Source organism: Chenopodium quinoa, unplaced genomic scaffold, assembly GCF_001683475.1.
Source record: "Chenopodium quinoa cultivar QQ74 unplaced genomic scaffold, ASM168347v1, whole genome shotgun sequence".
Classification (NCBI taxonomy): domain Eukaryota; kingdom Viridiplantae; phylum Streptophyta; class Magnoliopsida; order Caryophyllales; family Amaranthaceae; genus Chenopodium; species Chenopodium quinoa.
The window spans coordinates 181,514-253,602 of record NW_018744202.1 but is presented as its reverse complement, the minus strand read 5'-3'; the positions used below and the strand labels follow the sequence as shown (position 1 = coordinate 253,602).

At 37.6% G+C, this 72,089-nt stretch overlaps 2 protein-coding genes across 3 annotated transcripts in view; both read left to right on the top strand.

Moving 5' to 3' along the window:
* Positions 1 to 26,520: 26,520 nt before the first annotated feature.
* Positions 26,521 to 60,464, top strand: LOC110694035 (ribulose bisphosphate carboxylase/oxygenase activase, chloroplastic-like). Of its 2 annotated transcripts, XM_021871197.1 has the most exons (13): positions 26,521 to 26,998; positions 28,094 to 28,179; positions 29,958 to 29,967; positions 32,076 to 32,138; positions 36,728 to 36,841; positions 40,807 to 40,868; positions 41,306 to 41,360; positions 41,465 to 41,666; positions 42,503 to 42,609; positions 43,484 to 43,539; positions 44,305 to 44,397; positions 45,656 to 45,784; positions 59,968 to 60,464. In XM_021871197.1, exons 1-12 carry the CDS (start codon positions 26,608 to 26,610, stop codon positions 45,761 to 45,763), a joined length of 1,347 nt encoding a protein of 448 aa, XP_021726889.1. In that variant the 5' UTR covers positions 26,521 to 26,607; the 3' UTR covers positions 45,764 to 45,784; positions 59,968 to 60,464. The 2 variants fall into 2 exon arrangements, with proteins under 2 accessions (XP_021726889.1, XP_021726888.1); XM_021871196.1 differs by lacking the exon at positions 59,968 to 60,464 and having other exon boundaries at positions 45,656 to 45,857.
* A 10,464-nt stretch (positions 60,465 to 70,928) lies between these two features.
* Positions 70,929 to 72,089, top strand: part of LOC110694034 — a 5,828-nt gene continuing 4,667 nt past the window's right edge. The window contains exon 1 of the mRNA XM_021871195.1: positions 70,929 to 71,442. Within this exon, the coding sequence (XP_021726887.1) occupies positions 71,035 to 71,442 (408 nt within the window). The 5' untranslated portion in view covers positions 70,929 to 71,034. The remainder of the gene's footprint in view (positions 71,443 to 72,089) is intronic.

Sequence of the window (72,089 nt, the reverse complement as noted above, 5' to 3'; positions counted from 1 at the left end):
GTTCAACCTAAAAAATAAATTCGGTCCATTTCTACTATTTACAACTTTTAAAGAAGATTAAAATTCACATGTTAATTCACGATATGTAGGATAATGCATGTCAACGAATTTTCTCATTCCTAAATCATTCAAAAATCGTTTAACAAAATCATACAAACCATAAGATTCTAGAGTAGGGCGGTGTTACCACCGTGAAGGAATTACCTCCCGTCCGGCAAGGTGTTCTAGCTGTTCCTTTTGCTCCTGAATAGAAATACGGATTGTTGGCCAAAAGGAGAGTTGAAAATCTGGGTCGTACTCCTCCCTCGAGCTATAACTCCTACCGAAAATTGATCGAGCCCTCTTTGAAGCCATAGTAGAAAAATGGGTGTGAAAAATATTTGAATGAAATTTAAATTTTTTTATATAGGATTATAGAGGATGAAGAGAGGATTAAGAATATGTAAAAATTATTGGATTTGGTTGAGAAATGAAGAGAAGATCTTAGAGAGAAGGTAGAGGTTTTAAGCTTTTAGAGAGAGAAAGTTATGGGGGAAAGAGATAAAAATGAGAAAAGAAAGAAGAAAGAAGAAGAAGGAGGACGCGGGGTGTCGCGCCCGGTCGGCCAAGCTATCGCCGATCGTGCGATCTGGGTTTGTAATTGTGTGTCGCTCTCGCGCCCGGTCGGGCGAGCTTCGCCCGACCGGGCGATCTGATGTCCGATTTTTCTTCTACTCTCGCGCCCGGTCGGGTGCCCTTCGCCCGATCGGGCGATATTAAATGTCCATAAACGTCAAATTTCGCGCCAGGTCGGGCGAGAACACCCGCTTTTCTAACCTCGCTCTCGCGCCCGATCGGTCAAGCTTTGCCCGGTCGGGCCCGAGGCTTATTGGACGAGTTTTTTGTTTTCTTATTTTCTTCAATTTTTGGCTAACTCTTTTCCTTCAAACCTATAAAAAAAATCATAAAACTCTTCAAAATTCCCTCCTCTCTCCTCTCACAAGGAAAAAAAAAAAGAAAAACTAGTCTAAAAAACATTAAAAATACGGGTTGCCTCCCGCAAAGCGCTGGTTTATCTAGGTCCCGCACGACCTTTTTACCAAGTACAAGAACTAGGAACCTTGGCCTAACCTTGGTCGGGTGGTTTCTCACCCGGTCGAGCGGTGTTTAGGCCACGACGGGGCTTCCTGACATACCCTGTGGGACGCCAAATCACCTTATCTGGTGGATCCTCCGTGACTTGGACTGGGGGCTCTTCAATGCTATGCACTAAAGATCCCTCTTCGATCGTTGGTTGCTTCAAAGTGTCACTACATTTAGCACTTGCAACTCGATCTGGCGGAACACTTATTGTAGGCTCAATTTCCATAGCTTGCTTGTTTAATTCCACCTTCTCATCCTCACATCCAAGACTGACAGTGTAGAGGGCTCTTTCTATTGCATCAACTTCCTTCAGTCATTTGTATATCTCATTAAAGGATGCAACACAAGATACCGCCTCCAAGGGATCTTTTACAAGAGCTTGGGCTTGTTAGAATAATTATGAGCCACATCAACACTAAAACACTTCTCCTCTGTCATGGGGCTTTTAGGGGTATTATTAAGATTACAAATAATTTTTTCGTCCCCTACTGATAGTGTCAATTTGCCACATCTCACTTCTATAATCGCTCCTGCAGTGTTAAGGAATGGTCTACCCAAAATAATTGGGGCTTGCGTATTCTCAGCCATATCAAGAACAACAAAATCAACATGTATATACAATTTACCTACTCTAACAGGAACATCCTCTAAAACACCTAAGGGGTATTTAAAAGAACGGTCGGCCATTTGTAGAGTAATATTAGTAGCTTTTAATTTACCCATATTTAGTTTGGAACACACAGATTATGGCATAACACTAACGCTTGCGCCCAAATCACACAATGCATTATCAATCATTAGATTTCCAATATGACAAGGGATAGAAAAACTACCCGGATCTTTTAATTTAGGAGGAGATTTATTTTGGAGTACGGCACTACACTTTACAGTGAAAGTTACTGTCTCTACCTCACTAATGGACCTTTTTCTTGTCAGTATTTCCTTCATAAATTTTGCATATGCAGGAATTTGTGTAATTAATTCAGTGAAGGGAACTGTTACCTGCAAATCTTTTACCATCTCTAGAAACTTACCAAACTGCTTGTCCAAGTTTGTTTTCAAGTGACGATTGGGGAATGGAAGTTTGATAATTGGCTTTGGAGCATTATTGCTTTTATCTGGAGTGGCCACCTTCCCTGGATTCGTACCCTGCAATGTAAAATCAGAGGTATTAGTATTACTCTTTAGCCCTGCAAGGCTATTATCTATATTGACTGGTTTAACGGACTCAAGATTAGCATTATTTATTAAAATAGGTTCATCATCTCTGGGCATAGGGGGCCCTTCATAGTTTGAACCACTCCTTAGAGTAATTGCATAGGCTTGATCCGTAGGCCTGGTCGGCTGTGCTGGCAGGGCTCCCCGTTGACGGGCTTGTAGAGTAGCGGAAAGTTGCGCAATTTGATTATCTACAATTTTATTGTGTGCTAGGATCGAATCAATTTAGGCATCTCTACTCTCAATGTGCTTCTGTATATTAACCAGCATCGCTCTAATTTCTACCAAAGCAGGGTCGGAAGATGAGGAGGGTTGTTGTGGTTGGTTCTTCTGGCCAGCATTGGGGTGGTAATATTTCTGCTATTGTTGTTGCGGCGCCTGTGGTTCTTGTGGTGGTGGTGGATTTTGAACATTGGTACTCCGGTAGGAAAGGTACGGATGATTCCGGTACCCAGGTTTTTAGGTGTTGGAGTATGGGTTATTCTGCCTATAAGCTTGAAAGGCATTGACTTGTTCCACAGAACTCCTGCAATATTGTTCCCAATGACCTAAAATTCCACAATTTTCACAGAAAGCCTCATTTGCATTATTATTAATTGTAGAAACATTAGCTACATTTGCAGTACTAAGATTATCTAATTTCAGGCAGATAGAGGTTAATTGAGCTTACAAAAAGGATACAGAGTCAACATTATGCTTCCCCTTGTTATCAAAGCCTCTAGGGTTCCCATATTGGGAATTATGTATCGCCATATCTTCGATAACTTGACCTGCATCATCAACATTAAGATTCATAAACCTCCCACTAGTTGCAGAATCCAATATTATTCTAAATGAATTTCCAATCCCATTGTAAAAGGCTTGGATCAACTGCCATTGTGCCAGATTATGGTGGGGGCATTCTCTTTGTAGGTCCTTGAACCTCTCCCAAGCCTCATATAGAGTTTCATCGGCTTCTTGTGCAAAGTTCTGAATTGCACTCCGTAGTACAACCGTTCACTCTGCAGGATAATATTTATTATAAAATTTCAAAACAAGAGTTTCCCAGTCAGTTATACGAAGTGCAATTCTATTTAAATAATTAAACCATAATTTGGCTTTTCTAGTTAAAGAAAAAGGAAAGAGAATCTCCCTAATTTGGTCTTGTGAGACCCCAGCTTGCCTGATGGTATTACAGTACTGGCAGTAGTCTGCAATATGAAGATTTGGGTCTTCACCCTTAGCTCCCCTAAATTGCTTCCTTTCTATCATCGTAATAAATTAGGGTTTAATCTCAAACTGTACCCCATCAAGAGCTGGAGCGGGAGTGAGGTGCGGAAAATCTATAAGCTTTGGTTGTGAATAATCATTAAGCTTCTTTGGAGTCGTCATCTCTGATTTTGGATCTGAATATACATATGAATCGCTAGAATCAGTTGGAGGGTCTCGGTGATTATTATTATCACCAGAACCCGCCAGAACTTGCTTGTAAAAATTCTTTTGTCTATGGAAGGATCGTTCGATCTCAGGATAAAATGGGATATAACCTGATCTGGAACACCTAGGCATAAACAAAGAACTAGAAGCAAATATGAGACTTGCCTCAAAGAACTAACGTCTCTGAGACAAAAAGAAATAACCTGGACTACAAGGGAAACGGTTTTATTTTTATTTCTGATTGTTTTCTGTAGTCTAGGTTATTTATTTTTGTCTCAGAGAACGTTAGTTCTTTGAGGCAAGTCTCATATTTGCTTTAAGTTCTTTGTTTATGCCCGGGTGTTCTAGATCAGATTATATTCCATTCGATCCTAAGATCGAACGATCCTTCCATAGACAAAAGAATTTTTACAAGAAAATCCTGGCGGGTTCTGGTGATAATAATAATTACCAAGACCCTCCAACTGATTCTAGCGACTCAGAGGTATCTTCATATCTAGAATTAGTGATGGCGGTAACTAAGAAGCTAAGTGATTATTCACAGCCAAAGCTTACAGATTTTCCACACCTTACTCCTACTCCAGCACTTGATAGGGTACAATTCGAGATTAAACCCCAATTTATCACAATGATAGAAAGGAAGCAATTTAGTGGAGCAAAGGGTGAAGACCCAAATTTTCATATTGCAGACTACTTGAAAACTTCCATTCCCCAATCGTCACTTGAAAACAAATTTGGATAAGCAGTTTGGTAAGTTTCTGAAGATGGTTAAAGATTTGAAGGTAACAATTCCCTTCAGTGAATTAATTACACAAATTCATACATATGCAAAATTCATGAAGGAAATATTGACAAGAAAAATGTCTATTAGTGAGGTAGAGACAGTAGCTTTCACTGCAGAATGTAGTGTCGTACTTGAAAGTAAATCTCCACCTAAACTGAAAGATCCGGGTAGTTTTTGTATCCCTTGTCATATTGGCAATCTAATGATTGATAATGCTTTATGTGATTTGGGTGCTAGCGTTAGTGTTATGCCATTGTCTGTGTGTTCCATGCTAAATATGGGTAAATTAAAAGCTACTAATATTACTCTACGAATGGCCGACCATTCTTTTAAATACCCCTTAGGTGTTTTAGAGGATGTTCTTGTTAAAGTAGGTAAATTTTATTTACCCGTTGATTTTGTTGTTCTTGATATGGTTGAGGATACGCAAACCCCAATTATTTTGGGTAGACCATTCCTTAACACTACAGGAGCAATTATAGATGTGAGATGTGGCAAATTGAAACTATTAGTAGGGGATGATAAAATTACTTTTAATCTGAATAATACCCCTAAAAGCCCCATGACAGAGGAGAAGTGTTTTTAGTGTTGATGTGGCTCATAATTATTCTAACAAGCCCTAAGCTCTTGTAAAAGATCCCTTGGAGGCGATATCTTGTGTTGCATCTTCTACAGATGAGATAGACAAATTGAATAAGGAAGTTGATGAAATAGAAAGAACCCTTTACAATGTCGGTCTTGGTTTTGAAGATGAAAAGGTGGAATTTAACAAGCAAGCTATGGAAATTGAGCTTACAGTACGTGTTCCGCCAGATCGAGTTGCAATTGCTAAATCTAGTGACAATTTGAAGAAACCATCGATCGAAAAGGGGTCTCTAGTATGTAGTATTGAAGAACCCCCAATCCAAGTCAAGGAGGATCGACCACATGAGGTGAATTGACGTCCCATAAGGTATGTCAGGAAGCCGCATCGTGGCCTAAACACCGCTCGACTGGGTGAGAAACCACTCGACCAAGGATTAGGGAAAGGGTCCTAGTTCTTATACTTGGCAAGAAGGTCGTGCGGGACCTAGATAAACCAGCGCTTTGTGGGAGGCAACCCGTATTTTCTTACTTTTTAGACTTTTTTTTTCTTTCTTTTCTTATGAGAGGAGAGAGGAGGGAATTTAATGAGTTTATTGAGTTATACAGTTCTGGAAAGAGTTAGTCAATTTTGGAGAAAATAAAGAAAATCAATCGTCAAAAGTTGCCTCGGGCCCGACCGGGCGAAGCTCGCCCGATCGGGCGCGAGAGTAAAGGAAGAAATATCGGCAATTTTTGCCCGATCGGGAGAAGCGCGCCCGAGTCATGGGCAAGATTTGACGTACACAGTGATTTAGATCGCCCAACCGGACAAAGCCCGCCCGACCGGGGGCGAGAGAAGAGGAAATTATGGGCAACAGATCACCCGATCGGGCGACGCTCGCCCGACCCGGCGCGACACCAGCCCGCCCCTTTTTCTTCTTCTTCCTCCTTTATTTTCTTATTTCTTTCTCCTTCCTCCTTAACTTTCTCTCTCTAAAACCTTAAAACCTCTACCTTCTCTCTAAGATCTTCTCTTCATTTCTCACCCAAATTCAAATATTTTTACACATTCCTTCTCCTCTCTTCATCCTCTACAATCCTACATAAAAATCTTCAAGTTTCAATCAAATAATTTCATACCCATTTCTCTATTATGGCTTCAAAGAGGTCCCGATTGATTTTTGGGAGGAGTTCCAATTCGAGGGAGGAGTATGATCCGGATTTACAGCTTCCTTATTGGCCAATAATCCGAATATCTACCCAGGAGCAAAAAGAACGGCTAGAACACCTTGCCGGGCGGGAGGTAAATCCTTCACGGTGGTTACACCGCTCTACCCTTGAATCTTATGGTTTGTATGATTTTGTTAAACGTTTTTTTGAACGATATAGGAATGAGAAAATTTGTTAAAATGTATTATCCTACATATCGTGAATTAACGTGCGAATTTTTGTCCTCTTTGAAAGTTGTAAATAGTAGAAATGGACCGAACTTATTTTTTAGGTTGAACAATAGGAATATTAGTTTGACTTGTGTTGAATTTTGTAAATTATTTGAATTGAATTCTGAATTACCTCATCAATGGCATGCTGGTTATAAAATGGGTGATATTTATCATGCTTAAACTGGTTTACCAACCCCCGACCCCCAACATGGTAGTACGACACCTATCCATCACCCTATCCAAAAAATCTGGCAAAGATTTGCAGGATTGTGTTTTCTGGGTAGGAACGAGCCTCATAATGCCCAAACCAACGAACTAGCTGTTATTGGACACTATGTGTATGGATTTGGTAAACTGAACATAGGTAGATACATCATCCACCATTTGAGTAGACATATCACGGCCAGTACCCAATCTAGTACCCCTATTCGTATAGGAAGCCTGATCACTAGGATAGCAGTTAAAAAGGTCAGTTTTGTTGAGAGTGGACCCCACCAGATGACTAATTGTGGACCGGATACCTATATGACTGCTAGGTATTTTTAGGAGTTGGGTTGGGTACGATTGGATAGTGAGCACACCCCCCACTAGTGTATTAGGACTGGGACCGACCAGTCATTTCCTATCTTTCACTTACCTAGTCCTGACTTGACCGATTTTTCCCCGAGGCAAGCGTCCTACACGTACGCCCACGCTAGGGGGTAAGCACCGCCAGTCCCACCACCCCAGCCTAAGCCCGAGGTAGCACTTTCACCACCTCGCATGTCTCACTCTGTCCCCCATGGTGACTCTAACCCAATTTGGAACCTCCAGAGTATAGGTCAGGCTTTAGGCCATATTGAGCATTCCAACGCTGACCTTAGGAGGATGGTAGGCTCCATTGACCATAGATTAGGGTACCTTGAGAGAAACCAGGGTAGAGCTCTCTACCCTATGTATTATTATTATGCTCGTCGGGGCAACAAACCTGACGATTCCATTTACCCTGACTGGTTACAGCCTCCACCCTAGAGATATGATAGGGATCCCATTGCCCATGGTATTTATACTGACTATTCTTCCTTCCATGGGTACGGCCAGGACATTCCTTTCGGGGGACCGCCGGGGGGGGGGGAGTTTTCACGCTGATTCTTTTGGTGGTAGCTCTTCTGGTGCAGGTGGTGTAGGTGGCAGCGGAGGTGGAGGATTCGGCTCTATGGATGAGGATGATGAGGATTAGCCATGCTGGGCTAGCTCCCGAGCCAATGAAGACATTGTCTGATTCTGGCTTGGGGGAGATTTTGGATTTGGTATCTTTCTTTTTCTCTTTTCTTTTGTTTTTGGTGTGTTTTCTTATATTAGATTTATTGCTTTCTAGGCTACTTTTATTGCTTTCATCTATGAAAAATACAAAAAAATTGAAAAAAATAAAAAAAAAATCCAAAAACACGTTCCAATGAATTATAAATCATGCTTCCCTGTGCCCCATACTTGGAAAATATTGTTTTGTTTTTTGGTATATGATGATAAGCATTGTGGATTTGTTGATCATAATTTGAAGTTTGATTGCTTAGATGTCCTAACATGTGTCAATTTTGTCCAACTGCTTGTGAATATAGTGCTTAAATAGTTGATTTGGTTAGGAATGTGTGATAGTTCCTGGTATGTCAATGAATTTGAGTATTGGTTTGCAACTATAAATAATGTTTATATGACTCATTACTACGCACATTATGGAGGACGAAGGCATTTGTTCTTTTAGGTAGCCTCTAGTCCCTTCTTGCTACCCATGTTGTTGCCTTGAATTTTTATTGTTTATTAGCCACATTACAAGCCTATTTTTCTCCATTGGTTACTAGTCCCAAGCTTGGCTTGAGGGAGCTATTAGTGAGTGAGGTGAGGGAGTTTGTAGTGTACTTATTATTTGCACAATTTGGGTGGATTTTGATAAGTTATTTTGTTCTTGATCATAGTTATTTTTGATGAGTTTGAAAGTTGAATTTTCTTGAAAAAATAAAGTATGATGTTATGGAAAAATAAAAAGAGAAGTTCAAGAAAAATAAAAAGTGAAAAAATTAAGTGAACTTCAAAAAAAAAGGAAAAAAAAGAGCAAAAAGGAAAAGATTGTTTAATGTTCAAATGTTCTGGTTGGAGGTTGATCAAAAGAAAGAAAATAAGATGATGAATTTCAATGAAAAATTCAAGTTTGGAAAATAAAGTTTGTTTATTCAGTCAAGTTCTATATTATTATATTTTTTTGTAAGTGAATTTGTAAGTGTTGGGATTCTTTGTTTATGTTTGGTGTATATTTGGTGGATTTTTGTTGGAGTTGGTTATGTAGGAGATGTTGATCATTATTTATTTTGATCATGGTTTTTATTAGGATTTGTTCCCTTAAGCATAGCTTTTCTCTCACTTATTCCCAAATGTTTCCTACCCTTTACCCTAGCCTTACATTACAAGCTTTAAAGACCTTCCGCCTTTGTGCATAGAGTTGTATGGATGTGAAAGTGTTGTTTATCAATGCAAGGTATGATTTGACATATTTTGAGTCGACTAGTATGTTGAGTGTATATCTTTTTAAACACACGAGAGTGTGAGATGGGAGGGCATTGTTCATATAAAGGGGTTGGTGGGAGAGCGATCGAGTAAATCTTTTACTCGCCACATAAATGAGAGTTGAGTGTGCGAGCATTAGTCTTGAATTCTATATGCTCTTGTGGATTGCTCTATTTGAAAATTGTTAGGGAGGAAGAGTAATTGGATGGATGAAATTGGTTGATGTTGAAGCATGTTTATTAGATTTACCTTGAATTGTTTGTGCTTGATTTTTTTACTTTTTGGGGTGAATCACATTTATTTATTCATTGATGAGATCTTTGCTTAGGGACAAGCAAAGGTTTGGCTTGGGGGAGTTTGATATGTCCATTTTATAAAGTATTTTACCCCCATCCCTTGGTCATAATTAGTAGTGTTTTTGACTCTTTACAGCCACTTTTATTACAAATTGGTGTTTTCTAGTGTTTTCGTAGATTTGGTTGACTTTTGTAGGGATTTGCACTTGTGGAGCATTTTCCCGAGATATTATGGAGTATTTAAGAGCATTAGAGAAGCACGACCAGTTTTAATAGCCCAGGACCGGTTAGAGCTATCGAACCGGTGATTAAGGGCTCGGTATATGTGATATCGGGTCATTTGGACCAAGTATTCAAGACCCAAAGAGGAAATCTAGATTGGCCCGAAGAATTGGAGCCCAATCGAAGTCCCAAGAATAGCCCAAGAGTGCCGCACGGCCAAAGAAGCTTCCGCCCGAAGTCGCGCCCGGCCAGGCGGGGAAAAGAAGCTGGCGCCCGAAGATTACTTTAGTAACGATATCTTCTACTTTAATCTCAGTTATTTACTTTAATTCTTTCATCATTTCTTATTTTATTGATTTGAATAGTTTAGATTTAATTATGTGTGAGTAGTTTCCTTTCTAGAGTTTGTGAGGATCCATAAATAATATGAAGGGGTAATTTATTGTTGTTGGTTATCAATGCTAGATTAATTTTCTATTGATTGATTTAATGCTCTGTGACTAGATTAGGCCTGATCTTTTATGCATGAGTTTGACAATATTAATTCGAGATTTGAGAGATGAGAATTGATGTTTAGGTCTAGTTTCAATAGGCAGGTTAATTTATAAATGGTTAAGTCGAGATTTGAGAGATGAGATTTAATGCCGGTATATTAATTCTGTGATTGTAATACGTAGCGAAAGCCCTTTATGATCTGTTTAATTGATGCATTGATGATTGATTATTATGTTTTACCTTGGTGAACCTATGCCCTAATCCTTTATTCATTGTTTTCTCTTTACTCTTAATCTCCGTAGTTTAGTTTTATATCCATATTATTAAATTGTTACTTGATAATTTAGATTGTTTTAATTAATTAGGAATAGAAAGACCAGTTTCCCTATGGATTCAACCCTACTTCCCTATCTACATTAGTTAGAGGATTTAGGAATTACTTTTGGTTAGGTGATACGACTTTAGCCTGACAGCTGGACAAGGAACTTCTTCCGCATAAGTTCAATGCCACTGACATCCCTAAATTCAAGGCAACAGATAATCCTTATCTTTACTTAAGAGCCTTTGAAACTATAATGAACATTAAGGGGATTGATAAGAAAGTCTTTCATTCGTTGTTTTCCTTGTCTCTTGAAACCGTTTGCCAACAATGGTTCTTCTCCCATGATAAAGAGAAAACCTCTACCTGGGAATCAATAGTAAGCGCTTTCACTGATAGGTATAAATGCAATATTCAAGTCGAAACCGATTATAGACAACTCGAGATGCTAAGACAAAAAAAGAATGAAGGCTTTACTTATTTCTTGAATAAGTGGAGAGAAACTTCCGCTAAAATGATTGAGGTGCCCACCAAAAAAGAATCCTTAAGGATGTTTGTCAAAAATCTCCAAGAAAAGTATTCAAAGCATTTAAAATATCAACATAATTTAAATACTTTCAAAGCCGTTTATGACATCGGAATTGAAATCGAAGACGACCTCGCAAAGCAAAAAGCTAATAACAATAGTAACCACGGTGGCTGGAAAAGAAGGAAGAACGACAATCCTTCTTCTTCCGAAAATGCCCACTCTAGTAACAATGTTAGTACCTATTATCTCAGTGAAGTTTTAGCCATGGATAACCAAGGATCTAAGAAGCAACTAAGGAAAGATTTCACCCCCATTGGGATGAGTTACGATACTGCCTTCGATCGACTCCATGCTAAGGGACTCATTACTCCCATTGGACCTATTTTCAAGATCCCGCACCTGAAAAGAGATTTCCTAGTTGGAGTCCAGATGAACACTGCAAGTACCATCAAGGTAGGGGTCATGCTACTGAGAGCTTTTGGAAGCTAAAGGAGGCTATCCAACATTTGATTGATAATAACAAGCTTCCCATGCCTCCAGCTAACAAGAAGAGCGAGTGATGATAAAGCAAACGACACAAGACAAGAGGTGAGCTTCAACAACAGGATTTCGTGACCTCCTCTTTTTCTGTTTCTTTATTTACCTTTTCCCCAATAAGTCTAGCATAGGCACCTCTCTTTTCCCTAAGATTAATTTTGTAGATTCTTTCTTTTTCCCTTTTAATAAAATGAGCATTTATTTCCTTACATATGATAATCGCATCGCATTGCATTAAAAAAAAAAATCCATGTCAAACTAAGCACAAGGTATACCAATGATTTGAGGCACCCCTTGTAGCCACATCATATTGCCTTTCACCTTTTAATTAACAATCCTTTCTTCATAAACCACTTTGAGCCTTGTCTAACGATAGACCTTTCAGTTTTCAACCTACAACTACCTAACCTTGGGATGGAACAGTGTGCAACTTATGCAATTTTAAAAAAAGCTTGAGTAATTTCAAAAGATCAAAATAAATAAAAAAGCAAAAAAAATAAATAAATAAAAGTGTACAAAAGGGCAAGGGTTCCAATGTCTTAGACATGAGCATGTCTTTGTTATGAACACGTCTCAGATTGCGTCTCTTATCGAGTGCTCAGTACCGTGCCTGAGAAACATGAATGCCAAGTGAGTGATAGACCGCATGATCAGGATTTTCCACACTTAACAAAAAGGTTGAAAATAAAATAAATAAAGCAAAAAAAAAAAAAGAGCTGAAAAAGAGAAGAAAGCCTCAAGCATAAAAATATAAAGATTCAAAAGCAAGGTTGCACACCAAGGGGGGCTTATCTAGGGTCTTGACCTTTTATCCCCTTCTTCTTCAACCTTTAGCCTAACCACATTACAACCCTTAAAAAGACCCTTTTGAGGTATACACACACTTGTGCGAGGTTCGGTTAGAGCTACGTTCGGCCTGATTCTTAACGGATACGTAGGCAACCTCACAACGAGGTGCGGCCGTAATAAACATGCATTCATATTTGAAAGGAATGGTGTCCTTAGAACAAGTATACTATTCCGTTAGTGGGTTCAGAATTATTAGAAATCTAATATATTCAGTAAGGTCATGTGATCGGAATGCCTGGGTGGAGGCCGCTTCCAGTCAGTAATATTAATGCATAATTAATATTACAGCTTTATCTTGACTGAACCCTTCGGGTCACACCCAAGCAACTAACGAACCGAAAATACGAATTAATTATGAATTAATTAATAAGTCAACCGAGTAATTATATTTAGACGTCTAGAATTCGAGCTTAGAGCGTCAAAATCGAACGTAGGAAGTCGAGTCAAAAAATGGTAAAAGACGAGACATGAAAATAATAATAAATCAACAAAGACCGAAATACCCCTAGCATCTAAACACCGAGTGCTAGGGGGTATAGCCGAGTTAGCAGCCCGCACCTAGTGCGAGGCGTGCTAGCATGCTGCAGCTAGCAGCTCGCACTAGGTGTGCGGCATGCTAGCAGCAGCTCACGGCAGCAGCAGCCCGCACGCAAGTGCATGGGTGCTGGCCAAGAGAATGCGAGCAGCAGCCCGCATTTGTGTTGCGGAGATGGCTAGGCCGAGAGAAGGACAGCAACAAAATTGGTAGCCCACTTGGGTGCCTTGGTGTCCAAGTGAGAGTTGCCAAGTGGCGCAGGGTGAGGGAGTGAGTGGGGAGCAAGTTTGGTCCCCCCTCCCCCTCCAAATAATCCTCACCTAACCTTTCACATGAGCTTGCCACTTGATGATTAATTATTAGTTTGATTATTAATTTTATTTTAGCTATAAAATAAAATGGAAAAATCAAATTCTCCCACATTGATGGGAGAGCTTTTCACTCTCTTATTTTTCCTATAAATACCCAAGTTGGGGTATTGGGAACATTGCTTGAGTGAGAGTTGAAAAAGGCATCACCATTGTGAAAACCTTTGAACTCACTAATCACTCGGGTTTTGGTCGGGCCTTGCTAACTCCAAGGCATTGGACCATTTTCGGTGGTCGAGTTGTGGGTGGACTATCGTTGGAGGCCGTCGTATTTTCGAGGCTAGCTTTCGAAGTAAGAGCCCCTTCCGTTTGGGCGAAGCATGCTCCAAAGGTAATTATCTTGTCTTAATCTTGTGATTAATTTATTTATGTTTATGGTTTTATTTATTGCGAGTGCGGTCTTGGTTTTGCGTTTGTTTCCGCGGTGAGTCGGACTCACCAAATCCCAACAATGGTATCGGAGCTTCGCTCGTTTATTTTTAAAATCATAATATTTTTCAAGGTGTTTTTATGGCTTAATTTTTCTGGTTTTGAGTTGCTAATTAGATTAGTAGCTCGTTTTATTAATTTTAACCTCGTATTAAAGCTGTCATCAGCCCTGAACCCAGATTTCGACCTAAAAATAGTGAATTTTGGGTGAAAAAGGCGTTCTGGAAATGTTTTTGCCCTTTTTGGGCTCGGATTTTAGCCAAAAATGACCAGAAATGCACTTTTCAAGGGTTTTTTTTTCGTTTTGACGAAAAATTTTAAGTCTTTCTAACCTTTAAAATTAATTGCATATTTATGGTGGTTATGTAATTGGTTCAATACATATTTTATATGGAATTTTAAACCTCTTTAGGCATGATAACTTGGTGGTAATTTGTGTTTGAAAGCTTGGTTTTATTTTTCACATAATTGCAAACTAATTGTATTAAGTGTGAAATTTTGTTCTTTGAGGCTTCTAAGTACTAAAGACTCAATCTTTAATTATTTTAAGTGATTGAAACTTTATGTTACTAAATTCCATGAATTTTTGTTAAACTTTGTTGATTTAATCATTATTTGGTTGATTGGAATCATAAAGTTTGAAACTTTGTGATAGAAAATTGTTTATCTTCACATTGGAAGATATAATTTTTTCTAGGATTAACAAGTATTAAAGTTGGAATCTTTATTAAACTTATGTTCATTTTTCCAACTCCCTCTTATTTTGTCAAAAACTCAAGATTAACTTAAATTAATTAGTTTAATAGTGATTAATTTCCCTCTTATTTTTGTTGCACCAAGTTAAACCAATTTAATTAAAGAATGGTTCTTGGGAATTATTTTGGTTAGATGCACTTTGAAAATTTTATTTTAAGTTAGACTTGTTTAAATTTTTCATTTTGGTCAATGAATTAGTTCTAAAATTAATTTAAAATTAACTATAATATCACGGAAAATTTTGGGATCAAAGTCCCGTGGCTATGGCACGCATATCAAGGCATAAGCACCCCTGGCTTGCCGGGCTGCATAGCAGCCAGCATGTGGCTGCCAAGGGGCTGCCTTGAGGGTGCGTGCAGCTAAGCCGTGGCTAGGTGCGCACGGCCGCATAGCAGCAGCATCACAGCAGTAGCACGCTGCCTTGATGGTGCGTGCGTGCGTGCTGTGGTGCGTGGTGTATGGGCTGTTGTGGTGTGTGGGCACGAGCATGGTGTGCTTGGGCTTGGTGCATACGTCGAGTAAAGGGGAATATACGTAGACGTTGCTTGCAAAGTAATGTAGTGCAATGAGTTCGTACAACATGGCCATCAAGGGCCACGTTATTGATGTGTGAAAGTTCGCTGATGTGGGCGGTGTAACGCTTAGCGACATCAAGCCCACTCCCACGTTCATTCAGCATCAAACGGTTGTGCGGGATGTGAGCACTCCATGTCTTAGTGCTAGGCACTTAGACATTTTGGACTACGTAATTTTTGCTTAAATTGTCGTTTTAATTATTTTATTAATCTAATTTGGTTTTAATTATTTTAATAAATTTTGGAGGCTAGGCCTCGAGTTTTGAGCGGCATTGGCAAAATTTATTTTGACAAATTTTGGGTTTTACCGGCTTAATTAATTGGATTAATTAAGTTGGATGCGGAATTTAGTGGTAGCTTCAAATATTAATTGCGTTTATTTACATAACCAGTTTAAGACAACTTTGACTAGTTTTAATTAGGCGTGTTAATTGGATTAACCACCTAGATTAGTTACTAGTTCTCGCGCGTTTATACACTGTTACTTGTTTATCGTTGTAAAATGCATGAGCCATTCACAAATAGTGAATGGATGAATGAAATGTATATTCTCTCACAGGTTTTATGAAATGCCAACTAGTGGGGCCTGATTAGGATAGAAAATACGGACTGCGATCCGTGATATATTTTTGTAAATCTAAATACGGTCTGCGTACCGTTTAGTATTTTTGTACCTTAATATTTAGATTAGTCCAAATCGTAGATACTAGTAGTTGCATTAATTATGGTCAAGTCTTGAAGATTTGTGTGCCATAGCCACGGGACTTTGATCCCAAAATTGCAAATGAAGACCTCTTGAGATCTTCAAATCTTCATAAGGTCTTCATTTGCACGCAAGTGCATGGGTGCTGGCCGAGAGAATGCGAGCAGCAGCCCGCATTTGTGTTGCGGGGATAGCTGGGCCAAGAGAAGGGCAGCAGCAAAATTGGTAGCCCACGTGGGTGCCTTGGTGCCCAAGTGGGAGTTGCCAAGTTGCTCAAGGTGAGGGAGTGAGTAGGGAGCAAGTTTGGTACCCCCCTCTTCACAATGGTCCTCACCTAACCTTTCACATGAGCTTGCCACTTGTTGATTTATTATTAGTTTGATTATTAATTTTATTTTAGCTTTAAAATAAAATGGAAAAACCAAATTCTCCCACATTGATGGGAGAGTTTTTCACTCTCTTATTTTTCCTATAAATACCCAAGTTGGGGTATTGGGAAAATTGCTTGAGTGAGAGTTGAAAAAGGCATCACCATTGTGAAAACCTTTGAACTCACTAATCACTCGGGTTTTGGTCGGGCCTTGCTAACTCCAAGGCATTGGACCGTTTTCGGTGGACGAGTTGTGGGCGGACTATCGTTGGAGGCCGTCGTATTTTCGAGGCTAGCTTTCGAAGTAAGAGCCCCTTCCGTTTGGGCGAAGCATGCTCCAAAGGTAATTATCTTGTCTTAATCTTGTGATTAATTTATTTATGTTTATAGTTTTATTTATTATGAGTGCGGTCTTGGTTTTTGGTTTGTTTTCGCAGTGAGTCGGACACACCAAACCCCAACAATATTCACATTCACATTCACACATCATGATCATATCAAGGGATCCCCTATGCTCATTCCTATTTACTTAGAGCTAGACTTGGGGGCTTGATCCTTATATCATTAGCTTACCCAGCCTAAGAGTCACCATTATTAATATCACACACATCACGGATACATGACCAAATATACTTCCCTTAGGTTTCCTTTGTCATGAAATCTTAACACAACGTTGAAGCATGCCTTATTATGTCAAAATCGCTCATCAATCATCATTGCATCACAAAGTATGAAGTACTTAGCCTCCGCGCCTAGGTTACCTAAATACTTTCACTATCGATTCAACTAGGACAGTCTAAGACGTTACAATCCTTGTACTATGAGAGACAATGTTAACGGATTAAGCTCATTCAACATGCACCTTCAAAAACTTCACTTCTTTCTTTTTACGCGTCTTTCTTTTCGGGAGAAAGTCGGTACCCTCCATAAAAATGACGGAAAATTTTTTCTTTTTTTTGCATTTTTGAGTTGCACGATCACATTACAATGCACACACGAGTCATGTACGCGCTGAGTCATGGCGTGTCATATCACCTTGATTTGAGTCTAACACATGTGTCAAACATTTTGAGTCGAGTCAATCACAGCGAGTCAAGTTTATACCTTGAGTCATGTCAAGTTAATGAGTCAAGCAACACTAAGTCTTAGGTCAACCCTAAAGAAAGATAAGCAAAGTCCTATGGTCAAAGATATAAATGCAGGTACATCCTAGCAAGCAAGAACATTCCCATATTTTTTTTCAAAAAATCGCGAATATGACCACAGCAGATTCCTTCAAGATAAGAGGAGTTACATAGATCAGTAAATTAGAGATGAAGAGCTTTAATTTACAAAATATTTAAGCAGATTTGGTTGAAAGGAAACGACTAAGTTCAAAGTTCGAAGCGAAACCAAGCAACAGCGACAACAAGAGCAGAATAGGGAAGACCCGACTCCAGCGCCAGACGACAACATCCAGCGTTTGGTAATAGATTTCAGCGCCTGACGCTATATCCCAGCAATTTCGGGTTCCTTGGTATGCTAGTTAGCCCCTATAAGCAATTTGACATGATTTAGTAATCGGCTCGGTTACAATCGCATTAAGTGATCGACCTGACGAAAGATCGTCTCACTTAGCTTATAGCGCCTAAACATTGGCTCATTGAATAGGCACCGACATAATGATTCATAAAAAAGGCACCGACATATTGGTTCAGAAGCACCGACATACTGGTTTACAAGCAGCAAAAGCGCTGACGCACTAGCTAAAGCAAAGTTCAAGTGAGCTTTAAAGATCGACAAGCATTGATCTTCGGTAATTTTCTTCGAAATATTATCGCAACAACTGAGGATGACTTCAAGTAAAGTTATTTTGGACAGCATTCGCTAAGATTGTGGAGGTTGTCACCCAAGATTTGAGAAGATAGAACGAGATGGGTGGTCTTCGACGACATTCGCTAAGATTGTGGAAGTTGTCACCAAGATTTGAGAAGATAGCACGAGATAGGCAATCTTCGACAGCATTCGCTAAGATTGTGGAGGTTGTCACCATGATTTGAGAAGATAGCACGAGATGGGCGGTCTTCGACAACATTTGCTAAGATTGTGGAGGTTGTTACCAAAATTTGAGAAGAGCGGTTCATGATGAGGCGGTCTTCGACGACTTTTGCTATGATTGGGGAGGTTGTCACCATGATTCAAGAAATAGGTTCGAGATGTAGCAACATTGATCGACGGCGTTCCCCAAACTGCAGAAGATCGTCAAAACAAACAGCAAGATGGCGTTCCCTAGATTTTGAAAGGTTGTCACAAACAACTGGAGGTGATTTCAAGAGAAGTTATCTTCAATAGCGTTCCCTAGCTTGTGGAAAGTTGTCAACAACAACAATGCAACAACAATAAATTAGTTACCTCCAAAGACTTGTGCTCGACGGTGCAAGATACACGTTTCTTAACTCTTTTATCTGTTTAACTAATGCTAGTTTGCAGGTATTGGTGTTACAAGAAAGATTTAGGATCGCAGAACATTCTGAATCATTCTCCGTCCCTATCGATACTTTGACTTTTGTTTCGAAACTTGCGTTTCTCCAAACTCAGTCAAAGTGGGGGCTTCTGTAAACACGCATTTGTGTCTCCCCAAAACCAAACCCGGTGATGAGTACCTTTCACATCGAATCATAATCGAATGAAGTGAAAGTGTGGAAAGTCTAATGTTGTGGATTGTTTTTATTTCTTTTCTTTCTCTCTCTTTTTGAAAACCTATTTTAAGAAAATAGCCAATCCAGTTTAGTTTGGTCCATGTAAAGGGTCCAATAATAGTATAGTCGGGTCGGGTTTGAAAAGAGCTTTCCAACGATATATTATAAGCCCAATTTCGCTGAATAATGAGGAAGTTATGGCCAAAGTACTAAACTAGGCCCAGTTTGATCTTTATATGCGGCCCAATGATCTAGAGGAGGGCCTAATATTGATTTATCATTCCTAATGCAATTAGAATTGATTATAATCTTCTAGATTCTTCTAGAAGGTTCTTTTCATTCCTAATTTAATCAGCATTGATAAATTGACTTTAGTTGACTTTTTAGAGTTTTAATCAGAATAAAAGAATTATTTTTAAGGAAAATACGATTTTGCCCTCCTGTACGGCTAAATTTTATCAAAATTAAGAAAACACGTGGAAACTGTTTCTAGCGCCAGGCGCTCGCCTGACGATAGGATTAGCGCCTGGCGCTAATGCTTGGCATCTGGCGCTAGCCTTAGCGCCTTGCGCTAATGTCTGGTGTCTAGCGCTAAGTCGTTTTATTCTCTTCGAAACTCTGATTCGTTTTTCTATCCATCCGGTTGATTTTCTCTATAAATAGCCTCCTAAAATCTCCGTTTTCAATTATCAACAACTATCATCAATTCTCATCAACAGCTAGCTATTAATTTTCTTATTCTCTCTAGTTTTCAAGATTCTTTGATTTCTCTCTCTCTCTTTTCTAAACAAGTTTTTTACATACAAAATTCCGCATTCATATGATCTAAAAACACCTATCCAAGTTCGAAGTTGTCTTCGCCCTAGATGTGAAAGGTTTTAATTTTTGAGGGTTTGGTCCCAAATCTCTCTTTCAATTATTTAATTGAATTGTTTGTTTATTATTTTCCTTCAAGTTACTAACGCGTGTATTTTGTTATCAGAAAGAGGTACGAGGCATCCAAGTAAGTTCTTTAATTGATTTTGTTGATATTATGCTGTAGATTTCATGTCTAGGTTGTTATTATGATTCATAGTATCATGTTAGGATGCTTGATGTCTTCAATGACAACAATGATTCCTAGTATTATGTTTAGGGAAAAAGTTGTAATATCAAATATGCTTATTATGATTTATGTGATGCTTCCTATATTATTTCCTAATAGCATTTTAGTATCATGTTAGGGCTATATATTTGATCATTATTGCTTAGTGACATGCTAGGGTTTGCTATTAATCTTATTAGTATCATGCCTAGGATCTTGCTATTATTATGCTTTAACATGATTATGATTATTTTTGTTATGATTATATTTATTTTTATTATGATTATTATGTTGCTTGATATTTATTGTTTATTGCTTGATCACGCCTTTTATGCATGTTTAAAGGGAATTGGTACTTGTAATCACGCTTAATAAGATAATTAATAATCTTGTTTAGGGTTAATTTGATTATAATTCAAGTGATCGCCAATAATAGTTTATTTGTGCATTAATATTCAACCAACATAGATAAATAGGTTTAGGGTTAATCCTATTGATTGCATATTAGTCAGAAAGCGCACATGAATACAACCAGAATAAAGTAGAGGCCCATTATTAGGGCAAGTTCAATCTCTTTTAGGTTGAATTTGTACCTTCATCCCCGAACTACCAGTCACGGTTCCATACCTATTGGAGTTGACGATCTCCTGGATCGTTAAGGGGTGTAACCTTCACTCTGTGAACGATTTACAAGTTCCTAAAACTTGTTGGCGACTCTTTTGCTCTAGTTTCCTTCCTTTTGGACGCCACCGTACTTTAGTGTATGATCACAGTGGAGTTCAAGTTTGGGGTAATGCTTGAAATATTCCCTACAATACCGTTCTCCATCTTAACTGGTGCAACTCCCACCGTAAACACAATCGGTTGGTTAACAACTTTGAAGCATAAATGCTCTGCAACTTTTCTAACAAGACCTTTGGATCTTTCTCAGTTAGAAAAATTATACTTAATCTCCGAAGAAATCGCCAACCGAATCGTACTCACCGCCTTCTTCTTCTTGGATGCCCATGTGGCAGCGTCCAACTTTATGCGTTTCTCCTTCTCCAAAGCTTCATCCAAATTATGTTGCACCAACAAGTCTTCAACGGTGCTCTACTATACCATAAAATTGATTTTCCCGTCCAACAAGGGAATTTCAAATTTTGGTCCACTCGTGGCCATCGTACTTTATCAGTTCTTCCTCCACGCGTTGCTCTTCCCCCCACGATAGATCTTCTAATCTAGCTCTGATACTAGTTATTGGGGACGGAACAACAAATTAACATAATATCAGTAAAAATAATAAAATACGAAACAACACACAAGATATTTACGTGAAAAACCCCTCCTCAATAAAGGGAAAAACCACGATCCGGATCTCCACGGACGAAACAACTTCACTAGCAATAATTAAGGGAGTACAATGAACACTACTACAATTACAATATTGAATACAATGTATTTTAGGATAGTCTACACTAAGTATCCTTTAACGTTGGTACTTATACTAATCCTAAAATACCCCTCACATTAATACTATGTTTGCCTCTCTGTCACTTCCTCCCTCACTACTTCAACTTTTGATCTCCTTCACTAGAGGTATTTTGATGCTGCTGCTTTCTTGCTAGTATCTCACTTTGGTGGTCAATCTTCTCACACACACCGGCTACATAAGTGCAAGAACATCCATTTACACTTGCCAATACGTCTACTATAGACCCTGGTCCATATAGAATAGGTGGACCACTAGCCCAAATACAATCCACAACACAAATACAATACAAATAATGCGGCCCAAACTCTCGTTTATTTCTTTCCACTCTAACAAAAATGACAAAAGATTAAATATGAACATTTACTCTTTCAAATGCTGAAAAACTCTCGTTTCTCTCTCCTCTGCAAATTTGAGAATAGCCATGGATGAAAAGCAAGAAACTAATGCAGAAGTGTAAATAAAATTTTTGAACCTAAAATTTCTTTGAATTTGCAATTAACCATTAATTAAATTTCTTTGTTAGTTAAATTTTTGCAATTTGTATATAATTTAAAAACATTTTTCACATTTATTAGAGAGTCAACAAATTATTCTACAAGTAGAGATGAAGATGAATTGTTGAAGCTAATCCAATTGATTTCAAGGCGTGCAGTGGTACATTGCGATTGTTCAAATATTTTTACTAAATGTTCAAAATTTGCAATGTTTAGATTTTTTTTACTAAAAGTTCAAAATTTAAAATTGTTCAGATTTTTTTTACTAAATGTTCTAAAGTAAAGGTGTGATAACATATATTTTTAATAAATGTTCAAAATTTTTGATGTTCGATTCAGATTTTTTTACTAAATGTCAAAATTTGCAATCGTTCAATTTTTTTTATCAAATGTTCAAAAGTATAGGCGTGGTAAATTGCAAAAAAAAAATTTAGATATTTTTACTAATAGATGTTTAAAATTTTCGATGTTCAGTTCGGATTTTTTTTTTTACTAAATGTTCAAAATTTGTAATCATTCAGATTTTTTTACTAAATTTTCAAAAGTATAGGCGTGATACATTGTGATTGTTCAGATGCTTTTACTAAATGTTCAAAAATTTTGATGTTCAGTTCAGATTGTTTTACTAAATGTTCAAAATTTGCAATCGTTAAGATTTTTTTTTTACTAAATGTTCAAAAGTATAAGCGCGATACTTTGCAATTGCTCAGATATTTTTACTAAATGTTCAAAATTTTCGATGTTTAGTTCGGATTTTTTTACTAAATGTTCAAAATTTGCAATCGTTCATATTTTTTTTACCAAATGTTCAAAAGTATAGACGTGGTACATATAACTAATTTTGAAACAATCAATTAATAAAAATTCATACAAACTAATAAGAATGATCAAATCAATGAGAACAATCAAATATATCAATTAATCGATCATAATAGCTTGAAATCGATCATAATCCGTTGAAATTGATAAGATTAGCTTCAAGAATTTCAACTAAATTTAAAACAAGGATTAAATCCACATATTCATCTCAAAAACAAAAACTAAATCAATATTGATCACAATGAATTCAGAATAACTAACCTTGATTGATCCCTTCGGGAATTTCGACGATTTCCATCACGTTAATTGCAGCAAATCAATGGAAAATATTAAGGAAAAAAAAGCAGAGGAGAGAGAAGAATAAGAATTTGTAAAAAAAAAAAAAAGGATTATAATAGAGAAAGAAATTAAAAGAATCAGATTAAATTTCTTTCAAAAAAAAAATGAATCAAATTAAAAAGGGAAAGAGAATTAAAGAAGAAAAAAAAAAGAAGAAGAAGAAGAAGAAGAAGAAGCTAAAATGGCGGGATGAGGAGAAGAAAGTGAAGCTCCATATTATAGAGTGGGCCGCGTGAAATTGAGTGGTCCATAGAAGAATTTGTATATACCTACACTGTCGACCATTATTTAATGTGGACTGCTATTTCACCAATTGGTATTACATACACCATGGTGCACCTTGAAATAGGTGCACCAGGCTCAATACGTGCCCAGCCCAGAAGGATCCGTGCCCAACATAAAGAAGCCCACGCCCAATAGTAAGAAGCCCAGCCTTTTTTTTTCACCATTGAATTTTGATATTATCTTTTTTCTTTGAAATCTAAATTAAAACTTTCAACAACCTTTTCGTTTTTTTTTTAAAAAAAATTAAGATTATTTTTTGTTTCCCTCATTGACATTTTTGATTCTCCCTTTTTTCTATCTTTAAACTACTAGAAGCTCTTAAATTTTCAACAATTGAACTCTACTTTCTCTATCCACTTTAATATAAAGTTTATTGTATTTTGTAAAATAAAAAAAGGATTTTTATTTTTTAGCTTTTTGACCAATTTTGGTGGATTGTGCAATAAAATTAGCAAATCTAATGTTAATCGTTCCATATTCATTACCTTCATATTTTTGTCCATATATTTCCTGTTTGATGTTCACATACGTTGTCTTTTATGTCCATATATATGTGTTGTATGAAGCAATAATTTGTGTAAAAGTTATCAAGTATTTTGGTATGAAATAATAATTTATTTGGATCTTGTGTATTTTCTTCTTTTGTTGTTTAATATTTAATTATAGACCAACTACTGAACACCTTCAAGAATTTTCTGAACATCCCCCAGAAACTTATGATAAAACACTAGAAGCAACACAAGAGCCCCTATAACCTTCAGGTAAGCCACTAGAATACACTAAACCAACTTCAAAAACCTCTAAACCCCCTACAAAAACTTCTGAGCCCCAATTACTAACCACTAAACTCCCTTCAAAAACATTTTAACTACCTTCAAAAACCTCTAAACCCCCTACAAAAACTTTTGAACCCCAATTACAAACCACTGAACACCCTTCAAAAACATTTTAACCACCTTCATCAAAATCCCCTGAACCCCAACCACAAACCACTAAACACCCTACCAAACACCTGAACCCCCCTACAAAAACTTTTAAACCCCAACCACAAACCACTGAACACCCTAAAAATACTTTTGAATCTCAACCACGAACCACTAAACACCCTTCAAAAACCTTTGAACCCTCTACAAAAACTTATGAACCCCAACCACGAACCACTAACACCCTACAAAAACCTCTAAACCCCTATAAAAACTTCTGAACCCCAACCACAAACCATTGAACACCCTACAAAAACATGTGAACTCCCTATAAAAACTTCTGAACCCCAACCACAAACCACTGAACACCCTAAAAATACTTCTGAACCTCAACCACAAACCACCGAACATCCTATAAAAACTTTTAAAGCCCCTACAAAAACTTCTGAACCCCAACCACGAACCACTAACACCCTACAAAAACCTTTGAACCCCCTACAAAAACCACAAACCATTGAATACCCTACAAAAACCTCTAAATCCCCTATAAAAACTTCTAAACCCCTACCACAAACCACTGAACACCCTACCACAAACCTCTGAACCCCATACACAGAAATTCTGAACCCCAACCACAAACCACTGAACACCCTTCAAAAACTTCTGCACCTAAAGACACTGCTGCTCAGCCTTTATACTTTCCTTATAAACGACTTCATACGTTCTAACTGCAATAAACAAACACAGTTCATAATTATCATTACTGGAGTTCAAAAATAAAACGACAAAGTTCAAATACAGGGAAAAAATGTTCATAATTACGTGTACAATTATTTTTTAAAAAGCAAATATACACACTCAGAGAATTATGTAAAACGCAAAGGTTCATTAAAGTAACCTAAGTGTTCATAAAAATAGAAACAATATTCATAATATGATATTGCTAATAACAATTTTGATAATAAATAAAATGAAAAGTGCGAATTATATGAACAAAATGTTCAAAAACATGATATAAACAAATTATATTCATTAAATACAAATTAAAGCATCAATTCAACAATTAAATTATAAATGAAACCGAAAAAAAAATAAAATTAAGCAATTAAAATAAAAAAAGAATAACCATTATAGCTCAAAAGTCCTCTTTATAAGTTCCTATTTCTGACTTGTTCTTCATAGAGTTAGAGTAGAACATTCATAATCATACTAAAAACAAAAAATGTTCAAAATACCAAATTATGAACAAAAAATGTTCAAAATACCAAATTATGAACAGAACATTCATAATCATACTAAAAACAAACAAAACTCATCAATCCTTAGATCAAAGCTTAATTGATTGTAAAAATGAATTATAAGAAAGTAGACCAAATTACAACTAATAATTGAAAGAGTACGTAGTTTAGATTGCCAAATCATCAAAACCTCAATCAAATCCATTTCAATTGCAAAATCATTAAAATGCATTAAGAACATATGACCTAATTAGAAATTAATATCAATTGTAATAAAAAAAATATGACATACGATCTCGTCAAGTATGTATAAGAATGCCTTCCATAGTGCTCAGTATTTTAATGGCGATGAACGAATCCATACAAGCAGAGTGATCAACTTATTGAGTTACAAAGTGATGAAGGAATTCAATCAAAGCAGAGAGAGAAAAATAGAGGAGAGAGAAAAATTGAGGAGAGAGAAAGTGGAGGAAAGTTTAAGAAGAAGAGTAGACAGAGAATCAGAAAATTGGACAGATTTAAATAAGGAAATAGAAGAGCTTGGAAGACACACAAAATAGAAAAGGAACAAAAGAACATTGAAGCTTTGTGAATTACCCAATTAAACGCATCGTTTAATTAATGGTTCACACTAAACTACATGCACAAGGGTGCATGTTATTATTTGCGCTATTTCACATCAAACCTTTTGCCATCTATTAGACTTTCAGTCCACACAATCAATACCCCAAAAGTCCATTCAACCAACTTGGACTTTTAAGTCCATTCACCCAACCGTCCAAAATACATTCACCTCTTTCTTTTATTTTTCTTACAACATTGTTATTATTACTACTACTAAAAATACTAACTTAATTGTGATTTGGGGAGATTAACCCAACACCTTCCTCGAATCCTCATACATAGTGAGCGGTGGTAGTTACTTAAGTGGAGAGAGAGAGGAGTCAAAGTTACTTGGTGGTGGTGACTTTGGTGGGGAGAGAGAGAGAGATGAGTAAAAGTTTATGAAGTGAATGAAAACTCATTGGAAAACCTATTTAATTAAGGGTAAATAAGACCGTTTGTATTATATACATACGTTACTCGGTAAAAAGCGGGCGTAGTTTATTACTCGAACAAGCGCCAAAATGACAAAGACCACCAAAATCAATCCTCTGAATCATTTGCTGAGCTCCACTGAAATTTCAGCAAAGCTACTCCCATGCCATGGCTCTCCTAATCAACTCCATGAACACAACACCACTCTCTAATCTCAAATCTCTCTCTTTCCTCAACTCCTTTCCTCTTAAATTATCTCAATCAACCCGAAAATCTTTTCCAATTCGTGTTTCACCAATTAATTTCACAATTTTCCAGCAATTGAACAAGAAAGATGAAATTATAGACAATGATAATAGTTCAAATCAATCCGAAGATTCCTCGATTACGCAACAAAAGAAGAGATTGTCGGAGCAGTCGTCGTGGGAAACGAAGGATTCGAGGGGCAATGATTATCTTTATAGGCTTGGTGCTGAGGCTGATAATATGAACATTGCTGTGGGTGCTAAGTCGGGTGTTATTGATGATCTTTTCGCCGGCAATTTCCTCGGCCGAGACGGTAATGTTTCCGGGTGATTTACAAAAGTATAGATTTTTATAAACTTATTTACGATATTGCATTGGAATGAAACTATTTACAAAAAATACCATCCAGTAGACTTAAGAATACATTTAGGATAGTTTTTTAGCACTATAAGTAAAGATACGGAGTAGCGCTAAGTAGCAGTTTTAGTACATAAACCGCTATTTGGGTTTTAGTCTGAAAATTTAAAAAGAAAAAAAAAATAAAAAATTACACTTATCTGAGCCTACATGCATTGTAATTCCGTAATTAGGTTTTATTCCGATGCAAAAGTGTATATAAGTTTTCAAGTAACCATACTTTTGTAAATCATCCAATGTTTCCTTTCTCGCCTTTTTTTTTTTTTTTTGTTGCATTTTATATTTGCTGTTGAAAATTCTGTTTTGTTAGAATTGTATCATTTTCATTTACTTTCCCCTCGTTATTTTGTTTCATTTTTTAAGTGCAATATAAGAGATGCACGGTATTTTAGGAAAAGGAAACCTATAGAGAGAAAGATAAGAGGCCCAAATGACGAGAAGAGAGATATAAAAAAAAAAAAAAAATTTGTCCAATTAAAGTAATGTTGCAATTTGTACTTTTGTAGTAAAGAAAAAAGAACAAAGAAAGGAGGTTGTACTTTAGAATTCAATCAATTACCCTAGTTTAGGATGTGTGAAATAAGTTGTCACTGTTCCAAAATAAACACAATTTACTTTAAAGGGATTGAAAAAATTGTGAAAATTTATTTGGGATGGAGTAGTATAAATTAACATGTGGTGTAATTAGAATTGCATCATTTTATTATTTTTGAGCAATACTATCAATTTGTTTGGCAAACAATGCAAAACTCTTATTGGACATGCTTCACACAGAACTGTATGATTAAGACTACAATTTTGCTGCACCTACATGGCTAAATGTCTACACAGATGAAATGATTAATGGGTCATTTTCGTTTATATTGGTATTCAATCGAATCATATGGTATGCTCATGATACTTGTGGATCATGTGATGATTTTGCTTACATTAATCCACTAGAAAGATTCAACTTCTTAAAGATATTTGTTCTTGTTTTGGCAATATGCAGCGGACATTGTATTTGACTATAGACAGAAGGTCACAAGGTCGTTTGAATACTTGCAAGGCGATTACTACATTGCTCCCTTATTTTTGGTTAGATTCTTTTCTTTATCTATAATTCTTTCATTTGTGTGATTGTTTACGTGCTGTTTAATAGATGTTCTCATGATATACATGATTCTTAGTCTTGCTTTGCTTTTATAATGTTTAAGATTGGAATATGAATGAGATTAATTACCTGTATGATTGAAAACTTACTTGTAATGGTTTCAAATACATGACAAAAAATCTTGTTGCTTCCCTACTAAGGTTGGCTAGTTGTGGTAGGAGTGCAGGGCGGAGTAGTGTGTACATACTAACTCCTGCAGTCTTGTCAGCAATAGGATCTGTACCATGAGGTAACCCTAATCATCTAATTGTGAATGCTTGACATGGTCTGTTATGATTCATTTTTTTTGGATTTCTGAACCGTTTGGTTTTGAAATGGATACTTTCTAAAATTAAAGACCACTAGCAGTCAAATCAAGATTAATCATTTTAATAGTCTTTCAACTTTTTAAGGGTCACTTATGTTACGCATTTAAACAACGTTGGAGAAAATATGGACTTATAATATTTGATAGGGCATTACTTGGGAGCTAGGCATGAGCGAGCTTATTGGTAATAGATGATTCGTTATCAATTTGATGTGTTTGTGTCATATAGCTACTAAACAACGTGACACTGTTGGGGGAATTGTATTTTAAAGCCAGTATTTTAGTCTCTGTTATGGATTCACGTGCGAAATGGTTGAATTCAGATCATTTAGGCAGGAAGGTTTGAAATCACATGGATTCCAATTAGTTGGCGGTATGTTAGACTTGATTCAAAGGTGCCTGCACTAAGGATACCGTATATGCTGCATGCTTGGTTATTGTTGACACAAAATCAGCTAGAAGACCAAGGTCTAGTAAAAGAAAACTTGGGGTAGCTATCTTAGGGATTTCTCAGTAGTGCATGTCTGTCCAATTTTGGCAGCAGTAAGGATTTAAATATCAATTGATTTCAGGATTAGCTTAGCAAGGAATAATCAGAATTGTTCAGGCAATTTGTCAGACAATTTTTTGTCTTGATTTGAGCTTTTCAATAGTTGTTCTTATCAACTTACGCTGTTCATTTAACTTAGTGCAACCATGTGATTATTGTGATATACATTGAGTCTGCTTGTGTTTTTGCATGTCTCTGTCTAGATTTAAGACTTTTTGTGTTTTGCGATTTGCTTAGGTAATAATTGAAGTTTAGAACCTAACTTGATGGGATATAGGACTTTATGTGATCTTGAGTTTTTGTAGCATTCCAATCAATATAGAACTATTGAAGCGTGTCTATATATTTTCCATTTTTAGCTGATTTAGGTGAATGAATTAGCTGATCTTGAGTTTTCAACCTGTGAACTTTACATTTTTGCATCACTTGTTCCAATGATTTTAAATGCTTTGAGGAGTAGTGCAAGCCAAAAGAAGTGGTTTACTGCTAGGAGATTGCTTTGGCATGAACTTTTTGGTTTGCAAAAGATTTAACTTTAGTAAATTATTTGAGTCTTTTGCAGCATAGTTAAGTTTTAATGGAATGGTTGACTAAGGTAATGAGTTAATGGTTGACTCTACGAGTTATGTTCATATCTGCTGTCTGAGGTTTTTGCTAATACTTATGTTCAACTTTCTTCACGTCATGAATTCATGCTTATATTGTTGATGTTGTCTGTATCAATGGAGAGATTATCAAGTTTGTATTTTTTTCATCTATATCTATTCACGTGACCCCTTTTCTGTCAACTTTAATATTCTAACAAAGTAACCCACTGTAGCTTCTTCTCTTTTCTAATGTGACAGGATAAAGTTGGTAAGTTGCCCAGAACAATTCAACGATAGGATATTTTCAGATGATTTCTTCATTCATAATTGTGACAGGGTAATCTGTATCTGGAGCAAATTTTTCCTTTGTTATTGTTCTATCTTACTCTGCACCATGCTTGAATTTTCTAAAACTATCTGCTGTTTGGAGCATGCAATAGGTATAAGTGTATAACAGTGTAATAATTTATGTATGATTGTCATCTTCTTTTTAAATTTCCTTGAAAATTACCATATTTTGCTGCTTACATCTAGAAAACCCAAATTCTCCTTGGCTTTTAAATCACAAATTTCTGAAATATGCCTTAAACATGTGGTGATTAACCTGACTAATGAATAATAATTATCTAGCTAGTATGTCTGTATTATTATAAAATTATACAAGTAACGTAATAGTTCGAGATAGAAAAATGAGAAGCGCATGTAACTGATCAATTAGTCTAAAATATTTGCTACAGGACTGCTAACCTATTTGAATTACCTGATACATATCCGGAACTAGACGTGCATCAAATCTGTTGATGAATTTCCTTCTTCTCAAATTTGCTCCAATTCCTCTTTCTCACCCCAAGGTCAGAAAATCAGTAATCATGTAATTTGCAGTCTTTACAGATTGGATTTCCCTTTCTGTAACTGAAATCTGTCATGCTGTATTTAATCTCCTTGGTCTCCTGTTTATTCCAACCTGTCTGAAAATACCACATGATACAGGAAACTAATAAAAATTGATGACAGTTTTCTTCATTGTTCTAACATAAGCCAACATTTATGCAATTCATGACTTAATTGTTTTTTTTTTTTTTTTTTGAAACAATTCATGACTTAATTGATATTACATATATGACTGATTTATTGTGAGCAGAATCTATGGTGTGCAAATCATGAACTGCAAACCATGCCACCAATAACTCGATAAGGTGCTTTCCCAAGGACATATTGTTTCTTACACAACCTCAGTTCAATTCTCCAACTGACTTTCAGGAATATCAACATATGTTTTTGATAAGTAAGCTCAGTGGCAAATCTAAGATTGACAAACTATACAACAGTAAACAACAATAAAGCATAAAAGCATACTTTAGTAACAAACTAACACTCATTGCTCATTAATTGTAATATTATTGAGGTCTTGTCAGAAAATACAATATTGTAAAGGTAAGATTAGTACCACTTACTTGAAATTTAGGTCATTTACCACCATTGACTCAATGAATAAGAGGAACAACCGAGCAATACTTGAACATAAATATTTGATACAGTAAATTAAAAAAAAAAAAAAAAAAAAAAGATGAATGAAAATTGGAATAACATTTTTTCACAAATGGTTCTAAGGTGAACTGAGTCAACTGATACCCTGATCTATGCAAAAATAAAGCACAAGTCTAACTGCCACTAAGGCAACTGTATCTATTTGTGATTTACATGCAGTTTATGATATGCAAAGTATAGTTTAGCCTTAAAACAAAAAAAGAAAAACAAAAATGAAACAACTACTTCTCTTTTTTGTTTTCAGTTTTTCTGGGGGTGGCACTTGCCTCCCTGGTTACTGCGTAGATCTGCCAGCGAGTATGCTTTGTACTGTACTTATGGGTATAGTTGAAATAGGGATGGCAAAAAAAACAATGAGAGGAAGACAAAAATGGTAGTCACTACTTGTATTATGGTGTAAAACTGTTCTAGGTGGATCTATATTTAAATTAAAATGTCTGTTCAAATAAGATAAGTTTCTTACGCAGCATGTTTGAATGTGTTTTTAGCTTGTCTGTATATTTGCTTTGCTAGGACCAGATTATCTATTTATGTTTGTGATATTCCAATATCTTTGCAAAGAAATCCTATATTAGACTAAGATGGAATGTTATTTGTTATCCTTTTGGTTAAACGAAGTGTCCAAGAAAACTAAATTACTAAGATCTAAAGGGCAATGTATCTCATTTCTTGCACACCATCTTTCTTATGGTCACAACTTAATAAATAGAAGTTGCAATTGGAATTTTCAATTAATTAGTAATTGTAGTACCATAAATTCCTTTCAAGGCTGATCTTGTCTTTGGATTATATACTGATATTATCTACTTTTTTGTTTTATTTATGCAGTTTGCCACATTGTAAAGAATTTCATTGCTCATCATCTGAACGCTAAAGTTCCTCTAATCCTAGGTATATCTCTCTTGCTATTTCACTTTTCATTGGATACTGAAAAAGAAAAGAGAAAAATTAATGAAAGTGTAACACCCCTCCTCCATATTGGATTGTTATGCAAGGATTGATTCTTTATTTAGGGTGAATTCTGCAGTCATATTGGCAGACTTCCTTACACAGTGGAATAAGATATTACCGTGCTAATTTTTAGCTGGATTCTTACAAAGGCCTTTTTTTTTTTTTTTTTTTTTTTTTTTTTTATAATTTATAAACGGATATATTCAGATTTCCTGGATATAGATCTATGGAAGTTTGTACTTTTTACAATTCTTAGTGCGTCAGTGGAATATCATAAGAGAAATAACACAGAAAAAAAAAAGATTTTTACATCGAGCTTAAGCTATCTACGTTTTTCTATTTTCTTGCAATGCTCTTGAAGAAATATGGTTCTTGCATTTATTTACCGTGCCAATGGTAGTAGAAAGGCCTCATCACTCCTTTATTTTATTAGAGAAATCAATACATATATACTGAATACTTTTGCTTTTTTCATCTTAATGTTTCATTAAAAAATGGGACTAGCTTGTAAACAATTTGGTTTTATGCCCGAGAGATCTATGATGGAAGCAATCTATTTGTTAAGACACATGATGGAGTTTTATAGGGTAAATAAGGACCTCCATATGGTTTTTTTTTTTATTGATTTAGAGAAGGCCTATGACAAGGTGCCAAGAGAGGTACTTTGGTGGGCAATGTTGAAGAAAGATATCCCACTAAGGTACATGGACCTATTTAAGGATATGTATTTGGATGTATCAACAAATGTGATGTAACACCCCACATCAACATGAGTCCACTAGTAGATATTGTCCTCTTTGGGACCTAGTCTATAAGGATTTGCTTTGATGCAAGACATATACCCTACCCAAAAGGGCTCTACTAGCTTGAGTTGTTGAGGTATCAACCCCCATATCACAAAGGCTTCGTTCTCCTCAACTTCCATCGTGGGAGTGCCATAAGCACCTTATAAATCTATTACCACTAAAGCCAATTTATTTAACTATTTAATCGGCTAACCTTTATGATTTTAAACCACTTGTTTGAAACTTGTAAATTTTTTTTAGAAATTTTATTCAATATGTTTAAGTTAGTTTTATAACAACTTCGATTTTGTTACAAATGAGTCGTTAATTAGTTGTTCCAATGAGAGTTGAGTAGTTTAAGGAAGGGCATGCATATGTCATAAATCTTTCAATGCTTTTATCTTGCTAAATGTGATTATATGAATTGTTGAGCTATGCGACTTATGTGATAGCTTTACATGTCTTTTTTGTGCAATTTAAGTTAATGTATGATTATAGATAATGAAATCTAACCGGTTTTCTAGTGTTGTGTATGCTTATGTTGTTTTCTTTTGAATGCTTGCTTGCGTTGGGATGACGTAGAGAAGAGAAAAGTGACATGGTAAGTCTAGGAACAGAAAAGAAGTGGAAAGTGAGTATACTATAGAAAACATGGACAGGGTTTTAGTTCTAAAGTTAGATCAATTTGAGGAAGGGCATCAAGACTTGCATGAGTTTGGAACAACTAAAAACCAACAATATAATATTAAGACTTACCAGGGAGTTTTCATCCGTTTACTCTAGACATCCCCACATACGATGAAGAAAAGTATGATAACTAGATGGTCCATGAACTTTTGTAGTACTCTGATATTGAAATACTACCCATATATTCCTCAAGAAAGGTGGGTAAAACTTTTCTTTCAGTGCATTCTCGAAGGCTTCCCATTTAAATTTGGCTGGCCTCTTCTTTCAAGTACATGGCAGCTTGGTCAACTTTCATTTCCTTTGAAGTGTTTACGGCCACAAATATCTTATTGAACTCTCGTTCCCAATTCTATGAAAAAGGTATGGTCAGCACCCCTTTTAAACACTAGTAGTTTAAGACTGCACTGAAAGAGAAGTTTTTACCCACCTTTCTCGAGGAAGCAAAAAGCTCATGAATTTATGGTTAGTATGTCAATATCGGATTATTACAACAAGCTCATGGACCTTCTTGTTATCATATCTTCTTCGTCATATGTGAGGATGTCTAGAGTGAACTGATCCTCTAGTAAGTCTTAATTTTATGCTTTTTTGTTTTTAGCTGTTCTAAACTCATGCAAGTCTTAATACCCTTCCTCGAATTGATCTAACTTTGGAACTAAATCCTGTCCATGATTTATATAGTATCCCCACGTTCCACTTCTTTTCTGTTCTTGGACATGATTACCGTGTCACATTTCTCTTCTCTACTTCTTCCCAACGCAAGCAAGCATTCAAAAGGAAACAACATAAGCATGCACAACAATACAAAAATGATTGGAACTCGCTATTATATATTCATGCATAAACTTAAATGGCATAAAAAGGACATGTAAAGCTATCACATAAGTCACATTGATCAACAATTTTTATAATCAATTACATATGCATGCCCTTCCTAAAACTAACCAATTCTCATTGGAACAAGTAATTATCGACTCATTTGTAAGAAATTCAAAGCTGCTTTAAAATCAACTTAATTCAAGGAAATTTCTGTAAAGAAAATTTATAAGTTTCCAACAAGAGTTTAAATTCATAAAAGGTTTGGCCAAAATTTTTAATAATTAATTTAATGGTAATAAATTTATAAGGTGTCCATGGCGCTTCCACATTGAAAGTTGAAGAGAACGAAGCCTTCCTTGCATAGGGATTGATACCTCAATGTAAATGAATGAGGTCTTTGGGGTGCGACTTTTGTCCTGCACCAAAGCAAGTCCTTACAGGCTAGGGCCCAAAGAAGACAATATCTAGTATTGGGTTGGAAGGTCTGCATTAAACTCTTCTTTTTGCAACGGTTCCAGATGAAGTAACCAGGCCAATTCAAGATGAGGTACCATGGTATTTGTTGTATATGGTTGATATTGTTTTGGTGGATGAAACTAAAGGTAAGGTTAATGCCAAAGTGTAGAAATGGAAGCAAAGGTGGGAATCTAGAGGGTATAGACTAAGACAAAGTAAAGACATAATATTTAATATGCCGCTTTGGTACACACAAGGGGACAAACGATGATGTAGTGATTTTGGACGGAAAGGATTTAACTATGAGTGGTGTTCACATTATCTTGGGTCAATCATTTAGAAAAATGGTGACATTGATCAAGATGTGGCTCACAGATTAAGTCAAGGTGGATTAAATGGCAAGCGGTCACGAGAGTGTTATCTGAGCGAAATATTCCTTTTCAATTGAAGGGGAAACTCTATAGGACTGCCATAAATCCAATGTTATGGTACAAAAGGTTAAGACTTCTAAGGAGGAGCAAATTAAAAAGAAAATGCGCATGATAAGATGGATGTGCGAGAACACTCTAAGAGATAGAATTAGAAATGAAGTTATTCGTAAGAAAGTGGGTATTGCAGACAAACATAAGGGTGCACTAGTACGAAGAGTGGAAGAGTGGGATCGTGGAGAGCTTAAATGAGGTAGAGGAAGGTCGAAAATGACTTGGTTGGAAAGAGTTAGGAAGGATATGAAGAAAATGAGTTTGCGTGAGAATGAGATTTTCGATCGTAAGGGATGGAGGAGGAAGGTTTTGTGGATGACTATACAGAATAATTACCTTGAGTTCATGTAGCTGACTCCACTTATGAGATTAAGGCTTTGATTGATTGATTGGCTTGTAACTTACACTAAATTTTGATAGGTTTTGATGTAAAAATATGATTTTGCAAAAAAAAAAAAAAAAAAAAAAAAAAAGAATATTGATACATATATGTTAACCATAAATATTACTTCCTCCGTTTTTAATTTTTGCTCAATTAATTTGTCCTACTTTGACTAATGTTTGTGATTAATACATAAGAATGAAATATAGTTATGTGGGTACTTGTTGGAATTGTCTCGATGAATAGATTATTAATTTCCAATTGTTAGAATTTATACTTATTGATATTATTGATAAAAAATTAGCATCAGCATCGTGTTAGGAGAAATGGTGCAAGAATTTTAAACGGAGGAAGTACTACGTATATAGAATTTTGTAGCATGTTCTTCCTCGTTGATCCCTCTATTGATATATCCACACTACAAAGATTGAATTATCAATGAGATTGCTAGCTTAGAACAATGGAGAAACAAAATCTGATCCCCCTCACTCTTATGGCTAGGTGTTTAAGTTCAGCATTCTTGCTTTGATCGGCAAATGAAAACATATGTATGCTTGGAAATCTTATGCATTAGCCTTTATAATCAAATAGCCTTGGTTAGACTCTAAACATACCAAGCCACCTTAGGGAAACAATGCACAAACGCACAAAGCCATGCACTTATCCAAGCCCATGCATGTGCACATTTCCCCAAGCCCTTAGTTATACTTGTGAGTGTTGGACTTTGAGTTTTACAGTCCAATGCTCAATCTGTTCTATGCTATTGTGTGTGACCCAATAGGTTCAGTTAGGAGTGAGTCATATACTCAATTACTTAATTAACTGATTGAAGAGGTTTCCAACCTTTGTTTTTGTATTTTTTATTATTTATTTATTTTTGTATAGACAAAGTTACATATACTGTCACTTATTGGACAGGAATTTGGGGAGGAAAAGGTCAGGGGAAGACATTCCAAACTGAGCTTATTTTCCGGGCTTTGGACGTCGAGCCAATTATAATATCTGCGGGAGAACTGGAATCCGAAAAAGCTGGTATGAAAAATGACTTTTAACTGTATTCTCTTCACACATAATTATATAACAGAATGTTTTGTGATAATTATGAAAGATTGGATAATATTTTTACTTAATTACTGATCAATTGGATGATCGTTTATATACAAAACTACAGCCTTGATAATAGGCTTAACTCAAGCTAGGATAATTACAAAGCTAACAAACAACTTTGACTAGCTACACTATATACGACAACTATAGAAGATATATTAGGAACAAGTATCTTCTTTGATTAATTACAATATATACTATAGAAGATAGGTGGCCATTTGTAGAGCATGATGCCAAAAACTAGGGGGAAGAGAGGCATGAGCCAAGAGAGTACGAGTGATATTGTTAATAGACCGAATTTTCCGTTCGGCCTTCCCATTTTGAGATGAAGTGTGAGGACAAGAAAGGCGAAATGACATGCCATGAGTTTTGCAAAATTCCCAAAATGGACCATTATCAAACTCCCTACCATTATCACTTTGCACATTTTTTATATTACGCTCAAATTGAGTTGAAATATGGGCTTTAAAGGCTAAGAAAATGTCATAAACATCCGATTTTTGACCCATAGGAAAAGTCCATAAATATTTAGAAAAATCATCAAGAAATAGAAAGTAATATTTATGTCCCGCGGAACTCAAAATAGGCGATGTCCAAAGATCACTATGTAAAATATCAAATGGCATAATAGTATTTGTCAAAGAAGAGACAAAAGGCAACTTAATATGTTTTCCAAGAACACAAGAACCACAAATACTAGAGCTAGAAAATTTAGTACAATCAATGCTTTTATTTTTCCTAAGCACATCTAAGATAGGAACCCCTGGATGACCCAACCGGTCATGCCATAGCTTAGGTGAGAGTGCAGCAAAAGTAGAGAAGGAAGCTTGATTGTTGAGACTAGAAGAAATAGGATAAAGAGCTCCACGACTATCATATCTCATTATTGACATCCCCGTCCGATAATCCTTCACAGAAAACCCAAAAGAATCAAACTCAACTGACACAGAATTATCAGTAGTAAACTTTCGAACCAAAATTAGATTTTTAATCAATTTAGGAGCATGAAGAACATTGTTTAGGGCAAGGGATTGACACGAGGATGACAAATTTGTGTGACCATACCCTAAAATTGGAATAGTGTGACCATTACTAACAACAATATTATTATTAGGATGATTGCTCAAATTAAAATAAGACGAGAGATTACCGATAGAGGAGGTCATATGAGATGTAGCTCCGGTGTCCATGTACCATGACGGATCGGTTCGGTGAAGAGACATGGTATGCATTGCGGCCTCGATATCCGTAGGAATATACGAACCATTCTGCCCAACCGAACTAGGAGCCTGCTGAACATAAGTTTGCTGTGGGCGTGGGCCCAATAGCCCAGCTTGGCGACCTTGTGGTCTGGCCCAACCCTGATTTGGGTATGGACAGGGGGGTACGGGCCACCATCCCCAAGGATATGGGGTCTGCTGAAATTGTGAAGCTTGCTGCCATTGTTGAGGGGACTGATTTGCGCCACCTTGACCACCAGAAAACTGACCTTTGCCACCACCTTCACCGCCGACTGTGTTGCGACCACCACCACCAGCATTTTTCCGGCCACCATTGTTGTGTCGGCCAGAACCCTGTGCACCATTTTTACCCTTGAAATTCAAATTTTGCCCTGATTTTTCTGAATTTTGCGAACCATCATCATGTGAAGTGGCCACCATTGCAAACTCGGTGGCTGCCTCCTTAGCCAATCCGGCCTACTCAAGAGTGAGCATGGAGCGAGCTTTGCAAAAAGGGGAAGAGGATTACTTTGACGAATCAACATACCGACCCTGTGATACGGCCTTGTTAGTCCTCCAACTAACCGAAGACCATCCTACTATCGGACACCGGAGCCCCAACGTTCTTCAATTGATCCGCAAGGGATTTGAGTCGTTGACAATAAGATGAAACATTTGGGAAATCCTCCATAGAAGTGGTGGAGAATTCTTGTTCCAAAGCCACGGCACGAGAATGTTCATTATCTTGGAATATGTCACGCAGTCTATTCCAAGCTTCCATAGCCGTAGAGTCAGGCTCAATAATGGTGTTCAACAAATCACGAGAAATAGTAGCATAAATCCACGATAGAACCGTGGCATCCAAGGTTGCCCACAATTCCTTTTCCGCATCCGTAGATGGAGAAGGTTGCTCCTCGCCTTTAGCCGGAGGAATGATATGGTGAAGAACCTTGTTAGATTTTGCGTGAACCTTGAATAATCCCGCCCATGTGGAATATTGAGCATTGTCCATCTCAAGAGTGATTGGAATTTTGCTATTGATATTAGGAACGGCAAGAGCCGGATGGAAGGACGACTTAGACTCCCCCATAGACACTGCCGATGAGAAGAAGAAGAGAAAGAGAGGAAGAAGAAGAAGATATGGGCGGATAACAGAGCTAGGGTTGCAGCGGAATTGGAGAGAATACCCTAGGCTAACTGATACCATGAAAGATTGGATAATATTTTCCTTAATTACTGATCAATTGGATGATCGTTTATATACAAAACTACAGCCTTGATAATAGGCTTAACTCAAGCTAGGATAGTTATATAACAAACAACTTTGACTAGCTACACTATACACGGCAACTATAGAAGATACATTAGGAACAAATATCTTCTTTGACTAATTACAATATATACTATATTTAACAAATTATTTTTTTGATGATGTTTGAAATGTATTTTTTTATTAGAAAATCCTTATCCTGAACTTGTTAGAACTTATACGAATGTCTTCCTTTTTTCTAGCAGTATTTGGACTTGAAATCCTTACTAATTCTAACATATTCGACTCAATGAACGTACTCAAATTTATCTGAACTTATTTCTCCTACAATTTATATGCTTGATGGTGAAAGAGCAGCCTTAGTTTTATCTTTATCATGAGCTGTGTGTGTTTTCTCTAAGTTTTGATTGTTCTGTTTCTGTGGATGCTTCTTGCCTCTCTTATTCACTCACTCAATTGCATGGATGTTACAATCTTGATCCAGTAAATTTGTCAATCAATGGTGCTTACATTTGATTCTTGGTATCCAACCTTGTAGGCTCACTATTACCAACCTAATTTACTCTCTTATAAGTTAATTTGTTAGCAAGAATTTGCATATGGTTGTGCATGGCCCATCATGTTTTTCCGTACATTAATATCCAATGTCTTGATTATCTTGAAGGTCTTCTTTTCGCATAATAGTTATGCCTCTCTTGATCACTAAATACATACTCCCTCAGTCCCTTTTTGTTTGCTCCAATAGGACACCCTGAAGAAGTGCTTAAAGGAAGCTCCAAAAGTAAACTATCTAACATAAGAATATAGATACACACATATACAAGAATTTTTACACAATTAGAATCCACAGCCCTAATGCAAGTCTCTTCAGCTGTTTTAATAAATCATGTGGAAGCTTCTTTGCGTGACCCTATGCTCTTTACCATATGATTATGTATTTATAAATTTTCAGAATGTTCAAATGGTGTAGGAAAATTCAAAAAAGTTTTTATTTTTCTAGGTTCAAAAAGAAAAAAGATATAGAAAAATTACAAACAAAATTTAAAATGAAGTAATGACATGTTATAAGTAATAAGAGGAAAGTTTACAAGAGGATTTTTTTTTTAGTACAAGAGCAACGATCTAAGTCCCTGAAGCAGCTGAGTTACCTCTGCAGATTTGAGAAGGTTCTTCTTGGTTGTGGCTAACACTGGTAGTACTGAGGATAATGTCAGTCTCTGCACAGCTACAATATCCCTTCACGTACTCCCCCCTATGCTCCCAAATTTCACTCTTATGCGCTTCATTTTGTCACTTATCAAAGTGAGGGAGGTCTTGCTATTTTTCAAAAGAAGTAGTGACAAGTTCAGTGTAACTGATAGCGCTGTGTTGTATGCTGCTTACTGTGATTTACATTACAGGTGAACCTGGTAAATTAATACGGGAGCGATACAGAACAGCCTCTCAAGTGGTGCAGAACCAAGTAAGGAGCTTTTACTCTATCTCTAATGATTTATGTATGTTGGATTTGGTTTATTTATATTTTATTTATTGTTTCATATTTAGGTCACATAGCTCTGCTTTTCTTGGATAGGTGAGTTTGAATAAGTAAAAAATTTATACATGGGAACAAAATTATTATCAGCTTATTATTTTGTGAATTAGAGTAGAGCTGATAGCTGATGGAATTCCTATCTACATCAGTATTTTCCAAGGATGTATTTAAAGACATTTTCTTTTGACTATGTGGGTATTTATTCTTTTCTACTTGAATCTCAGTGACTTGTCTAAAGTCCCATATACTGTATTTTTCTTCCACTTCTCACATTGCACATAAACTTAAAGCGAAACACTTTAATTGAAAGACTCCCAGCCAGGCCTAATTTTACAATGCAGTCTTGTTGTCCTTGACCTGTACAGGGAAAATTGAGCTGTTTGTTGGTCAATGACATTGATGCTGGCATTGGTAGATTTGGTGAGCTCCCATTCACAGAAAATATACTGATACGAATTAGATAGTTAGTTATACGACTACATTGGCATAACTCTTATATTTACTGCAATATTTCCCTTTTGTAGGAGATACTCAAGTGACAGTTAACAATCAAATCGTTTCTGGAACTTTGATGAACTTGGCTGATAATCCCAACAGAGTTAGCACTGGACAGAAATGGCGTGAATCGGATGTTACTCATAGAATTCCTATTATTGTCACAGGAAATGACTTTTCAACAATTTATGCTCCTCTAATCCGGGATGGGAGGATGGAGAAATTCTACTGGTATGTAGCTATGTATTATGCCCATCATCTTTAATAGCTATGACAAAGTACAGCTACTTTTAGTCAGATCATATGGTGGTGATCCTTGCATTTTGTCGCCATTATTTATTTTTGTGTTCATTGGAAGTTCTTCGGACCTTATTGATTAAAGCTTCTGTAAGATTGGAAGGGTTAGGAAGCCAGTGTAAACTGATCTATGTAGTTCTATTTCAATTCTGAAGACTGTTGTCTTGGCATCTGAAATCTAGTTTTGTAATTTATCTAATTTTTTTATAATTCGACTCAACAATTTGTTTAATTATTGTTTTTTTTTCCTATGTTTTATTTTCAATTGTTTACAATACAAATAAGTGTTTGGGATGTGCTACTGATCTTAACTCTCCAAACTTACAACAAAAATCGGACACCGGTAATTCTGAATCCAAACATTTTAGTTTAGCTATTGCTTAATTCAAAGCTGAGAACTCATAATGGTACAAGATGGGCCCTTTATCTACTGGAATTTTTATTTTTTTTTTATGTTATACACGATTGCACGTATGAGAATGAAACTTGAAACTTGAGCATGTCAAGTAGCTGAGTTATAAATAGCTATTTTACATGGAGCTAAGGTGTGAATCATATACTATTCTATGTGTTTTCTTTTGTTTAAAGTGCCTAATTGTTTACTGTATCATGGTGTCTCAGATGGGCACTTTGTACTTATTTGCATAGTCTGAGTATGACAGTCGCCTAGCTATCTCTAAAATTTCCGAATATCCATAGTATTATTTCTGTTATGAAGTACTGCATCACTACTGTAACTTTGTTTATTTATTTATTTTTGGTCATAACAGGCAGCCAAATCATGAAGATATTGTTAACATTGTTCATCGGATGTATGAAAAAGATGGAATATCCAAGGATGAGGTTCTCGGCATTGTGAACACATTTCCTGATCAAGGTAATATTGTATGCATTTCTTCAGAATTAATAGTTATCTTTACGTATGTGTTAACAGAGGACCCTGATGCACTGAAATTGAAATAAAGATAGACTTAGAATCCAAGAGTATTACACAATTACCCTCTTGGTTAAATCAGGTTGATTCAATTGTGTATCCGATCCTTTGCTCATTTCTCAAATGCAATTTAAGATGGTGTGGGGCTACAAGAAGGGTCCTTATGTAATTATAAATTTAAAGCCTTTCCGTTGCTAGGGTAAGGGATGATTGAATCATGAACATATTTTACTGTTCTCTGATGACTTTTTAAAATTCCAATATTTCCTTTCTCATTGAACTTTGAGGGATTTTTTGGGCTTTATGGATCTCAATTTCCTTTAGAGGCAATTCTCATAGGGCTCATACCATTTCCTTTAAGGATTTGGTACTAGGCTTTCAGTACAGATGTCTTAGGGAACTGGAATTTGAGATATGTAGCATGTACCCTTTATAATGTGTAGATATATGCTGAAGACTCTAGAACTTGGCATAAACTAAACTCACCTCATATTGTCTAATTGTATCTTGTCATGCACTAAAGTTCTCTTATTTATCCTTTTTTTTGGGTGTGTGTGTGTGTGTGTGTGTGTGTGTGTGTGTGTGTGTGTGTGTGGTGGGGGGGAACAGTATCAATGATGCTTAACATGGCTGAATGCCCATTTGCAATATTCTCCTCAAGCAATACTTTGATTTTTTTTATTTGTTTTTGATAATGTTTTTATTTATTTATTTATTTATTGTATCATTTATGTCTTCATTTAGAGTATGTTCTTTTAGTTAGAGTATTTATTAAACATTTTACTAACAAACGCTGTGCCCCTTTCTAAACATGCAGCCTTAGATTTCTATGGAGCATTGAGATCCCGTACATACGACCGATCTCTTCTTAAGGTATACTCTTCTTTGCTTGGATCTATCAATTTGCATGCAAGTGCTGTACTTCTTTCTTGCATGATGTCTACAGTTAAATATTAAGCGTTTTCTGCAGAATTAAAAGTAAAATGAATAAAAAGGAATTTAAGCGTTATGTTTGTCATGTGTATGCTAATTACTATTACAAACTCATCACCATGCTGGAGTCGCAATAAACAATGCTGCAATAAATTCATTTTATTTTGTATAAGAAAAGAAACAGCTATGATAATGCTTAGTTCAGAGGTTGCTGAGCGTAAATTAAGAAATTTTGCAGCAAGTCTGGGTCAATATGAAGCTTTTGTTTTTAAGCCGCTTTCATACTAGCAGAAGGTTGATAACCTAAATTTTATGAAGTCATGCATGCTTGGAGCTTTGATAATAATTAATAATCTGTCATTAAAAAGCTTTGTTTTAATACCCCTTTTCACACCCGCAGAAGGGTAGTAACCTATGCTGTACAAAATCATGGAACATGATTAAAAAATGACTGATCGGGTGCTCTTCCTGTACCTGTGATTGTGATTATATCATCTGACCAAAAGAATTATCTATTCATGTTATCCAGTCTAAGTATTTTTGCAACCAGTAGGAATTAGGATAGCTATACATTTATGTTAAAGGGCTTCATTCATTGTCCAGCTTATGGTACTGTTAAACAATATTTTCCAATACAGAAGTCTACCTTCTTGCTTTTTTTTTACCTGATTGAAAACTAATTGTTAATTCCTTATCTTCTTCTAGTGGGTTGATGAATGCGGAGGTGTTGAGAATCTAGGAAGCATACTTTTTAAGCAAAGGAGAGGTGATAAACTTCCAGTTTTTGTGCCACCTGAGGTAGCATCTGCCAAACTCAGTTTGAAGTTTTAACAAGCAATTCACTACTGATTCTGTTTGTTCGAGTATTTATTGTCTGAAAATTAGCTGTCTTTAGTATTTCTTGTAGTTTGACACTTGAATGGAATTACTAATCAAATATGCCTTGTTTCCGCACTAAAGATCCACAATGATTAACATGGACAAGGCTTTTTTACACACAGTCCCACAGACACGCACACGCACATGCACATGCACACACATGCACTTGCACCACACGATTTATTATAGGCAAATTGCTGAGAGTGCTGACATTTAGGTCTTCTTAGTATAATCACTAGTGAAAGGGGAAGGGAGAACAGATAGACCTACATGTCGACAAAAATGTTTGCATTTAGTTGAAAAAAAAAATTAGTCAGAAAAATAGGTCTATCTATCTGGTGGCTCTCTTTTCCCTTTTGCCAATGAATAAATTAAGACTACCTTAATGTCAGAAAAATAGGTATAGCTGTTCTTTCTCATCCGTTTTCCATTTAATAGGTCTAGGCCATCCAATCATCTGTAGTATAACATATCACACCATGGAGCTAAAAGAACAAAAAGGACCATAACAGAATTCCGGTCTACACTGGCACCATAATTAACAGATTAAGGAGGAAGATAAATTAGAGATTGATAAATAAAATAAAATAAAATGCAAGAATATGGGCCTGGGTGAGTAGGAAACAAAAAATATCTATTTTAGTTCTATCATCAGCTATGAATGATGAGTAAAAAAAAAAATTGGGTCAAAAGAAAATGCTATTTTAGAGTTTTATCAACAATTTGCTTGCTTTGGTGGGGATCTCATATCTTCACAAAAAAAAAAAAAAAAAAAAAAAAAAAAAAAAAAAAAAAAAGAAGAAAGTTCTAAAGATCCAAATTAGGAAGGATTGGTTGACGAAATATAAACCAGTGACTGAACCTGGCCTAGATATACCTGAAAACAATACGTTTTTGTTATCGCGGGATATAGTGGCATCTGCGAATCATTTGATTGGAATGGGTACACCTGATGATATGAACCATTTGAAACATATATAAGCAAATTATAACATTCATGAAAGACATAGGTTTGCAGTCCACATTCCAACTGATGAGCTTATGTTATTTTGATGTTTTTAACTTCAGAATTTATTCAAATAGTTTCAATACCATTTACATATTGTATATGTTAATCATACAACATATCTTTCTTGTATGTCTGATTCGAAGCACTAACTCCAGTCTTTCTGTGTAGCAAAATGTCGAGGCTCTTCTCGAATCAGGCTACTCTCTTGTGAAAGAACAGCAATTTGTCATGCAAAACAAACTTTCTAAGGAGTATATGAAAAATATTGATGAATAGAATCCAAACTACTTTATTTAGGTGATTACTATTACCATTGGTCTCAAAACCTTTCTAGTATACCTTCCTTGATACATGTCTTTATTTTTGTTATTTCTTGAATTTTTATTTTATTTTTATTTTTATTTTTATTTATTTTTATTTTTTTAACAACGGTCCAAAATATTGAAAATGTTGTATTACTCAATTTTGAATAAATATTATAAAATTTCAAACTCATTCCTTTATATACATAAAAAAAAGAAATGGTGTATGTATATGGCCCAAAATTCATCATCTACTTCTTCATTCATGTTTTCATGGCCAATGACTTCAAAATTTATAGAAAACTAGAATGTATCTGTGCTAATACACGGGATATATATTATATGAAATTATACTCTTTTTCATAGTCTAAAGAAATATGGTATGAGAAACAAGTTGAGGGTGAATTAGCATAATCTTTGTTTAGTGTAAAAGATTAACTCTTTTTTTTTTAATATTTTTGTTCCATGAAAACTCGCCTGAATTAATTTAACGGCTCTACCTTTTTGTCACCTTAAACTTACATCATTAACGAAATATTATACCTTCTCCTTGTATCTTCTTTTGTCACAAATTCACAATATGAAAATTTTGCTCATATTAGTGTTTTGCTTGGACCTAGTTATTGGGTAGATAGGTGTAGGTCGATAGATCATCTTTTATTGGGCCAAAGTGGGTTGGGCTAGTGCGAGTCACAGATCATTGGCAAGTTGATAATGGGTAGACTAGTATATAAGGGCCTTATTTAGTTATTTGGCAATTGGATGTTGATTGTTGGCTGTTTCTTTTAGCTGTTGTGACTAACTGTTTGTATTGCCTTTTTATGTTGGTTGTTTGACTGTTGGCTGTTAATAAATATGTTTGGTAAAGTTGGTTAATGGTTGTTTTACATAAAAATGACTTTTAAGGGTATTGGTATATTTTATTATCTTTGTAATATACATTACAAATTATTATTATTATTATTATTATTAAATAATTATTATTATTTAAATTACTTTTTATAAATAATAAATAATTAATTACTATTTATAACTAATTAATAATTAATTACTATTTATTAATACTAATTAGTCATTATTGATAATTGATAAGAAATTAATAATGATTAATAACAAACTACTAATTATAATAATAAATTACTAATTACTAATAGTTAATTATTAATTTTTAAAAATGAATTTTTGATAAGGAATTATTGATCAATATTTATTAATAATTAATTAATATAATAATTAAGTATGAATTACAATTTATTAATAAATTATTATAAATTAATATATTTACTATTTATGAATAATTAATTATTAATTATTACTTTTTAATTATTCACTATTAATTATTAAACATTAATCATTTATCATTAATCTTTAATCATTAATCATTAATCATCAATCATCAATCATCAATTATGAAATTATTAATTATTATTCATTAATTATTATTCATTAATTAATATTAATTATTAATAATTAATTAAGGATAAGAAAGTAATTTTAATTGTAAAAAGCCAAAAGTCAATATAAAAAAGTTAGTAAGATTAACTTTTTATTTTTTCGCAGAAAAGTCGGCTTTTTAGCCAAGAAAAAAGTCATTTACCAACCTCGGGAGAGTTACAACACGAAGACTGATCCGGCGTGAGCTGTACCTGCAAAAAAAACGGAGACACCGTTTGGGTGGTGCTCCGCCTCCGACGAACAAGTTAGTAACTTGAAGGGAGAGAAAAAGGTGCGGAAATTTAGGTGGGTATCTGCTCGGATTCCAAGCTCAGATGTCTCTATCACATGGACAGTGTGTAATAAATGATAAAACGTGCCCCCAAAAGAGAGAAATCTCCCTATTTATAGGGTCCTCGGGATTTGTGCCCCTGATTAGGTCACTGATCCCTAATCATTGGTGGGCTGCGCCGCTTTGCGGCTTTCTCGAGATTTGGGCCTGAAGGCCGCCATTTTCTCCCTAATTTCTAGAGTGACACGTGTCAGGCAGGGATTGGTCCACTTTGGGCCATCCTGAGGCTGACACGTGTCATCCTCTGATTGGACCACGTTGCGGGGTAAAATTACCCTAAACATTTGCCCCTCACAGATGTGACGTGGCACGCCACGTGGGATCTGTGACACTTGTCACGCTACGATTGGTGGTAATTTTACCATTAAAGAGTAACCGTTCGCCTTCCGAGTAAATTACGGGAATGCCCCTTTATTTACCCTCTATATATAGCCCCTCATAATTTTGTACGTTTACAAAAAAATTTCTAGAGAAACAACTTTGAGAGAGCAGAAGTCATCCGTTTGAGTCAGGCACAAGCAAGAAAGCTCGATCTTCATCAACCCAGCCGGACCCGTCTATCTTCAGATATCACATCTAAAGGTATCATCTCTGCCTCTCTCAGCTCTTTTTCTTGTTTCACCGCTTGTACATATTTCTTGCAATAAATGGATGCATCACCAACACACGGGGCACATCCTAGGTTAGAGTCCAGCCGGTCACCAGGGACGGCTGAGTCTAGGACAGGGAGTGTCGTCTCGGGGTGTTGGGACCACCCTTTGCCTTGGATTCCGACCATTTATGTGTCTGTGCAGGACACAATGGCTTGGACTATGCAGACGACCACCGATCCGAACTACAGAAGCGAGGGCTCAGGCGGCCAAACGCCTGAGGGAGAAACGTCTGGTCAGAGAAACCAGACGGCTCTGGAGAGATCCCCTCCGCGTTCCCCTTCAACTCCCGCAGATTCCTTTTTGGAAGAGTGCGACCAAGGCGGCGATGAGGCCGTCTCGGCTACTTTGACCCAAAATGAGGAGGAGACGGAGAGCGACAGCTCCGCCTCCACCTCTGAGAGCAGCGACGACTTGCCCCCGCTTGAGGTTAGCGAGGAGGAGGAGAGAAAGAAATGGAGGGAAAAGGACGACCCCTTCAAAATTCACGTCTCCTCCACGGACAGGATTCAAATGGAGGAGAACCTGAAGAACTTTACACAAATGCACCCGTTAGGAGACGGGTACAGAATCAGAGTGTCGCCTGAGGACGGCACCATCGCATGGGAAGACGATCAACAAAACGCCAACAGCTACTTCGGCTGTTATGAGGCGGCGTTCAAGGCCGGTCTTCGCTTTCCCCTTCACCAGGCGGTGAAGGCAATCTTGAGAGGCTACGGCCTCGGAGTCTGGCTACTTACCCCCAACTCTTAGGCAAACATTTTGGGGTATGTTGCCGCCTGCGAGTTCCAGGGGCTCCAACCCGGCTGGGAAGCTTTTGCTAGGATGCATTATCTTAGCTGAAGCCCAGGCGGTTGGAGGGCGTGGTACACTTTAACCACGCATCCCCAATACATGATGACCTTGGACAAGGTCTCAAAGTTCGACGGCTGGAAGCACAGGTTCTACCTGATGTCAGCCCCCAGCAAGCGGGAAAACTATGAATTCCGCCAGTACAATAAGAAGCCCGACCTGATGGGCCGGAAATGCGCTCTTCCCCGGATCCCGGATGAGGATTTTGACAAAATCATTGAGGCAGACTTTTTCGGCCTCACAGACGCGACCTTGTCAACTGGGGAAACAATAAAAGTTCCCAAGAATTGGATCCCCAAGAGCGCCTGGCTCAGGGACGAGTGTTTCTTAGCCGCCTGCGGGCTAGGACACATGTTTACCAAACGTATGCGCCTGAGTTTACATCCACCTGTAGTGCTTTTGTGTCAGAATTGATTTATGACATTGACCAATCTCTTTCTTTTTTACAGAAGAAGCTCTAAACATGTTGCAGACGGAGAAGACTCCCAAGCGGTCCTCTGCAGTCATCCGCAAGGAGCTTGCGGAAAAAGCTGCGGCCGCAGTCAAGGCCAAGGTAAAAAATGCCTGACCCTTTCTTAGATTGGTCTCAAAGATTATTTTCTCCGGATGCTAACTTTAACTTGGTTATTTTCGCGGGGGGGGAGGTTGGAAAGACGTTTGAGAAAAATCTCAAACGGGCTAGGGAGGAAACCCCCTCCATTCTCAACAAAACCAAAAAATCCACCTCCGCCTCAACTCCTGGCGCCTCAGCCGGGAACCAACAGATGCGGATAAAGGGGCGAAATGAGAGGGTAGGCGGCAGCCTGGGCCTCGACCTCGTCAACCCCTTATCAGCAATCGGGGGTTCACCACGCCTGCAAGCGGCTCCCGCTTGGCCGGCTCTGAAGGTAAGAACCCTTTTGAATCCCCGCCTGAGCTGGGGTGGCCTTTGCTAGTGAAATCCCACTCCCAACAGACGTCATCCTCAGACGATCGGCAACAGATAGGTGCTGCCTTAATTTCACTCTCATCACCTATTGATTATGGTGCAGATCAATCTCCCCGCTGGCCAGACGTCCAGAAGCATGCCAAGGCCATGCTTGACACCGTCCGCAAGAGGGATAAAGACAACATCCCTGGGATAGAGACGTTCAATCTGGAACGCATTCTATCCCTTCTGGCTGAGGTAAGAGACTTGACAATTTTATTTTTTTCAAGTGCTTTACCCCGCCTGCAATACTAATACCGCTTGCTTTTTTGCAGGCTATGCTGTGGGTAGACGGGCTCAAGCGTCCTTATTCCCGCAAACGGGAAGAGGTAAAAAGGGCCAAGAAGTCCACCATAGACGCTGATAATGTTGCTTTATACTCCACTATCGTAAATGATCTTGAAACTAAAGCAATCATAATGACACAGGCGTCAAAAATCCAGCAGCTGGAGGCGGATCTGAAAACGGCCAACCAGCGGATGAGCGACGCTGAGACGACCCAGAAGAAGGCGGAGGAGGCCTAGAAAAAGGCGGATGAGAGCGCCAAGAAGGCTGACGAGGCGCTCAAGAAGGCCTAGGCGGACCTTAGCACACTTCAAGGTGTTTTTGAAGAGAACACCAACCTGAAAACCAAGGTTGAGAGGCTGAAGAAGGAGGCTGCTCAGGCTCAGACAAACTTTGCAGCAACTCTGGAGACGGAGCAAAACCGCTTGGTTGCTGAAAGTGATGCTGACAATGACGCCCGCATGAAGATTCCCTCATATGATGAGGAAGAGGACCAGGAGGCACCGTCTGCAGGACAAAAGTGATTTTTCAGCGGCAGTATGCCAATCTCTGTTTTTATTTTTTCTTTATTTCTGCGGCAGTATGCCAAAACTTGCTTTTTCGGCCTGCGTGCCAAGTATCTTTGTATTTACCGGCTGAGGAGCCGGGTTAATTAACAATTTCTCTTTTCTCCCGGACGGGGTCTGGTTAACATTTGATCCATTACAACCGTTTGGTTGGGTGGACTTTTATGGAATGCACCGACTAAGTCGGTTTTGATTATTTTGCGTTTGCGTTTGAATTTCAATTTTTGCGAATTTCAATTTTTGCATTTTTTGCCTAACTTATCAAAAGCATTCGACGATTCTTTGCCGAACTTATCAAAAGCCTGGCTATCCTTGCCCCTGGACGGCTGTGTGGTTGGTTTCAAATGGAGTTGGTTGATTGACTTAGTAAGTCTGGTGTTGCAAAGAGCATGATACGTTCGTAAGTCAATCAATCACAGTAGTGATTGCCCCAAACCAAGTGCACAACCGTACACCAACAGGCGTTCCACTCACTAACCAGACGTAGTTTGTCCGTCTTGGTAGAGATTGCATAGCCATTGCACAATTCTTTTGCCGTAATTGGGATAGAGAGTGCAACTTTGGAATAAATAACCTAAGTGAGAACTTCAGCCGGTGACCGACTGATGCCCCAAAGCATCCGGTATTTGGTAACTTGATCGTTCTTCATAGATCATTCTGGTCAGACAGCTATGAGTTGACCAATTCGGCCATTCAATTTTTGCCGTCTGCATAGATACGTAGAACCGACAAATAGTCTGTTCTCTGCGACGATTGCACCCGGAGGGGTGTCGCCGGACGCCTTTGTCCATGTTGGGACACGCGATTTTATAAAATGAGCAACCATCCGGCCATTTTAGCCTTTGGTCTTGTTTGAGACCGGTTGTATAGCCACTAAGCGTTTTTGTGCTTAATTTTTAATCGGAGCATTGGCCGAACGTTATTAAATTACACTAAGTATCGAACTTAGTTAGTTAAACAATAAGTCCGTCTGGATCATTACCCAGTCGAACAGGCAATTATTAAGTCAAACTTAGTAAGATAAATAAAGAATACATCTGAGTACTACCCAGACGGTTAAGCGGCTATAACCCTTACTAAGTGTCAAACTTAGTTAGTTATATAAGAATCCGTCTGAATATTACCCAGGCGAAAAAACGAAAACAATTTTGCAAACAAAGTCTGAATTCTCATTAATTGACTCACTGTTTATAAAAAACTGACATTCTCAGAAGTAGTATTTTTTCAAATTGTCTACATTCCAAGTTCTAGGCAGGCGCCTGCCGTCTGGAGTTTCCAGGCGATAGGTGTCGTCCCTTACTTCTTCATAGATCCGGTAGGGGCCTTCCCAATTTGGAGTTAGCTTTCCCAGCTCATTGGCCCTACCGATTGCCTCCATTTTTCGTAACACTAAGTCGTCAACTTTCAAGGGACGCTTGTGTACTTTCTTGTTGTAGGCTCTGGTCATTCTCAGACGGTAAATCTCATGACGCAAGGCGGCATTGCCCCTGCGTTCTGGGAGTGAATCCAATGCCAGGCGCATTGCTTCCCAGTTTGCCTCTTCATCTATAGCATGACTCTGAGAGTCGGCTCGTAATGTTCGATGGGCAAGACGGCTTCAGCACCGTAAACCATGAGAAATGGGGTTTCACCGGTTGCCCCCTTTGCTATTGTCCGGATGGCTCATAGGACATGGATTAACTCTTCTGCCCACAAGCCACCAGCTCTTTCTATTTTCTTCTTAATGCCGTATGAGATGAGTTTGTTGAAGGCTTCAACTTGGCCGTTTTTTGGGGCCGGCCGACGGATGCAAAATAGCTTGAGATCCCTTGATCTCCCAACCAAGTTTTTAGTTGAGGCGTCTCAAACTGAGGACCGTTATCAAACACCATAGACATAGGTACCCCATATCGGGTGATAATGTTCCTCCAGATGAAAGGAAATTACGTCTGAGGTCTTGATGTTCTTTACCGCCTCAGCCTCCACCCACTTGGTGAAATAATCCACAGCCACCAGGATGTAGCGTTTTTCGCCTGGAGCAGGCGTGTAAGGACCTAGAATGTCCATGCCCCATTTTGCAAACGGGATTGGGCTATGGATGGTCGTCAGATCTGTAGCCGGACGGTGAATAAGTTTGCCAAATTTTTGGCACTTGTCACATTTCTTCACAACCTCCTTGGCGTCTGCCTCAAGAGTGGGCAAAAAATAATGTCGTCTGGCTCTGACGGCTAGGGACCTGGCGCCTATGTGGGAGGCGCAGAATCCCGAGTGCAAGTCTTCGAGAACTTCCTTCCCCTTTTCTGGGGTGACACACTTCAACAGGGGCTTAAGAAACCCCGCCTTGAAGAGTTCTCCGTTTCTCAACTCGAATTTTACAGCTCGCTTCTTCAGGACGGCTGCCTCCTATGGCGAATCAGGAAGTGTACCGTTTGAAAGATAGGCCCGGATGTCATCCATCCAGGTAGAGCTTCGGTCCAGAATTCCAGTGGGATCTTCATAGATGCTTCTTTTTTTAAGAACTTCCCTAAAGACTGACCGAGGCGTATCATGGCAGGCGGAAGATGCCAGTTTTGACAATACATCCACCTGGTTGTTTTTCGACCTAGGAACTTGATTCAGATGGAATTCCTCAAGTGCCCCGGCCTCTTCTTTGACTGCCTGAAGATATTTGATCATAGCCGGATGAGTCGCTTCATAGTTTCCCTCATACTGGCTAACGACCAATTGTGAATCGGAGTAGGCGTCAACTTTCATGGCCCCTGCCGCCTTACACATACGGATGCCGGCTAGCAGGGCTTCATATTCCGCCTCATTATTAGAGGCCTGAAACTTGAAGCGTAGTGCATACTCAAATCTGTCCCCTTCAGGAGACTCATAGATTACGCCTGCACTACAGTCGTTCTTTGTAGAGCTCCCGTCTACATACACTTTCCAAACCTGATCAAGTTTATCTGGAGCCACCGGTCGGGTCATTTCAACAATGAAGTCGGTAAACGCCTGACCTTTCACTGCCTTTCTTAGTTCGTAAGTGATTTCAAGACTTTGCATTTCAATAGCCCATTTCAACATTCTCCCGGATGACTCCAAGGTAGACATTGGCCGCTTGAGTGGCTGGTCGGTGTAAATCACCACCGGATGTGCCAAAATGTAAGGCTTCAGTTTTTTGAATGCCATATACAAAGCAAGGCCAAAATTTTCAACCATGGGGTACCGGAGTTCAGCATTTTTGAGAACATGGCTAATGAAGTAAACCGGGAGCTGCATGCCGTCTCGCTCAGCAAGGAGAACGACACTGAGAGCATGATTTGAGACGGCTAAATACATGTACAACGTCTCCCTAGGCAAAGGACTGACCAACCTAGGTAGAGAATGCAAATGTTCTTTCAAGTTCTGGAATGCCGCCTCAGCATCATCCCCCCATTCAAACCTGGTCTTCTTCCTGATTGCTTGGAAGAAGTAAAGGCATTTGTCGCCTGACCGGCTGAGGAACCTCCCCAAGGCGGCCAGGCAACCGGTGAGTCTCTGAACTTCCTTGACAAAACGAGGTGACTTTATGTCAATCACCGCCTGTATCTTTTCGGGGTTAGCCTCTATCCCCTTTGATCAATCAGGAATGCGAGAAACTTCCCAGACTCAACACCAAAGACGCATTTCTTTGGATTTAACATGACCTTATGCCGCCTGAGGGTGGTGAATGTTTCTCGGAGATCAGCAAGGTGATCCGTCTGTAGCTTGGATTTGACTATCATGTCATCAATGTACGCCTCCACATTCCTCCCAATTTGATTAATGAAGACCGTATTAATCATCCGTTAAAAAGTGGCAGGCGCATTTTTCAAGCCAAACGACATCACAGTATAACAGAACAACCCCTGATCAGTGACGAAGGCCGTCTTCTCTTGATCCTTTTTCCACAGGGGTATCTGATGGAAGCCAGAGTAGGCATCCATAAAGCTTATCAAGGCGTGACCGGCTGTAGAGTAGAGCAGACTGTCGATCTTTGGAAGCGGGTAACTGTCCTTTGGACACGCCTTGTTGAGGTCTGTGTAATCAACACACATGCACCAGGTCCCATTCGGTTTCTTAACAAGGACCACATTGGCCACCCAGTCGGGAAAATTACAAGGCCGAATGAACCTTGCGTCTAACAGCTTTTTGACTTCGGCAGCTGCCGCCTGACTTCTTTCCTCGCCGTGGTTTCTTTTCTTTTGCTGGATGGGCTTCTTTTTGGGGTCCACGGCGAGTTTGTGGACAGCGAGATCCGGGCTGACGCCTGGCATCTCTTCCACTTCAAAGGAAAAAATGTCTTTGAATTCCTTCAGCAGGAGGTGCAAGCTTGCACCCAAGGTAGCATGAGCAACCGTCCCAACCTTTACAGTACGCTCTGGACAGCTATCATCCAGAACGAGATCAAAGTTTTCACCAGCCGGTTGGGGACGGAGATCGTCTGACCGTTCACCGGTCAGTGATTGCTATTTTTTCTCTTTCTTCACCTCCACCAGTAGAGGTGCCTTTCTTTTTCTTCCCGACTGCTGGTGGGACAGGTGGTGGGTCGGCATCCTTGACACTGTCAAGTTCTATTGGTTCCTGGCCACCTGGGGCCACAGTATCTTTGACGGCTGAGAGATAGCACTCCCGGGCCGTCTTCTGATCCCCATTCAAGGAACCAACAGATCTGTCATCCCTCTCATACTTGATGAGCATGAGAGACGGGATGATTACCTCCTTGGCTTCGTTGAGAGTTGGCCGACCAAGGATAATGTTGTAGGAGGTCAACTCCTCAGCGACCAAGAATCTGACGACAATATGTCGTCCCTGGCCTTTCTCTCCCAGCCGGATGGGTAAGTCAATTCTCCCGGCTGGGTAGACCATCCCGCCCCCAAAACCAACCAGGGGGGTGGGTGACCGGATGCATGCTGCTGACATTGTATTTCAGCTTTTGCAGGCACCGGAGGCTGATGATGTCTGATGAGCTGCCGGTGTCAATAAGGATTCTTCCAAACAGCTGGTTGGCAACCTTACATTCAATGACGACCGGGTCATCATGCGGACGGCGGACGCTACCCCTGTCCTTCTCAGTGATCAAGACGTCTGGGAAGGAGGTGCTTGTAGACGCCTGCTCATCATCATACTTGTCCATCTTTCGAAGATGGCTTTTGGTGCCCCGGATGGTAGGGCCACCACAGGAGAACCCGCCTGCTATTGTGTAGACCGGCTCCTTGTCGGTATCTGAGCTACTAGCAGGCTGGGGGGGTAGTCTTGGACGACTGACCCTTGTTCTTCTTCTTTGCCCCGAATGGGGACTTAGAAATGTAAGACTTCAACATCCCCTTGTCAGCCAGACGGTCCAACGCCCGTTGTAGGCTGAAGCAGTCGTTGGTGTCATGGCCAACCTCCTTATGGTATTAGCAAAATTTGTTCTTGTTCCTTGATTGAATGAAACTTTTCATTGGATTCGGCTTCTCTAGGGACAGCCGGTCCTTAATTTCCATGAGGATGGAGTTGCAGTCCTTGTTAAACTCGTACTTAGGAACGTACGGTTTAAACTCTTTCTTCTTCTTCTGGGACGGCTGGTCAGAGTCATTAACCGCCCAGATTTCTTTTCTTTTCTTGCTCTCTTCTTTATTTTTGGTCGGCTAAGCAGGTCGGTTGTCTTTTTGCTTGTCAGACTTCTTGGAGTCCGACTGGTTACCAGGCGAGCAGAGGTCGGTAGCTTGAATGTAGCTTTCCGCCTCCCTCAAGGCCGCCTGTAAAGTGAAAGCCCCTTTTCTGACTAGGTCGAACTTAAAGGTCGACCCGTCTCTCATACCCTTGAAGAAGTTTGTAAAAGCTACCTCATCAGACAGTCCTTGAATCTGAATTCTGATCAGATTGAACCGCCTGACATATGAGCGTAGCCCTTCTCCCTCTCCCTGCTTAACAGTGCTCAAGTCAAGGCTTGTTTTCTTAGCAGGGATGTTCATTGAGAAGTTGGAAGCAAACAGGAAGGCGAGCTTCCTGAAATTGTCAATGGACCCGGTTGGCAAGTTGCCAAACCATTGTTGGGTAATGCCCTTCAATGTAGCCGGGAAGCATCGACACCAAGTGGCATCATCCAACCCCTGTAAGTACATGAGGTTGGTGTATGCCATAAGGTGATCTTCCGGGTTGGTGGTACCATCATAGGTACCCACCAATACATTCTTAACCTTGGCCGGCTGTGCCGCCTCGGTTATCTCCCAGGTGAACGCAGAATATTTTCACCCAGGCGTAGCAGACGGAGCTGCCAGTCCAGTGGCTGGACATTTTGATATGTCGCCTGACCTCCGAAGAGAGCCGGGTGCATGAAGTGAGGGGGATACTGACCGTAAACCTGAGAAGGTACATACGGTGCAGTTCCAATCATCTAAGGGCCAGAATGGACGGTATTACCACCCGTCTGGCTCTCATGCAGGGAGAGAGCATTCCTTGCAGAAGTATTGTTGAAGCTGTCAGGAAAGTTCGACGTTGAAGCCGACTCAGACAGTTGTTGATTTCTCTTCCGGTTGATTATTTCCCGGGCATCAATAGATGATTTTTTACTTCCCACCGGCTGTTGAGTCCGGCGGGTATTATTGGTATTCCTCTTAGGAAGAAGAATCTTGGACCAATCAATGGTCCCGGCTGCCTTCTCCTTAGGATGGGGAATTGGCTGCCGATCTTTGACTGACTTCCCCTTTTCCAGAGGAGCTTTCTTGGCCGACTGACCTCTACTTGGGCCAGCCCGGCTCTGGGTGATTAGCTCTTTAATTTCACCCTTGAAACTTGTCATGAACCTCATGAGTTCGTCTTGGGTGACAGGTGCTAATCCTGCGGCCGTATGGGTTTCCCCTTTCGGCTGCCCAGGGGGTCGACTTGTACCCGCTTGGGTGGCACCCCGCTCCAGAGTATCTCTGGACCGAATGCGCTTGATTTTGAGAGAGCCATCATCGGCTGTAAAGGTTTCGACCTGAGGATCTTCATCCTCATGGTCTGTAAAGACTTCTGGGTCATCGCCCAGACGGTTAGGGGGTGGTACAAACTCTTGAACCATCTTCGAGGTACTCTCCCCACAGACGGCGTCAAATGTTTTGGGTGTGTTTGTCCCTCAGGAGAGTTACAATACGAAGACTGATCCGACGTGAGCTGTACCTGCAAAACAAACGGAGACACCGGTTGGGTGGTGCTCCGCCTCCGACGAACAAGTTAGTAACTTGAAGGGAGAGAAAAAGGTGCGGAAATTTAGGTGGGTATCTGCTCGGATTCCAAGCTCAGATGTCTCTATCACAGGGACAGTGTGTAATAAATGATAAAACGTGCCCCCCAAAAGAGAGAAATCTCCCTATTTATAGGGTCCTCGGGATTTGTGCCCCTGATTAGGTCACTGATCCCTAATCATTGGTGGGCTGCGCCGCTTTGCGGCTTTCTCGAGATTTGGGCCTGAAAGCCGCCATTTTCTCCCTAATTTCTGGAGTGACACGTGTCAGACAGGGATTGGTCCACTTTGGGCCATCCTGAGGCTGACACGTGTCATCCTCTGATTGGACCACGTTGCGGGGTAAAATTACCCTAAACACCAAATATATTTTTTGGCTATTTGACCAAGATGAAAAGTCAAATGCCAAAAGCCAAGTAAAAGTCATTTACCAAAATAGCCCAAGAAAAGAGAATGAAAGTTAGAAATAAAAGAAAGTACATGTGATTTATATGAATGCAACTTAAAACATGCAATATGAAATAGTTTTACGTTATTTATTTTCTTATTTTGGGCTAGTAATTTTTTACTTGTATTGACCTTGTCCAATAAAGGCATCATCGAATAAAAAACCATTTAATTTGACCCAACTATATATCTATTAGGTTATCGATAACTAGGTTTAGCTTTTGCTGAACTTTAATTTTTTGAAAAATTGGCTAAAAAATAATACCAACTATTAGTGGTATGTGCAAATTAATACGACCTTAGTCATTTGCTATCAGTGGTACCACCTTTTGTATTGTATGTAGAAAATAGTAAGTTAGCCACCGGAGAAAGTTTGAAAATAAGGACAGTTACCCTGGTTCACCGTGTGGTTAATTAAACAAAAGGGGGGGGGGAGAACATACATGCGTTTGGTAAATAAAATACATGCGTGTTTCACAAAGAACATACTTGTGATATGGTGTGTTCTTTGGATATCAACTATATGTTGTTTACATTATAACTTATGTTATTTAACAACTGTTGATTAAATATCCATGTTTTTTGGGGTTTCAATAATACAAAGTACTACGTATGTTCTTTGAATTTAGCACAAATTTTATTTGAGGTAGTCATGCATAAATTCTATTTTTATTATCATATGTCATATTTAAATTATTTTTATTATCGTATGTTCTTTGAATTTGAACAGTATATTCTTTGGGTATGAATTATATGTTCTTTACATTATAATTTTCTTTTTTTTTTAACATATGTTATTTTGAAATTTGAAAGGAAAAATTGTCATAAATAATACAACCTTTTGCCCGTCCGCTAAAAACAAGTCGACCTTTTAATTATCTCTAAATAATACCACCTTTAGTACTAATCCGCTCTAATTAGGTTTCATTAAATTGTAACCGGTTACAGTAGGTGAACTGGTAACGTGTCATAGACCGTTGGGAAATTTATTTTATTTAAAAAAAAAAAACCCCTTTCTCCTATCTTTTCTATTTATCCTTCTTTATAAAATTGTTCTTCGTATTTGTCACCATTAACATGAAAACTCAAATGCTCTCTCTTCCAATTCTCCTTGTTCATCTCTGTTATTGTTTGAAAAAAAATATCAAAAATTGAATGGGTGGCAAGAGGCAATCATCTAGTGGTTCATCGTCAAGCTTTGTGAGGGAGGAGAATCAGAAAATTCGCTGCAGTTGTGGCAATTTTGCGGTGGTGAGATCTGTAAGAAAAGGGTGCTAACATCGGGATGAAGTTTTATGGTTGTCCTTTGTGGCCGGTTTGTTTTAAATTACTCTCAATTGCTCTAAAATGTTCTAAATTGCTATCAATATAGCTAAAGTTGATTAATTTGAGTTTGACAGTTTCTAATTGCAAATTCAATTACATTATTGTAGGACACCCAATGTGAAATGTTTAGGTGGGTTAATCAGAGCAACCCCATGGAAGATCTTCAATATCATGTTATGGAGAAGGAAACAAGAATTTCCGAGTTGGAGTATGAGCAACAATGCAGAGAAGATAAAATCAAGAGGTTACAATTGAAGAAGGATAACCTAGAAGAGGATGTTCAAGAAATGAAGAATGAAGTGTATGCGATGCGAGCAGAGATGATGAATTGTTCGAGGAACGAGAAGAATTTATCCATGGCTTTGGTTTTTTCTTGGATTTTCTTTGTTGTAGTTTTGTTTTATGTCAAATTTTAGGTGGGATTTTAGGTGGGGTTGTAATTTCCTTGAAGATATAGTAAGGGGACTTGTTTTTATATTTGTAGTTTGTGTTCAGATATAATGGTACTTGACTAATGAAATGCAATTAGAAATAATTTCTCAATATAACATAATCATTGTCTTTATAGATGTGAAAGCTGATAACATATAGAATGATTGTTCAAAAGACTTAGCTTACACATGTTACATTGTTCAAAACACAAACCAATATACACTACATTGTTGTTGAAAAAACTTAGTGCTAATCATAGTTTCTCAAAAGTACATAATCTGAACAGAAGTTTTTATGGTTTTTGCTAATGGACTGTAGAGGTTTGGCTTGACTGTGTGGATATGTGTGGCTCTTGATCTCTTGCTCTATTCCTTGTAGAGGGGCCCTGAAACAAAATTTTTTAAAATTAAGTTAACAGTTAGCAAAGAACAAGTGCAAAAAACAGATAAAAATATGCTTACTTGTAGTATTGGGGCACCATCAGCACTGAAAAGCACACCAACCCCACTTGGAACCTGACCCCTTCCTCTGCCTCTCCCCCTTCCTCCTCTTGTTCCTCTAACTGAAGGACCTGCATTAGCAGCACCACCTCTAGTACCACCTCTGGCAGCACCTCTAGCACCCCTACCACTGTAAATTACCCTTCCACCCCTGCCTAAATGAGTTAGTTGTGCAGTGGTGGAGTGGTGTTGCACACTAGCAGAAGAAGGTGAAGCATAGGGGGGTCAATTACTTGGTGATCAGAAGATGTTCCTACAAACCCATCTTTTGTAGGTCTTCCTCTTCCCCTTTTTGCTGCTGGCTCTTGGTGAACATAGTTGTCTTTATTAGGACATCTCCTCTTATTGTGGCCTTTAACCTTGCAGAGACTACATGTCATTTCAATTCCAGTCCTTGACAAAGAGCCTGGCTTCTTTGGAAGTTCATAAGGATCTTTGATCCTATTTTTTCTAGGTCTTCCAGGACCTACTTTGAAGGGAGGTGGGTCTAAGTTGCAGGGCACCAACAACACTTAGAATTTTCCCACCAAGGAAGGTCTTTAAGAATGTTGCATCTATACAGATCACTTTTCTGCACCCTTCCTTCCAACCTTGCTTCACTCCTTCAAAACAAGTGTACAGTCTCTGGAAAATAGGTGGATTTGTCTGCTTGGAAGTATCAACCACTAATTGAATACTTGTACCAGGGCTTGATGATTTGATAGCTTCTATATACCTCTCCACTTTCATATAGTGTTCCTTCATGGAGCCATGGAGTAGTATGTGTGCATGGTATTTGACTTTGTATGCAAAATCCCTCTTAACAATAACCTTATAAGCTCTCCTAATTGCTTCAATGATTTCCTTAGCTGGCCAGTGAGGCCTTGCTTTAAAAATCTCCAACATTTCTCTTGTAGCCCATGTTGATTTGAGTTGTCTGTTCTTGTTCATATTCCTATGACAAGTGTGACTGCCATCCACCCTCTTCACTAAGAATGTTGCATTTCTGGAATGCCATGCACCATACAAATAAAAAGGACACCCCTCAACACATCTCACTCCCACATGTTGCTGCCTGTTCTTGTTACTCATAACAAAGCTTAAATCCCTGCCCTGCATAATTGCATACCTAGATACAGCTTGTTTAAAGTCACTCCTATTTGCAAATATCTGTCCTACTAACCAAGTGAATGTAGAAAAATCAGTCTCACCACTCACAAGCATACCTCTCCTTCCCTTCCTTCTAGCTCCTGCATTTTCATCATCACTATTCTCAGGTGTGTGAATCTCTTCTTCACTGTTTTCATACCCACTAACATAACCACCAGCACCAGATGTTTTAGCAGCAATATCTACTTTACCCTGTGGTTGTTTAGGACCACCAAATCTCCCTTCACAGGCCTTTCTTTGAAGCTGACTTGCTATTTCAAGGATCTGGTTGTTGCAATTTTTAACCCTCTGTCTAGATAATTCAACCTCTTCATCACTGTTGTCTGACTCACCAGTGAATAAATCAACCCTATCAAGACCCTCATCAACCTCAAAGTAACCATCATCTTCTACCTCTAGATCTACATCATCATCTTCACCAATTCCTTCATCATCCTCACCCTCAGCAGGCACAAACTTAGGATCTGATTCATCCTCAGAATCAGTACCAAAATCACAAAGCTCTTTCAAGGTCAGTGGACTATCTGGCCTATTGTCTTCCCATTCATACTCTGTAGTGACACTAGGGTTAGCTTTTGAAGTAGTGGATGGTTGAGTCAAACTGTTGTTATAAGCATGTGGTAAAGTAGATGCTGTTGAGCCAACTTTTTTGGTTAAAGGGGGACCAGGTAAGGAAGTTGATGCTGTTACATTGGATTCCATGTGCTTTCTGGGGCTTCTTTTAGGTGGGCCCAAGTGCTGTGACTCTGAACCCTTTTTGGGAGTTAATTTTTTAGGCTTAGTTGGTATGGGGGGTGGGATATTTTCTGAGATTGGTGGGCTTGAGTGGCTATCAGAAGGAGATGGGTTTTCTGGTGACAAGTGTGGCTCTTCTCTACTATGCAACACATACACATCAACACTCCTATGCTTCACCACTATCTCACCCATTTCTAACACTTCTGCATCCTCTGTTATCTTTCTTAACCCATCTGCTAAAGACAGATTGGGAACTAAAAAATATAGCCCTGCAATGTCACTATAATCCCCACATTTCTTTCCAAAGTGAACTAGCTCCCAATAACATAATTCATCTGGAGCAACCTGAAATGTCCTTCCCATACCACCCATGTACACTAACTCTCCTTTACCAACAACATGCTTAAATCTGCCCCCATACCAAAACCTCAAAGTCACATTCTCAAACAACCTATTATTGCTCATTATCACCTAAAATTAAGCACATAAACCCAGATTATCATCACAAACAGATCAATAATAGATTGCACCAAAAAATAAACCCCAAAAAAACCTCAATTTAGCAATCCAATTAATGTTATTCTACAAGAAATCAAACATATTCGACAAAACCAAATTAAGATACAACAAGCATAATCAAACACAAACTAAGGTCAGACATTTAATTCCCCCAAATACCAAACATGCATAATCGAATCAGTCCACAAAACCCAGAACAAATAAAAACAATAAGAGTTTGAAGATCGTACCTTAATTTAAGCGACTATAATTGCAAATTCCGTCGCAAGCAAACAACTTTAGGGCAATTTCCGGCGCAATTCTTATCTTCCGACTTGTTTCCCGACTTGCCTTCGTCACTCTTTGCAACTAGTACAAATTTAGGTGAGCTTCAATAATGGCGGAAGAGATAGCAGTAAGGTTTGGGTAGTTGGAGTAATTAATTGCCAGCTGTGCAATTTAGGAGGGAAATAAAAGTCAAGAGGTTTTTTTGACCTGTTAACTAATTAGTTCTAGGTTGCCAGTTTTTTTTACCTAATTAGAGTGGATTAGTACTAAAGGTGGTATTATTTAGAGATAATTAAAAGGTCGACTTGTTTTTAGCACACGGGCAAAAGGTCGTATTATTTCTGACAATTTTTCCAATTTGAAAATGAAATCTTGAATTATTTTTATTTGAAAAATAATATTAGAGAGAAAACTAAAATTATTATGGAAAGTTGAATTTTTGGGGAAAGGAAAAACTATTATTGGGGAAATGATATCTTTGGTAAAGATTTTTTCCGTTAATGTGTAATATTTCATGAAATTTTAATAAAGTTTATATCGTGTTCTTTTTGTAATGTCTTTAAGTTTTTTTGTATTGTATGTTCTTTGTTAAACACAAACATGTTTTTTGTAAAATACATGTATGTTCTTTTTCAAACACTGGTATGATCTTTCTACTTTTTTTTTTTTTTTTTTTTTTGTTGTTTAAATGTTGTGATGTGTATTCTTTTCCAGATCAAACATAGTTTTATTTGCCTTTACTTTTTGTAAAATAAAAGGAAGGCTCATTTTCTACAAAACTTCTGATGAACTCCATGAACTTTTGAAAGACTTCGGACTTCTCTGCTAATAAATATACCATGCGAGTAATCATCAACAAATGATTTTATATAAGGCTAAGGCTTACCTAAGCATAATAGAGTAGAGACTTTTCCAAAGACGTTTGCTTAAATGAGCTGGTCAACTTCTCCTCAGTTCTGTACATATGCAAAGAATGTCGTTTGCCCCTAGACAGAAACATTAGCACGTGACAGGATAAAGTCGTATAGATCTCATAATCAAAAGAATTACCTAAGTCCTCTAACTAAAGAAGATTGGGAAGTAGGGTCGAGTAGTCCACATGGAAACAAGTCTTTCTATTCCTAATTAATTAAAATAATTTATATTATTAAGTAACTAAATATTGTGAATTGAATTAGACTAAGGAGAATTAAAGGAGGGAGAAATCAATAAATAAAATCCTAAGACATAGGTTCACCAATAAATAATATTCCAGGTAAAACATAATAAGCAATCATCAATACATCAATTAATCAAATTATAAAGGGCTTTCGCTACACATTACAATCACGGAATTAATCTACCGGTATTAAATCACATCTCTCGAATCTTGACTTAACCATTTATAAATTAACTTTCCTATTGAAACTAAGCCTAAACATCATTTCTCTTCTCTTGAATCTCAAATAAATATTGCATAACTCATACGATTAAACCAGGCATAATCTAATTGCATAACATTAAATCAATCAATAGGAAATCAATCAAAGCATTGAAAAACAACAATAATAATTCACCCTTTCACATTATTTATGGATCCTCACAACCCTAGAAATAAATCTACCCACACATATTAAAATCTAAACTAAACAAAGCAATTAAACAAGACATGATTAATCAAAACATTTAAATTACTGAAAATAAAAAGGGAAATTTTTTTAACAAAATAAACAAAAAATAATGAATTGCATAAACCAAAAGTGCAGAGAGAGAACAGGAGCAATAATCCAAAAGCTTAAAACTAAATCTGAGAAATTACCTAATGAGAAGATGTAAAGCTTAACTAAAACGTATTTCTACATAAGCCTAAAAATCCTAATTAAAAACAAAGTAAAAATCGTCAAAAATCCTCCTAGAGACACGCACCCAATCGGGCGTAGCTTTGCCTAGCAAAACCCGCATTTTTTCTAAGTGGAGTCTCTCTTGCGCCCGGTCGGGCTCGCATTAGGGCAAGGGATACCTTTCTTCATTTAGCCTCACCCGGTCGGGCGCTCCTTAGGGCGAGACCTGCTATGTTCTTCTTCTTTCCTCGCCCGATCGGGCGCGCCTTAGGGCGAGGGCACTTCCCGGTCGAGCGAATGCTCAGCAATGACTTAGACTTCGATTGGGCCCAATCCGAATTTCCACCTTGGGTCTTGAATACTTGGTCCATTGCCTCGGTTTCTTCTTTGTCGAGCCCTTAATCACCGGTTTGACGACTCTAACCAGTCTTGGGCTACATAAGATGGTCATATGTCTCCAATGCTCGTAGTGGCTATCATAAGTCCGGGAAAATACTCCATATTTGCAATTTCCTATAAAACAATACCAAATCTACAAAAACACTAGAAAACATATATTAGTTATAAAAGTGGCTCTAAAGAGCCAAAGATACTCCTAAATATAAACAAGGGATTGGGGTAAAACACTATATAAAATGAACATATCAGCATATACAAAGCGAACTGGACACGAAATTTTGAATACTTGCCTTTTCCCAGAGGGACCAACTTTGTGAAAATCAGTAGCCACCAAAATAGCAGAATCGTTAGGCATTAGTACGTGGTGGATTGAACCTTTAATTCATTCCTCTCAAGGCGAGATGGAATCACAACACTTTTTCAAGGGAATCCTGCTTGTACTGAAACCATAGCTACGAAAATAATTAGGCATAAGTCAGGTTGGTTGTTCAAAATATTTTCTTTTTACCCCATAAGCTTCGCATAAGCGGCGACATACCTTGCATTTTCATCTTTTTTGAAAGCCCAACTCATTCTTATGGAATCTTGTTTCAGGTGCAAAGTCTTTTCAATTTCAATTTTTTCAATAATGACCTTTTTCTTCCCCATTTCTAATTTTTTTTATTGAAAGAGGATAAGCGCTATCTATTGAGTAAAGAGACGGTTTGATATAGTGATTCGGCCGGTTCTTATTTGCTTGCGCTCCTCATAGTCCATTAGTGAGTAAGGTGGTAAACTTAGAGGGCGACCGCCTTCTCTTCAAATAGGTTGGTAGTTGTTTGGTTTCCGCTTTTTTGATCCAATCCGCAGGAATCAATAGAAAGGTAAATTTTGGCATTAGAGAAGGTCAGGTACCTTGAGTAATATTTCGTCCATAATCATATTGCATCATTTTAATATCAAATATCAATTTTTTTTTTCAGAATACATAACTCCCCCCATTTTTATTTACTTGCATGTTACAACGCACTACATTGGCACACACTTTAACGGAGATATCAGACTAGATAAAACAACTAGGAGGGGTTCATAAGTCAGTCTGAACCGAAAAATGGACCGGACCACCCCGAACGACCTCGGACCGCACCAAACCGAATTAATCGGTCCGATCTTCGGGTCTTGAAATTTATTTTCCCGGTCTTTGGTCCGGTCCGGTCCACAACCCTATAAAAACCGGTCTTGGACTGGACCGATTTTTTAATTAAAAAATATGCTTGAAACCTTAAATAATGGTTAAGATTATTGTTAGTAAGCTTACTTAACTTTAATTTTATAAGCTTTTTTTACCAAACATACAAAAAAATGTTAAAATATAATTTTTCCTTTACTTATTTCGTGTTTTGCACAACTTTATTAAAAATTTAGAATTCTTTTTTTTTAAATCTTAAATAGGCCAAAAGCGGTGCGGTCCGGGTTTTGGACCGATTCCTTCGGTTCGGTCCCAACTTATTCGTTCCGATCTTCGATTCTTAAAATTCTAATTTTCGGTGTTCGATCCAATCTGGGTCGGTCCAGTCTTGGACCGATGAACAACCTTATAAAAAACTAGACAAATTAATTAACAAAATATTACCAACAATAAAAGAAAGTGTTAAGTTGCTACGATTTAAATTTTATAGCTTATAATTCGTCCTCTTACACAGTCTAATCACATATTTAAATAGCATGTCAAAAAAGGGTGTTGCAAGTATAAAAACATAGGAATTATTATGTTAATTTTGGTTTTTATAATAATTTTTAATACTAGTTATATTAATATAAAAATGTATTTAAATACTCTATTGACTTTTGTGTGATAGTGAAAAAAATTATTTATAAAATTAATTTACTTGTCTAACAAAGTGGTGGAGCATTGAGGAAATTATTATCATAAAATGTACTTTGAAAAAAAAAAATATTATTTAATATTAAAAATAATAATGATTAAAACAATATAGTAATGGGTATGAACCAAATATTCCTCAAGTTGCCTTATCCAGTGTCCAACATACCATTTTGCACATATAGTACAAAAGGTTGTATTGCTAATAACAAATAGTTGAGGTTGCATTATTTTGCACACACTGTTAATAGTTGAGATTATTTTAAGCTAATTGTCCTAAATTTGTTATTCTTTTTCCATTTATATAGACTAATAATTAATTTAGTGTTTTCTTCATTTCTCTCAACACTTGCTTATTTTCCTAAATTGGAATACTTTGTTTATACTAACTTGGAATACTTTGTTTATAATAACTTTTACAATTTTTCGCACCTACTTTACTCTTACATAACCTACTCCATGTTTCTTTTAACACTTAAAATACTTTTTATTTTAATGTTTTACACACTCTCTCCCCTTGTATTAAATGTTAACTAAGTGTTGCTATTGTAGTGAAGCGAAAGAAGTATGACAAATAAACAATTAGAAATAAAGGTGCAAAGGTTTTTTTTTTTAAAAAAAGAAAAGAAAAAGAGGTGTAAAAAAAAATGGCAATGAGGTTTGAACACAAAACCTCATTGAATAAAGACCAACTCATTACCATCTAAGCTAAAAGTTAATCATGTTCAATCCATGCACATAAATATATAAATTAAATATTAGAAATAAAATAAAAAATTATTCATTTTTTTTACTGGAAAATACAAGTTAATTTGCCAGATAAACAAATTTTTGTTAATCTGATGACATTTTTGTAAATATATTGAAAAAGCAGGGTCATTTATTCAATACTTTTGGTGAGCTGTCCAATTACTTTTTGCCTTTTGCTTTTACTGTTTGGTGAGGAAATTAGACATGTACCCCTCAACTAGTACATGAAAAGACCCATGTACCCCTCCACTGGTACTTGAAAAGACAATTATATGTTTATATGGGGAATTAACTGGGTATCCCTCTTTTTTTACAAGAATTATTATTTTAAACTATTTATTATTTTCATTTATTTTTATAATTTATTGGCAATAAAAAAATTCTTTCAAGATCTTTAATAATAATAATATAATAATAATAATAATAATAATAATAATAATAATAATAATAATAATAATAATAATAATAATAATAATAATAATAATAATACTCTCTCTCTATCCCCGATTGATGGTCACTTATGCCAATTTTGGGCACCCAAAATGTTAGTCATATTTGCTTTTTTCAAGTACCATTGATATTATTTTTTTACCAAAATTCTCTAACATTAGCAAAAATATTTGTGCAAATTTTACTTTTTCATGTACTTTCTTTAATTCTCCTTAATTCCCGTGATTTTTCTTCAAAAGTGACTATCAATTGGGGACGGAGGGAGTAATAAAAGAGGGATCCCAAGTTGATCTTCGTGACAAACAAAAATTATGTATCTAGTGGCAATTTCGTAAATAAATCAACTAAACATCTCAGTTAGCATGTCAATTTTATAAATAAGTCAACACACATTTTAATAAATGCTATTGACTTATTTACAAAAATATCATGCAAATTGGAGTGTTTTATTAATTTATTTACAAAAATGTCAGTTATGTCACTAGATAAACAATTTTTGTTTATATAAAGGTAAACTTATATTTTCTGTAATAAAATACGGGTTTTTCTATACATTGCCCCTGAGATATTGACCTTTCCAAGCTATGCCCACCCATTTTCAAAATTCTACGTTGTACCCCTAAGGTACTTTTAGTGTCTACGATGTAACCCTACCCTAATCCCTCCGTTAACTTTAAAATAAATAATTAAAAAAAAACCCAACCACCTCTCTCTCCTCCCTCACAAGTCACAACTACCCACCAACCACCACTAAACCTCCAGCCGTAACACCGCCGCACTTTTCGATCCAGCTGCACCGCCGCACCACAGTGGCTCGCCCCTCTCTCCTCGACCGCCTACTGCCTGCTGGAATACCAGCCACCCCAATCCCCTCCCGCACATTCCTACTCCAAATTGCTCCCTGCACTCCACCACACCAAAACAGACCAGCCGCACGAACCAGCAAACGCCACCGACCAGCTTCTCCTCCCACCTCAGGCCCTAAAATCACAAAACACCAGCAACCCCTACATTAGTGCAACCACAATCGCACCACCGCAGCAGTCCCGCTCCACCGCAACAATTAAACGACACCAGGCCCTAATTTTTTCCCCCATTTTGATTTAAATTGTTAAATCATCAATTTTGGTTCAATTAGATTGAGATTAAATACACAAAACTTGTTTTTATTGATTTTTCCAATGAAAATCTGCTCAAATATGGTTTAATTGGTCGAGATTGTTCAAATTACGCCCAAAAATTTTCAAAAAATGGTCAAAAATCGGGCAGTAAAAGGAGAAGTGAGAGAGGAGGGAGGAGGATGATGCGGTGGTGGGTCGAGGAGAGAGGGGCGAGCCACTGTGGTGCGACGGTGAAGCTGGATCGAAAGTGCGGCGGTGCGGCTGGAGGTGCTGCGGGAGGTGCGGTGGTGGGTACTTGTGATGGAGGAGAGTGAGGTGTTTGGGTGTTTTTGGGTTTTTTTTTAATTTTATTTTTTAAATTTATTTATTTTGAAGTTAACGAAGGGATTAGGGTAGGATTACAGCTTAAACACTAAAGGCACCTTAGGATTACAGCGTAGAATTTTGAAAATGAGTGGGCAAAGCTTGAAAAAGTCAATATTTCAGGGACACTGTATAGAAAAACCCATAAAATACTCAAAGAAACGCTTAAATGTCTGCGCTGACCACTAATTATATTAGTAAGAACTAAGAAGTGAGTAATGGACCCGGTCTACAATAAATTATTGTAGACCCAAAATTTGACTCTTTCAAATATTATAATCACATTCTGGATGATATAATCACTTATTTAGATGATATAATTTTCTTTTTATGAGTCATATTTTGATCTCATATTAAACCATTTAATGAGATTATATAATTATCTTTAGGATGATAAAATTTTAAAATCATCTTTTGAATGATGTAATTTACTATTTGATACTTTTTATAATGATAAATTCACTTTTTGAGCGATACAATTATATAACAGTTTAAGATGATATAATCATTTTTAAAATAATATAATCACATTTCGTATGATATAATCACATTTCGTATGATATAATCACATTTGTATGGTATACTAGAAGGTTAGGTCTATAATAAGTTATTGTAGACCGGGTCGTCTTTATAAGCATATAATTGTGGTTAGTAATGAAATACGAATTACACAATCAACCAACCTTTGTTATCCACTTCTTGTGGACATGGGGTCTTCCAAATTTCACTTCCCTCCTCTTCTTCTTCCTTCTCCTCCATTTCTAACCTCTCTTTCACTTCTCCTTCAACCTTCCTCTCTACTTCCATGGCTTCCACCACTACTTCACCCTTCAAATCCATCTCCACTCTCGTTTCTCTCTCCTCCCCTTCAAAACACTCTCTCCCTAACTACTTCCCCACCGTAAACTCCCACCTCCCCGCCTCTAAAATCTCCATTTCTATCCGAAAGTTGACTAGTTTCAAGAGATCTGTGGTATGCAAGGCGGCCGAAGTATCTGTGGCTGAAGAATCTCCCGCGTCGGACGGTGGTGGAAATAATTGGGTTCCGGTGGTGCCGCTGTCCGCATTGCCTAGAGGAGAAAGGAGAGTGATCATTCAAGATGGGGAGACCATTTTGCTTTTGTGGTACAAGGATTCGGTTTTCGCTATCGAAAACCGGTCTCCTGCTGAAGGTGCTTACAGTGAGGGTTTGCTCAATGCCAAACTTACCCAAGTGAGTTAAATTCCTTCCCTTCTAATTATGCACTTTTGTAGATTTTTCTGATTAATACTGGATAGCAATTACTTAATTCTTTATGTAATGCATTGCTCATTTGCTTGTACTTATGTAATTGATTTTCATGGGAATGAAATTTTAAATGATATAGGAAGAATTGGTAGTGTCCTGTGTAATTGATATGCACTTACATCTACGCCTTGGAATCTGATGATTGTTCAAAGAATACTCCGAAAAGAAGAACATTGTTACCAGTAGTAAGCTTTTTTATGATTAGGATTTAGGAATGGAGTGTTATGGAAATTCAATGCTGTTGGTCCTGGTGTATGTAACACGAAGTATATATGACTGTGGATGAAAAATATCCGGTAACCATTGTCATTTATGTGATTTTAGTCGGGTACTTTTGTTAAATTGTAGGTTTGGTTATACTTACTCCGTTTTTTTTAATACTTGAAACACTTCTCTAAAATGGAAATGTCACGATACTTGCAACACACTATAAATGGAAAGTCATTTTAGGAAAAAGATGTACTATTTCCCTTATTTAAAGCACATGACCCACTAAAATCACTCCTAAGAACCACACACCTCATTTTAAAGTGTATTATATCATGTGAACCCCATATTTCTTAAATACTGTA

What these genes read in the sequence shown, in the direction of transcription:
- LOC110694035 (XM_021871197.1), top strand. Translation starts at nt 26,608, where the DNA reads ATGGCTCTCCTAATCAACTCCATGAACACAACACCACTCTCTAATCTC. An exon ending in AGGATGGAGAAATTCTACTG is followed by an intron (nt 41,667 to 42,502) that starts GTATGTAGCTAT and finishes TGGTCATAACAG; the next exon opens with GCAGCCAAATCATGAAGATA. An exon ending in ACGACCGATCTCTTCTTAAG is followed by an intron (nt 43,540 to 44,304) that starts GTATACTCTTCT and finishes ATCTTCTTCTAG; the next exon opens with TGGGTTGATGAATGCGGAGG.